This window comes from Malus domestica, chromosome 14 (assembly GCF_042453785.1).
Source record: "Malus domestica chromosome 14, GDT2T_hap1".
NCBI classification, from domain to species: domain Eukaryota; kingdom Viridiplantae; phylum Streptophyta; class Magnoliopsida; order Rosales; family Rosaceae; genus Malus; species Malus domestica.
Window position 1 is genome coordinate 16,524,444 of NC_091674.1, and position 72,089 is coordinate 16,596,532.

Below are 72,089 nucleotides of genomic sequence, written 5' to 3' on the forward strand. Positions count from 1 at the left end.
GTTATAAAAGGATTGTCACATATGGGTTAAGTATGCATTGAGTTCTTTTTCTTGCCTTGTAAACAAGGACTTTTAGTTCATAATCTTGTATGTCCGAAACAAAAGGAGTTCAAGGCCCTTTAAACCATTTCCTCGGTCACAATTTATTTTAATGAAAATAGGTTGATTAACTTAACCACATTTGAATGTAAATAGGATTCTCAGGTAGAAAATAGTTGGAAATGACTTGAATATATACTAAAAATTACATGAAGTGACATATCTACTAAATGAAAGTACAAATTAAGAGACTCAGGCAAGATTTAACCTTGTCGGCCAAGGTTAAACTTCTTATAGCCACTCTCTTTGGGTTTACAGAGGTTGTATGCTAAAAAGGATGGATGGTAAATAGGCTTTACACGAGGGAATCCATACTACAATACTACAGGAAGGTAGCAGAGCTTTTACACTAGACAAAATATAGCTTTTCTAAGGGAACTATTGCTAAAATGACTGAATCTGGGCGAGTTTCAGCTTTTTTGGGTATGAATTGGCTTGATAGCAGAGTTTGTATGTTGATTGATTAGTTGTTTGAGTGTCCTTATCTTTGTTGTCCCTTTCCCCTTTTATAGGCAGTTTGGCCTGACTACCTTGACTTTGTTCTTGGCCGATAACTCTCAGAGGGCAATGAGTCATCATCTATTTACTATTAGTACCACTAGAAAGTGCTTTTTGGCTGATAGTGAGTTGGTCCCTGTTAGTTTTCACTTCAATCATAGGCACATGGCCTATGCTTTGGTCGGAAAGGCTTTAGTTTGCTTCAGGCTTCATTGTTGGGCTTTGGGCAAGTTCACTTGTTTTGGGGCCTTTAGGCTTTCCTTAACGATCATCATGGACAATGATTTGAAGATCTCCAAACTATTATTTAATCAAAAGGGCTTAAAATTTAAGGAAAACTAATGAAAATGGCTTGAAAACTTTGAGTTTTAATAATAAGGACAAAATAAAGGGTAAAGTGAATAGTACCAGGTTTGACTTTTTAGTGTAAAAATATGGTTTTTCGTTAAAGTGAACAGTAACGTGGGCTTTTCGTTAAAACTCCCTAAAATTTAATCATGAGGAACAACTATTTATGTATCAAGCCCTACAAACATAACAACTCATGGACTGCATTAAAAATTCAAACAAACAATAAATATTTTTTTTCAAACTTGCCCCTATCAGAATCCAACCAAGCCTGTTATCCTATTCAAATCCAACTGTGATCGAAAATTAAATTTCATTTGCTCTTTTTCTATGACAAAGCATTAATGTTTACCTTGGTTTTTACACCATCTCTTTCTCTCTTTTTTTTTTTTTTTTTTTTGTTTTCTTCTCCAACCGTCTCTTCTTCTCCATGAATCTGCATAAACTTGTCACCAATTTGTTTTCATTTTTTGAAAATTATTACACAATTTTGGAGCAATTTTGTTTTTCATGCCCAACAATCTAGAGGTTGCATAAAAGGATTATCATGTTGCTGGTGGTTTTTCGATATATAGAATTTGAAGCATGGAATCTTGGTTAGTTTTTTGGGAAAAAAAAAAAAAAAGTTAAGTTTGTAAATTTGACACAGCAACCAAATTCTTCTAGGCTTATCATGTAACTCAAGTTGCTGCTGCAGGGTTTAAGATGCTTCAAATTTTATCAAAACTAATCAAAATTTCCATTTGCTATGGTAGATGGAGAAGAGGAGAAAAAGAAAAAGGACAGTAGGAAGAGAAGGCATGAAAATAAAAGAAAACTAAGAAAAAGAAAGTTTGTCCGTTGACTACTTTCTTTGCAGACTTCTAAGGTTGAATTGATTTTTTTTTTTCTATACTATTATTAAGAGAACCCTCCTTGTAAATATTAATATAACTAGAACTTTGATTGCTTCCTTTTCAATTTATAGGGTCTTTGTGTATAAAATATCTTTCAGGTAGAATTGACTCTCTGGCTTTTTTTTACTCGTTTCGACCAAAAATAAGAATCAATTGACTGAGGCCAAAACAATTTAAAAAGATAATCGAATTTGAAATTAGTTGGGGTGGACATTTCAATACCATTAACATTGTGTTTGGGAGGGAAAAGAAATCGACCGATAATCTTTTAAAAGTTAGAGCCTATCATGTTAGTGGACTGAGGATCCTCTTCGGATACTCAAATCGTGTCCGTTCATCGTACATCGTACGGTTAGAAATTATTTTAAATACTTTTATTTAAAATTAAATATGAATAATATCTGATGAAAACTAGTCGCACGACGTACGATGAATTGACAGGATTTAAAGATCCCCAGGATCCTCACAAAGAGGATCCAGAGAGGACCTTCATTCATGTTAGTGCATTCACCATCTTTACCTAATATGAAAAGGTTAAAATTTTACCCTTCTAGAATTTCCAAATTTCACTATGAAACTGAATGTGCTTTCTTTGTAATTAAATCCAACATTGTACGTTCTATTTCCAAGAAAAGCAAATTCCACATCAAGCAATAGTGTGGGTTATTTTGTTGTAGTTTCAAAAATAATGTAAGTTATTTTGTTGTAGTTTCAAAAATAGTGTAAGTTATTTTGTTGTAGTTTCAAAAATAGTGTAGGTTATTTTGGTTCAGCTTTCAGAAATAATGTGTAATTTTGATATAGTTCCAGAAATAGTAGGTTATTTTGGATCAATTTCAGAAATAGTGTATGTTATTTCATTGTAGTTCCAAAAATCATGGTTATTTTGTTCTCTTTCATAAATAGTGTGAAATGTTTTGGTTTAGTCTTTAGAAATAGTATGTAAGTTTGCATTAGTTTCAAACATAGTGTGAGTTATTTTGGTTATGTTTCACAAATAATGTTGGTTATTTTGTTGTATTTCAAAAATAGTGTAGGTTATTTTGGTTTAGTTATTTGGCTATGTTTAAGAAATAATGTTAGTTATTTTGTTGTAGTTTTAGAAATAGTGTGAGTTATTTTGGTTCAATTTCAGAAATAGTGTGAGTTATTTTGCTGTGGTTCCATAAATATTGTGAGTTATTTTGGTTATGTTTCAGAAATATTGTAGGTTATTGTGTTGTGGTTCCATAAATAGTGTGAGTTATTTTAGTTGTGTTTTCATAAATAGTGTGAGTTATTTTGGTTATGGTTAAAAAATAGTGTGTTATTTTGTTGGGGTTCCATAAATAGTGTGAGTTATTTTGGTTATTTTTCAGAAATAGTGTAAATTATTTAATTGTATTTCCATAAATAGTGTGGTTTATTTTGTTGTAGTTCCAAAATAGTGTTTATTGTGTTCCAATCCAGAAATACTGTGAGTTACTTTAGTTCAATTTTCAAAAATAGTGTGTAATTTTGCTGTAGTTTCATAAATAGTGTGATATGCATGAAACAAAAACACAATTTTAAGGACCCACAAATGCAAAACATAGGTTTCCTTCATAAATCCATATCTTTGTAATTTATCGGATCCAAGAAAAAAAGTCTTACATGAAAAATAACCAACCAGAAGTAATCAACTTTTGGATCAATCTATATAATGCTGCAAAGTTCTACAACAAATGTACATATGTGATACATGGTTTCCTCTCACAATAATTTTTCTACGTAATTAGTTTAAAAGACGATTAGAATGTGATGATTCAATTCGAAATTAATTGAACGAAAGACGAAAGTAGAGGGGTTTCTTGACCTATTTTGTGTTTTAATTGCACGAAAACACTAAACTCACCACAAATTAACATACATGTCTTGAGCCAAATACTATAACTTTATTTTTGAATATGAGTATACAACCGACTATTAAAATTAATAGTAAAAAATCAACTAATCTTTTTTTCTTGGTCAGAAAAACCAACTAATCTAAACACAAAAAAATTGGATCACTGACATAACATATAGCTATCTACGTGAACTTTTTTACCTTTGGTGAAGAATTCACAAAAGCTTTAGTCACATCAAATAAAATTTCTCCAAAAAGGTTAATACATTGCACAAGATAATGAGGACGTGTGGTCTTGATTCCTGCTATTCTCCAAGGTACCAATCACTTATGCCCAGCAGCTTGGCAAAAGTTAATCAACAATAAAATGAAAAATCAAACTAGCAACTTTTTATTAATTGAAAAAAAAAAAAGACAAAATGAAAGGGAGATTGCTGGAAGGAGGTTTTTGACAGCTTAATGGGACGACTCTGCAATCGTCTGCAAGATTCAAGCCAAGGCTTCAACAATCGCGGGATGAGACTTTTCGAAACGACAACGTCTATTGTTGGAGGCCGTCATTAAGAATCAGTGTTGTTTATGACAGAAGACGACGAGTCATGATTGCTGTAGAAGAGAAGGGATTGGAGGTGGGTGATCGGAGAAGAGAATGATTAGTGTTGGGTCGCTGGCAACGATCTCTCCTCTACTTTCCTCTTCTTCTTCAGGAGGAGATCATATGCCGTCAATCATGCAGAAATGGGGGAGACACAGCACAACTGAGATATCCATAACGAACAAAGGCTTTCTGTTAAGGATAAAATAGAAAACTCATTTTTTTGGGCCATTTTAATTGGACTAGTTTAGTGTTGGGCTTTGTCCTAACCATTAAATAAAGTTATTGCATGATTTTTTGTTAACATTCAAAGTTTTCAAGTTGTAGACATCGAAATTTCGTAAATAAATGTTGACCGATAAATCAAAGTGTCAACGCTCATGTATTACATAAATTTTACACGTAGCGTGTGACTCAACGAAAATTGAAATGAGTTGGAAAAGTCATCAAATAGGACACGTGTCAACACCTGGCAGAAACGACTTATTTCATCTGGGATATTATATTCAAAATTAGGTCTTGGAAAATTCTATAAATACAAGCCCATTTCATTCATTTAGGGGGGAATGGATATTACACCTTGAAGCTCTGAAGCTCTAAAACTCCGAAGCTCTCAAGCATCTAGGTTCCCGAAGAATCAAGAAAGCCTTCTTCGTTCTTCGTTCATCGTTCTTCCAAGATCAAGCCCCAACGGCCCTTGAAGAAAGTGTTTCTTCGTTCATCGTTCTTCCAAGATCAAGCCCCGACGGCCCTTGAAGAAAGCACCATCGTTCATCATCCGTTCATCCAAGATCAAGCCCCAACGGCCCTTTGGATCAACAACGTCGACAAATCCACACACATCCAACCGTTCTTCAAGATCAAGCCCAAAAGCCCTTGAAGATCCGTTCATCACTGTTCTTCAAGATCAAGCCCAAAAGCCCTTGGAGATCCGTTCATCACTGTTCTTCAAGATCAAGCCCAAAAGCCCTTGGAGATCCGTTCGTCACTGTTCTTCAAAGATCAAGCCCAAAAGCCCCTTTGAAGATCCGCTCAAATCCACCTTCAAAGATCAAGCCCACGGCCCCTTGAAGAAACTTCCAACAGTTCATCCAAGATCAAGCCTCGACGGCCCTTGGATCAAGGAAACATCCACAAATCAATACCTTACGGAGATCGAATCAGAGGATCAAAATAGAGAGAGATTGTAACCCAAAATCATCAAAAATACAAATATTTGTTTGTGCGCGTTCGTTCTTGTCTCTTTCGTTTCAGGAATTTTCCGTGTTCACAAATTGGCACGCCCGGTGGGACAATCTCTACCTCTCATCTCTTTCTTCGTTCAAGGAATCGAAGCACACCTCAAAGTCAATGACATCAAGCAAAGGACAAGCCGTTCTTGCAACCATTGAGGGAAGGATCCTAAGCACTTCTGCCGTAAATGGACAATCCATTGGCGCCACAACCGCTCCTCAACATGCCACTTCAAAATTGGTGCCGCTAGAAGAGCAAGGGGAGCATCCAAGATGTGAGTCTGTCATCAACCTGACCTCTCTAGGGGCACCGAAACATGATGCTGAGACACACAAGATGACATCCCAAAGTAGCCAACGACGTTCTTCATCAGCATCCTGGATGTCTAAAGGAAAGTCACGTCTATTGGTCGCACAAGTCATGACTATCGGCGTTACCTCCGTTGAAGAACAACTGGCTCAAATGAATGAAGCAATCGCAAGGCTAACCCGAACTGTGGAAGAAAAAGACTTGCAAATCGCTGCACTCGTCAGCCGACTGGAGCCACAGGACGACGAGAACCCTAACCCAGAAGATGAGCCTCAGGTGGAGAAAAACGATGCGAAGCCCGAGCCAGACCAAACAGCGGCACTCATGGGATCTCTTTCTATCCAGCAGCTGCAAAAGATGATCACCAACACCATCAAGGCACAGTACGAAGGGAGCTCAAATACCTCCGGGTTGTACTCAAAGCCGTATTCAAAGAAGATCGACGCCTTAAGGATGCCGAGGGGTTATCAACCACCAAAGTTCATGCAATTTGATGGAAAGGGAAACCCGAAACAGCACGTTGCCCACTTCGTTGAAACCTGCAACAACGCAGGGACGGAGGGAGACTACCTCGCCAAGCAGTTTGTGCGCTCGCTGAAAGGAAATGCCTTTGAGTGGTACACGGACCTAGAGCCTGAGTCCATCAACAACTGGGAACAATTAGAGCGGGAATTCCTCAACCGCTTCTATAGCACCCGCCGCACTGTGAGCATGCTAGAGCTAACGAGCACAAAGCAGTGGAAGGACGAGCCAGTCATTGACTACATCAACAGGTGGCGCACTCTAAGCCTCGACTGTAAAGACAGGCTCTCGGAAACCTCTTCAATCGAGATGTGCGTCCAAGGCATGCAATGGGGTTTGCAATACATCCTTCAAGGCATTAAACCACGGACCTTTGAGGAATTGGCCACTCGCGCCCATGACATGGAGTTGAGCATCGCCCATCATGGGAAGAAGGAACCGATCGCCAACTACAAAAACGACAAAGCTCTTGAGACAAAGGTGGAAAAGGCTGCATGGAAACCCACCAAGGAAGCGATGACGGTCAACACAGCTCCCGTCAAAATCTCCACACGAGGCAAGGCGATTCAAACCGAAGCTTTTCATGATCAAGAGATGCGTAGACGCACTTTGAAGGAGCTTGAGGAAAAGATTTATCCATTCCCCGACTCTGATGTGGTTGCCATGTTAGATGACCTGTTGGACAAGAAGGTGATCAGTTTGCCTGAGTGCAGACGGCCGGAAGAGATGAATCGTACTGACAGTCCAAGATACTGTAAATTCCACCGCTTCATCAGTCATCCGACAGAAAAGTGCTTCGTGCTGAAAGATCTCATCATGAAGCTGGCTCAGAAAGGAATCATCGAGCTAGATCTTGACGATGTGGTGAAGTCAAACTATACCACCTTCACTTCTGGCTCTTCCGATTCAAAGTTTTCACCTCAACCGCTGGGGGCATCCTCCAAGACAAGCAAAGTTGAAGGATGGACTCAAGTCACTCATAAGAAAGTGCACAAGAAGCATACGTCTCCTCCACATGTCCGCCAATCGGAAAGGGGGCAAAGCAGCTCTTGTCAACCTACAAAGCAACGTGAACGTGTTGAAGATGATGAAATTTCGACACATGGATCGTCCATCCCCATCACGATGCGTGATTTCTTTCCTGAATACTTCTTCAATCACTCAGTCAAGGCTCCTTGCTATGAAGATTGCGAGGAACGGCTCTCCCGGATCGCTTGACGAACACAAAGCTCCTTGTCCGCACGAGCCTAAACTGTAGGACACAAAGCTCCTTGTCCGCACGAGCCTAAACTGTAGGACACGAGGCTCCTCGCCTGCACGAGCCTAAACTGCATGGCACAACGCTCCTGATCCGCACGAGCATAAAAGGCGACATCAACGCTCCTTGCCTGCACGAGCTGAAACTGCAACACGACACCAAATGCTCCTTGTCTGCACGAGTTGAAACTGCGAACGACACCAATGCTCCTTGTTCGCACGAGCCTAAACTGCACGAACCAAAGCTCTTTGTCTGCAAGAGCCTAAACTGCAAGACACAAGGCTCCTCGCCTGCACGAGCCTAAACTGCACGAGCCTAAACTGCACGAACCAACGCTCCTGGTCTGCACGAGCATAAAAGGCAACACCAACGCTCCTTGCCTGCATGAGCTGAAACTACAAACGGCACAAGAAAAGAAAATCCAAAAAAATATGTATTTGAACTACGTTTTGACTTGATCTCTTTGGAAGGGTACGTAGGCAGCTTGAATATTCAATTTCAAGTTCAGTCACATCAAATAAAAAAAAAAATAATAATGTTTTATTAGAAGAAAAAAATACATATGTTTTATGTATTTAAAAAGAAAAAAAAAAAGGATTTCTTTTACATACATATACATACATATACATATATATATATATGTATGAATGTCCATCAGCAGCAAGCCTCTCAAAAAGAGGCCATCCAGGCCCAAGTGACAGCCTCCAAGTCCAATTCCAGCAACCACTGGACCCGTGTCTTTCCTGCTCCCTTTCTAGCATCGTCTTTGACGCTTGTAGCAGCGCCGTCAACAACATGAGCAGCCTCACCCTCTAAACAGCAGCTCCAGCTCGCCCAAAGCCTCCGTGCTTTCCGACCAAACCGACCCATTCAACACCACCGGGCTCTCCGACCGCTTCTTCACCGGCGGCGCAACCTCCGTCGTCTCCGAGCCTCTCCAATTCCACCACCCACAAGAGAAGACCCTCCGCTACTTCCCTCTATCTTCTGGCAAAAAGAACTGCTACATAATCCCCAATTTGCCCTCCGGACTTGACTGCAGCCCAATTCCCCCAAATTGCCTCTGTTGCTGCTGCCGCCCCCAAAGCTATTGCACAGAAGGTGTTTGATAAAGAGGTAGTCCTCTCCACTCCCGAGAAGCCACACCGCCCCACTCCGTCGTCGTCTTCTCTCTTCTACCTCCTCATCTTCTCTCTTTGTTTTTTATCACCAATGGAGTCAGACGAGGAGCAGGATTGTTTTCGCGGGTTATATCCGGAGTATGGTGCAATTTTCATGTCAAGCAGTGCAACGATAGATGAGTGTTTTGAACGGAGACTGTTTGGCCTTCCATCTTCACAAGGCCAATTTGTGAAGCAGATTAAAACTGGAATGATTTTGTTTCTGTTTGAATTCGAGAGGAGAGAACTTCATGGTGTTTTTTTTCAAGCATGCTCTGATGGTGAAATGAATATTTCGCCTTCTGTATACAATTCATCAGGAAGGCAGTTTCCTGCTCAGGTAAAAGTGAAGCTTATTTGGCGTTGTCATTCGCTTTCAGAACCTGAATTCAGTGGCGCAATCAAAGATAACTACTTTTCAAATTGGAAGTTCCGTTTCGGTCTCTCCAAAGCTCAGGTCCGAAGACTTTTATTGTTGTTCAGCTCACGAAAGTTAAAATATCAGCGGCGGCAGGGACAATTATCCAGTAAAAGAGAACCAATATCAGTGGACACTGCTGGTAGAGTCAAGGAAGTCGATGATGGCAAGTCTGTATTGAGTGATAAGGCAATCAACAAGCTTGTTGCCGACAATCATAATGGGCCAAAAAAAAAAATGAGTCAGTCACCGTGGAATGTCTCTGGGAATATTGGAAAAGAAGATGGTGGCATGTTGGCAAGTGATGAAGTGGGTAATCTTCATGAAGTAGACAAGAAGGTTGGGAAGATCATGCAACGTGTGTATCTTGGGCCTGTTCCAGGTGAAGTTGGAAAATTGGATGCTGCTTTTGCAATGTCTGAGAAGGCAGGGAATGAATTTAATGTGGATGTTGAATCTGTGTCATCTGAGCATCCTATGTCGGATCAATCTGGACGAAGTGATGACGATCTGGTAATTCATGATGATTCCAGCTGTTTAATTGGTGATAAATTACAACACATCTGTCCCATCTCCTTTGGTGCTTGCTCTCGTAATCTCCCAATCAGATTCGACCCTCCAGAACATCGGCAAGCTTTACTCTGATGTACCTCATCCTCCCTCTCCGCTTTCGTCACTCCGCCGAGGAAGAACAGTAAATAAGCTTACATCGGGAAATTGTTTCCAAGTTCCGAGCCTGTACAGAGAAAGAGAAAGTGAAAAGTGGAAAGCTCCTGCAGTCCGATGAGCTCGCCCCGGTCCCACTGCGCCCTGGTCGTGCTCTTCCTCAGCCTCCTCTTCACCCGGAGATTGAAAGACGGTTCGACCCAACCCATGTTCACCTTCGAAGAAGCCCTCGACTTCCTCCTCCAGAATCGCCGCAAGATCTTCAAGTCATCACCTGGGGCGATTTTCCAGCGGGTTTTCCGGCCGGCGGAGAAGGGAGAGGGAGAAGCTCTTTCGGAAGACTTTCAGGGAGCAGTTGACTCTCAGGGACACAATGCGGCGATCTGCAAGACGAAATGGACCTCCTCCGGCAACATCACCTCCGGGAGCTACGAGTTCATCGACGTCGTTCCTGTCCAATCGGGCTCCTCCATGTGGCAGAGCCGGTACTTCGTGGACCTCGACTTCGCCGCCCAGTTCGAAATCGCTCCCGTTCTTCAACGACTTCCTGGGATTGCTCGGAGCAGCCTCCTTCTGACCGCTAACAGTCTACTTCCCGATAGAGATGTACATTCCAAAAAAAAAAAAAAAAAAATGCCCAACTTCACTTTCACCTGGACTTGGATGAAGATTCTGAGCTGGGTGTGCCTGGTAAAATCGCTCGTTGCAGCAGCTGCATCGATTCAAGGAAAACCCTAAATCTGAGAGAAGTTGAGGAGAAGCTGCAGGTTTTGAATCAGAAGAAACATAATCTAGTTCAAGTGTTGAAGCAGATCTTAAATGCAGAGGAAGAAATAAACGAAATTGTATGCAATAAGTGGTGGTTTGCCCGTCTGCTCTCATCTTCCTCCGCGACGGCAGATAGTGCCACGGGTGTGCAGTGACTGTGCAATACTTGTGCAGTCGTTGTGCCTTAGAGGCGAGGACCTCATGGAGTTTGTTGATGTTGGGCATGAGTTTGGTGCCAGTGACCTTTTTCTTGTTGATAACTTTCACGATGATGTTCTAGCCAGTGAGGACTGACTCGGGTCTCCCATCTCCGCCATAATGCTCCGCTCCCGGCTTCAAGCTTGACTCCAACCCGACTATGCTCTGGGTTCTAGCTGGATCCGACGTCAAGGTCACCTCCACCTCTTCCGTCTCTTGCCTCGCAGCTGCCAATGACTTCAACAACCGCCGTCAAACGACTAGCCGGTCGTGAAGCTCGAAGCACCATCTTCTCCGTCCTCCTTGCTCCGCTCCCTGCAAATTCCTCTACCCACCATCCTAATTTATACAGAAAGAAATACAATAAAAAAAAAATAAAAAATAAAAAAGGGTGGTGGTGCATCTGGCACCACGTGAAAAAAGAGGAATGGTGGATGAAAGATGGGGTACAGCCCCATGGCAGATCAAAAATTTCTGGTGGTGCATGGGCACCATGTGCAGAAAGAAAAAAAAAATTGTAAAAAAATAAAATAAATAAAAATAAATAAATAAATAAATAAAATGATGGAACTTGGTGCATCCAGCACCAAAAGAAAAAAAAAATAATAATAATAAATAAATAAACGCATAGAGAGAAATAGAAGGTCCATTTTATTTATTTTTCTGGAAATTTTACATAAATTTGCATTATACATAAATTTAAAAAAAAAAAAATCAAATCAAATTTACAACAGGGGATATTCAAGGACGATCAGGTGGCGCCTCACAACTCGGCAGAGCCCCAGGAAGAGAAGGCGTCGGAGGTTGGCTGTTTGAAGCCTCAGCAGTCGGTACAGCCCTAGAAGACGAAGGTAAATGCTGCTGGAACAAACCCACAAACCTCCGATGATCAAGTAAAATCTGACCATCAGATTCCTGCATCTGGTCAATTTTCCTCTTCATGTTTGTGGCATAGTTGTGTGCAAGCTTGTGCAACTGTTTATTCTCATGCTTGAGCCCTCTGATCTCCTGTTTGAGACTCATCACTTCAGCCGCCAATGATTCAACTTGACGGGTTCGAGCAAATAGGCGTTGGGCCATATTAGACACAGAACCTGCACACTGCACACTGAGAGCCAGAGAATCCTTAACAGCCAACTCATCAGATCGTTTGGAAAGTAGTCTGTTATCTCTGGGAGTGACAAGGTTCCGGGCCACCACCGCAGCGGTCATATCATTCTTCACCACTGAATCCCCAACGGTAAGAGGACCAGTGGGGGAAATGAAGGATGGGCGCCATATGTTGTCTGGAGAAGAAGGGACTGCCTCTTCACCAAGATTCAAGTCAAAACGACGATCGGAGGGGCCAGACATTTTCAAAGGTGTTAAAGAAAGAAGAGGTCGGACAAATCGAGATCTTAGAAGTGCAAGAAGGTACAAGCAAAAATTCAAGTGTGCTTTGAAATGAACTGCCTGCCTCTATAAAAAATCAGCACTCGACGGGATTTCAGAGATCGAAGAGGCGAGCTCAGAATTCGAAGAGGCCATTGAAAAATCGAAGAGGCAAGCTCAGAAATCGGAGAAGCATCTTGCTTTTCCAGACGCGTCGGCATCCGTCACACGCAAACTCAGCTTTGCGGAAATCGCGGGTAATTTGTCGAAGCGCCAATCCCAGATATCGAAGAGGCGCCAGTCTTTTTCAGCCGCGTCATCACCTGTCATATGCACACTCAACTTTGCGCAAATCACGGGCAATTTGTCAAAGATTTTCGGTGAAGAAGAAAGCACGTGAAGCCATATAGATCAATCACGCATTGGTTGCCGACACGAGTGAAAGAATAGTACCTCTACAGGTATCAAAGAACTTCCTATAATTGTCTACCTTCGCCTTTCATAGCAAGGCGGACATACAGAGCATTTCTTCATCTCCAAAAAATGTTTTCCCAACGAAACCTCTCGAGTCATTCAGTGTTCCTTATTCCTTGGACTACCTCTGCAAGCCAATGACTCCAAAGCAAAAGTATCTCATATCACCAGGGTAGAAAGCAAGAGTATCTCATATCATGCACTCTCCCTGTCCTTTCCCTTGTCCTTGTTCCTACCTACAAAGACAAGGATAAAGAAAACAATATGCCGGAACTTCCACTCAAACTCGGGTAAGGAACCGACTACTTGGAACCCTTCCCTAATTGCCTACCTAGAACTGCTCTCGAGTACTCGCCTTCCACTGCTGTTGTACTTTCAAAGAAGCTGCCACATCTGCTTGGAGGACAGATAAGGCAAGTGAAAATGATACCTTGCAGCATGTGGAGACAAGGTGCAGAAGGAACAAGCAGAGAATAATGCGGTCTGCACGATCAACTCAGCAGAAAGAGTCTGAGATGAAGAACTCAAGAAGATGCCGCATCTGCCTGAGGACGGTGAACTTGTTTTGACCCTCAAATTCTTGGGTCGGCTTACTAGGCGTTGTAAGCTGCACGTGTCGATTCACCACCCTTGAATCGAATCCTTAAAGATCAAGTCATCGACTGGAAGAAAAGCCCATCAATCTTGAAGATCATACCGTTGACCAAACTGCTCAGGTGTGAATTAGAAAGATTGAACAAAGAAACAGGTTGTCACCTTTACCTCGTGCCTGCTTGCCATGTGTTCGAGTCAACCTTCAAGAATCAAGCCTCAACGGCCCTTGAAGAAGCTTCCAGCCAAATTCAAAATCAAGCCTCTACGGCCTTTGAGGAAATTACAAGTCCGATTCAAGATTAAGTGTCTACCACCCTTGAATCAAAACCTAGTTCAAGAATAAGTGTCTACCACCCTTGAATCAAAACCTAGTTCCAGAATAAGCTGTGGAAAATCAACAATTGGAGGAATCCAGAAAATCCTTCAACCCAGTTCAAGATCAAAGCTGTGGAAAGTCAACAAGCGCAACAAAATACGTGCTGATTCACCCACTACCAAAGCCAAAGATCATCTACCACATGAAGTTCCTTGTGGTTCAATTTCAACCTTCAAGATCAAGCCCCGACGGCCCTTGAAGAAATTTCAAACAAAAGTTCAAGAACAAGCCTCAACGGCCCTTGAAGAAATCTCAAGCCCAATTCAAGATCAAGCCTCAACGGCCCTTGAAGAAATCTCCAGCCTAATTCAAGATCAAGCCTCGAAGGCCCTTGGATCGACATCTACAGTAAGGGACTTCAAAACGCATCTCCTACACGTGACAAGCACATGTATACGACGTGCCTTGAAGTGGGGGCATTTGTAGACATCGAAATTTCGTAAATAAATGTTGACCGATAAATCAAAGTGTCAACGCTCATGTATTACATAAATTTTACACGTAGCGTGTGACTCAACGAAAATTGAAATGAGTTGGAAAAGTCATCAAATAGGACACGTGTCAACACCTGGCAGAAACGACTTATTTCATCTGGGATATTATATTCAAAATTAGGTCTTGGAAAATTCTATAAATACAAGCCCATTTCATTCATTTAGGGGGGAATGGATATTACACCTTGAAGCTCTGAAGCTCTAAAACTCCGAAGCTCTCAAGCATCTAGGTTCCCGAAGAATCAAGAAAGCCTTCTTCGTTCTTCGTTCATCGTTCTTCCAAGATCAAGCCCCAACGGCCCTTGAAGAAAGTGTTTCTTCGTTCATCGTTCTTCCAAGATCAAGCCCCGACGGCCCTTGAAGAAAGCACCATCGTTCATCATCCGTTCATCCAAGATCAAGCCCCAACGGCCCTTTGGATCAACAACGTCGACAAATCCACACACATCCAACCGTTCTTCAAGATCAAGCCCAAAAGCCCTTGAAGATCCGTTCATCACTGTTCTTCAAGATCAAGCCCAAAAGCCCTTGGAGATCCGTTCATCACTGTTCTTCAAGATCAAGCCCAAAAGCCCTTGGAGATCCGTTCGTCACTGTTCTTCAAAGATCAAGCCCAAAAGCCCCTTTGAAGATCCGCTCAAATCCACCTTCAAAGATCAAGCCCACGGCCCCTTGAAGAAACTTCCAACAGTTCATCCAAGATCAAGCCTCGACGGCCCTTGGATCAAGGAAACATCCACAAATCAATACCTTACGGAGATCGAATCAGAGGATCAAAATAGAGAGAGATTGTAACCCAAAATCATCAAAAATACAAATATTTGTTTGTGCGCGTTCGTTCTTGTCTCTTTCGTTTCAGGAATTTTCCGTGTTCACACAAGTCTTTTTCATTAGTTTTATTTTTTTTTTACCCATTATAAGTACATTTGACATACATTTCCGTATTTCAATATTTTTTAAGCCCTCGTACCATTTCAATAATTAAAATTATCGTTTACAAATGATATTTTTAGTTGTTATCAGTGTACTTAATATAATATATTTGCTAAGAATTAATTTGTTTACTAACAAAACACCTCTCGAATTCTTGTGTACAAGATCTCCATGGATATGATTCGACACCTATTGAATTCAAATTAACTCACGGTTACAATTTCCATTCAAATGTTTTTTTTTTTTTAACAAACGATATTATCTATATTAAGGGGGTGGGGGAGTAGGTTAAGCCTCACAATAATGTGATTCAAATTCCTCTTTGGCGAAAATCAAACATAATACCTCTCACTTACTCTTGAAGAGGAATGCTACCTAATAATTATTATAATATATCTCCCAACATTATCTACACCTGATACTACCCTAACATGATGGATCGGCCATACGCGTCAATTGAAATTAAGGTTTCATCTTCGATTTCTTCTTCTTGGCGAGGGTTGGCTTCTTAACAGTTACCTTGGACGTCCGGGCACTCTCACTATCAGGTGCAAGAGGTTGCCTCCGCATTGAAGCAAGAACGCGACACTGCGAACGGCGTCTGAGCCAACAGTCTTTACTAGGACGATAATATTGTCGGCTTTTCGGTTCTGAACAGACCCATTATTGTAGCCTAATTTTTTTCATTGATATTTTTTAAAATAAAATTTATGTAGATTATCCTAATTTATTTTTATGAACATTGTAATCTAAAATATTTAAATTCCAATTAAAAAATAAAAAATCACACAACCTACCTCATTCTTACACATTCCAATCATAATAAGTACAAGTTCATATACATATGCACCTCATGAAACATGAAAGTCTTGGAACAACATGAAACACATGACACTCATGCGCATAAAGCTATATCTTCATCACTTTGACCAGTAGGTCTTCTTACATGATCTTTGGCATTTCGAAAAATTTGGAGATGGGAAGAAATAATTTTGAAAGTGGGTAGAAGAATAATGGAAGAATTGTATGAAATAAGTAATTTTTGTATGGATGTTTGAACATACACATAGGTATTTATAGAGTTTTTAGGGTAGAATTTGAGTTAAATTATTATTATTATTATTATTATTATTTGTTTAGCAGTTAAATTTAAATTAGGGCCATTGAATATATATATATATATATATATATATATACGGTTAAATTTCATCTCAATTTAATTATAGTGGTTGGATTATAAGTAAAAATAAATTATATATAAAAACAGTTTGAAATATGACCATTGGATAGACCTGGCATTCGTGTTGTGTTTCTCGTGTTCGTATCGTTTTCGTGTCATACCCGATAGCTTAACGGATTATGTCGTGTAATATCCGTTAAAATAAACGGGTAATATGACCCGACCCGAAATTGACCCGTTAATACTATCAAGTAATATGACCCGAGCCGTTATCCAATAAGAAAAATATATTCTTACATAAACAATTAGAGTAAGAGCCATGCTTTGTGTAAGTAGAAAGCAAAAGGCAACATGAGAATATAAAAACAAGGCTAACACACGAATCTTAACCAGTAAATTGACCATGCTTCCACACGCAATGTATTACAAACCAAAAAAAAGGTGGAGAGAATTAAGCCAGGACCCTTATTCATAATAACAAGAACTATGATGAACAATTAACCCATCTTAGAGACCAGATCTCCTAAACAAAAAAGAAGAATTCTATACACACACGTCCTGGTCACACCATATACACTATAAGTGGAAAAACTCTAGTGCTCAGAGGACACAATGGCAGACAGGGATTCATCATAATTCAACAACGTAGTAACATGATTTGGAATTTTTTAGGAAAACTTAGATAGTTTCTTCTTCGTTTCTTTTCACTGCCTTTGAGCTCTACATTTCAAAAACATTTGACTACAGTAATCAGCCTAGATATCTAGGGTCCGAACATAATCTATCAAAATACGATTGAACACTTGTGTGTAAAAGCAAAAACTATGCTTTCAACGTTGAGAGCAAAGCCACTGCTGCTTCTGTTGCTACTGCTGATCTTCAATGTTGAGGACGACCAACCCTCTCTGCTTCTCTATTGATCTCGCTAGCCAATTTTCAATTGGGCTGTGGTATTTAGGTTTTCTCCGAACGGCGAAAAACTCGAGACAAGCTTAGTGGGATGGGTGAAGCGAGGAAGATGAAGCAGATGGAAAGGGTAAAGCGAGGAAGATGTGGAGATGCAAAGACGTTGAGATTCCGTCCCTCTACCATTACGACTGCGGCTGTGGAGTATGGCTGTGAAATGTGATGAGATTATTGAAGATTAGGTTTTTTTTGGGATTAGATGGTGAAAATGTGATGAAAGTATTTTTGTCCAAAAAAATATAATAATATAAGTGAAATAGAATTCAATGGTAATGATTTAATCTCACATAAATGAGATTAAATCTATGGCTATTGTTTAAGTAAGGTTTTTTAATTAATGTAGAAATCTGAAAAATATAAAAGAAAATATATACAAATGCTCGTAATGACAAGCTTTACAATTTTCATGAAAGACTCAACTCCGAAATAAGCCACTATAATCACATAAACTACAGATCTAAATTTAATCGTTGATTATCGTTTACATTTATGCTCCATTCTTCTCACCAAATTTTTTTTTTTTGGATTTTCTTTTTTGAAAACATGATCTCTTAGAAGATGCAAGAAGATGAACGGTTCGAATCGTTGATATTACTTTCAGAGTTTTACCATTAGTGAAAATATAGCTCGAAGTTTATAAAGTCTTTAGAAACTATATAACATCAACTCATATTTTAGTTAACCATAAATATCAGAATGTCATATCAACGATCTGAATCGTTCATTTTTCTACATCAGCTTAAAGATCACTTTATAAAAAAGAAAATCTAAAAAATGAAAAAACAACAATGGACGGTTAAATTTAAATCTAAGGTTTATGGATTATGGTGTCAGATTTCAGAGTTGACCCCTTCACGAAAGTTGTAAAGCTTGTCATTATGAGTGGTTCTATATTTTTTTTACATTTTTCACACTTCTACAATAATAATTATTAATTTTGCACTCAAATAAAAAACACTATTCATGAGATTTGGAGGATTTTAAAAATCTAAACGACCATGTAACCATCGTTTAAGTACATAATGCAATTATGAGCATTTAGTTTTGCTTTCACATTTTTCAGAGTTATACATTAATGATTATGAATTTTATTTATTTTGAACTCCCTTAAAAATACTATTCATGAGGGTTTGTGTGGTTTTAAAAATTCAAACGAGGATATACCCATCCTCAAAGCGTAGAGGATGCAATTACAAGCGTTTGCATATATTTTTTCACATTTTTCGCACTTGTAAATTAATTATTATAATTTTTTTTTAATGTGTTTGGTATTTTAAATTACTTTATATTTTTATTTTTAATGTATTTTTTAATTTTTTAATCTCACTTTTTGCCTATAGTATACTATAAAATAAATAAATAATTTTAAATTTTAAAATTTATGTAGAATAATAATAGAATAATAATTAATAAACAATATATACATATCCAGTATATCTATTGTATTTTATAGTAATTGTTTTAATGGTTTAAAAAATTAAAATCATCAAAATAACTTGTTTCTTATCGTGTCGAAACAGGTTATCCGAGTGTCATCATCATGTAAACTTGTTAAGGACCCGTTATTATCGGGTTCTTATTGTGTGACCCGATAACGACCCGATTAGTTATCGTGTTGATCCGAAACCTGTTATTTTTGTATCGTTTACGTGTCGTGTTAACATATCGTGTAAGAAATTACCAGGTCTACCATTGGATCAACCAACGGTCATATTATTTGGATCATTGGTTAGCCGAAGAGTCATCAGCTCTATTATGGAATGGCCGATAGGCCTGACCCCATGGGCTCACCATGCTTTCATCGTGTGAGTGTGAGGCGTTTGTGGTCAAAAGCGTAGGCCCACGCACGTTGGTGGGTTCGAGTGAGATATGAGTGAGATAAGGGTTTGTGTTGCAACTGAGGTTTGAACATTATGTTACGGGATAAGTTTGTGTTGTGACTAGGGTTTAAGTTATCACAGCTATTACATACATTTCTTATACAACTCAACCAATAAAACATAAAAAACACACATACAAACAAAAAAATCAAAATCTTTTAAGCCTTCATTTGAGAGCAGTTTACATGACACAAATATATTGTTAATCTAACTTTTGGTGTTACTTATTTGGTTGCCTGACTAAACTTACGTTATTTATTCAATTGTTCGTTCCTTGGCTTAAGTGGGATTTGGTGATCCTAGTTGATGGGTAGGTATCTATTTTGACATAAAAAAAGTAGACAAACACAAAAGATACAGATCAACACGTTGCGCTAATTGCCATGTTATCGGATATCCTTTTTCTTTATGGGATTTTGAGATATAGATAGCCCTATTTCTGGTTTTTGTTGTTTTCAATGTCACATATAGTTGTCACGGGGCCTAAGGCTGCATTGTGGGGCTGGAGGTTGCATGTGAGTTGCGGCAGAAGACCAAGAACAAGAAGGCATCCCATGACCATTGAGTCTTGAGTTGTCCACTATAAACTTGCCCCTACTCCTCTTTTTTTGTTTGGGTTAGATATTGTTAGATGATTAGGTTAATGTTCATTTACTAGGTAATCACCGATTATGAATAATTATAGTAGTATGATACACATTCTCTGTTCTATAAACATGTTAGAATTTGAACATTCAATAGAAAAATATATGAAGAGGATTAAAACTTTATATTGCCATTCAATGCAATAAAATATACTTTTTCCTGTGATATACACACTTATCTAAATTTAAATCAAGTATGCAAACATGGGCGTAATCGAACTAGCTATAGCTATTTGACACTCTACATCAAAGTTAAAATCTCCTCATATAACTAAGAATAATGCTAATGACGATCGTCCACAAAATTTTCGGGTGATTTAAGACTATTGATGCATTGTGCGTTTTAGATGCATCATGCATTAATGATGAAAAGCCACTCAAAACACATGAGCGATTGACTGTAGTCAGCGTTCTCCAAACCGAAACATGGTATTTAGTAGTAAATGAGATTACTTATTCACCATCTCAATTGTAGGCTTGGAGCTACGGACAATATGGCCCTGCCCTTGTTGTTCGACATCGACAAAGATATTATGCATCAGTATATAACAGAGGGGTGTATTTTTACTCACTATGTTCAAGTGCGGGTACTACTCACCATTATATCTACTACACAAAATTTGAAATTTAAATTTATTCAACAATAAGCATTGCCATCGGGATTGGGAGCAAAACTATTGTCATAGTATAGTACCGGGCGATCCATGTCATATGTGATTGGGTGTCCATGTGGTTACAGAAGGATTGCCAGTTTCCAAAACGGTCACAAAATTAACGGCCAAATTTTCTTAGCCATATATCCCCCGCCCGTTGTACTCAATTTTTAGGCAGCTCTGCTTTCCGTGCCGTTGAGATTCACAAACGAACGAACTTAGACACCTCACCATTTACTGCCCCAATTTTTGCAACGTCAAACCCTATTAAAAGGAAATAGATAAAAAAAAATTGGAATTTTTATTTTTAAAAAAACAATTTTATCTATATTAAAGTAAGATGGGCTTAGCCTCATAACGAGCTAGTAAAAATGTGGTTTAAATTCATATTTAGTAAGAGTGGAACCTAAAACATCTCACTTACAAGTGCATGAGAATATCACTAAGCAGTAGTACTAAGTGACAAAAAGTTAGAATTTTAAACTCAAAAAAATTTGTAAATGATTGAACCAAACAATAAAAAGGTCATATTGAGGAGAGATTTTGTCATGTCACTCCATATATATATATACTCACATAAATTTGTTAAACCAATGAGAAATATAAACAAAAAATGTATATAAATCCAATGATCAAAAATTCAATTGTCCAAACAGAAATACAATTGTGTGTATAATGGCAACTAATCATGTTTCCGAACACAAATTCAGTCGACAAAATTATATTTAAACTGGCCAGTAATCAGTGTCCAAACAGAAATTCAATTGTGTGTATCTGTGATGCTAGACTAACAGTGTAATCACCGCTCGATGTGATTATATTTATAGATTTTTTAACTACTTTTATTTCTAATTTAACGATTAATTTAATCTCATATACCGTTATATTGCAACATGCAAGGCATACAGTTATCATATAAAACAACCAGCTTTTACTTGGTAAGAAAAAAAAAGGACCACCAACCTCCCCTCCCCAAGAAAAAAGTAGAAAAAATTGTATAAATAATTAGAAAATTGGACCACAACATTTAAATACATATATATACCAAATTCTATGTACACGTTGTTTATTGGGGATTAGGTGTGGGAACTAGATGAACTTAACAGAACAGCTAATGAAATAGCATTCCAAATAGGGCTGGAAAAAAGACCGAAAAATCAAACCGGATCTGAATCGTACCAAAACAGACTCGGAAAAATATCAAGCCCATTATATTGAACCATTTGGTAACCGAACCGAAAAATTCCAAAAAAATCAGTATGTGTTTAAGGATTACAGACACGTTAGTTGGGGAAAACCGAACTAAACATAATTTAATAATATATATAATTTTAATTGGAAATTGTTATTGACACATTAAAATTTTTATTTTGCACTTTACACTGTCTATATTTAAAAATAAAAACATTTGTAAAGAGCATAATGAGATTTTTGAAGAGCCAACCCTTTTCATTTTATGATAATTTATTATAGTCGTCAGATTGGTTGTGGTTTACTCTCAACCATTGAATTAAACTCAACTCTCTCTCGACCTCACCTCAGAACTTGTGATCTTCTCTCTCGACTTAACGACTTCACCCATCTCTCTCTCTCTCTCTCACCCAATCACCACTACCACTCCTTTAGTTGTCTCTCTCCTTGTTCTAGACGGTGGCCAACCAACACCACTTTGTCCCGCTCGTCTCTCTTCTTCAAAGTAAGTCTAACTACGAATTGTGAAACTGAGAAATTAGGGATCTTCACTCTGAATTGGGGATAAATTTTAAATTTAAGGTTTTAATTTGGAATAAATTACTATGGTCATGGGATGAATTTTAGGGTTTAAGAATTTGTGAATCGGAATTTGGGTCTTAATTTCGAAATGGGGGCTGTATTTCAAAATTTTGGATTTTAATTTGGGATAAATTATTAGGGGATGAGTTGAATTTGAGAGTTTAAGAATGTGAAGGTTGTTTCTTATTTGCAAGCTTGCAGCTATTTGGAATCCTCCCTCAATTTCGCCTTTCTTCTTCTTTTTCGATATGCCTTTACCGAACCGATTCGATTTCCCGAATTTCTGAAAACCCAAAAAATACGGTTTGGTTTCAATACAGATTTTTAATTCTTAAACTAGTTTGATTCAATTTTTGGTATAGGTTACCAAACCGAATTATTCTAGATAAATAATTAAGGAAAACTGTTGTAGAGTATAAGAAAATAGGATCAGGATCCTCTCCTGAGCTAAGGATAAGGATCCTCCTGACTAAGAAGTGTGGGCTATTATAATTATTATAACTTTAAAAGGATTCTCTGTTTGTAGCCGTTAGATTTTCATTCAATGACCCACATTCCTTGATCAGGAGGATCCTCAACCTTAGCTCACGAGAGGATCCTGATCTAAGAAAATAAAAACAAACCGACCAGAACACGAAAGAAATCCTTCTGCATGTCCTGCCCCTTCCAGAACCATCTCTAAAGCCCTCTTCATTAAAATTATTCTAAACATTAATTAGCACTAATTACATTAGTTTCATTAACGACTATCACAAATAATATTTTTTATTATGGCAAATAATAATATTGGTATTTCTCATTACTTGTAAGTATAAAATTTTAGATTCAATTATTGTAAAAAGCGAATTTGAACCACTTATTATTATCCCATTATAACACTAAGCATACCCATTTTTAATATAGAAAATACGTTCGTTAAAAATAAATAATAATAATAGACTGATATTATCCATCTCAGCCATAAAAGTTCGCCTTATATCTCAGCCTTTTCTTGCAACTCACAAAACCCTAGCTCTGAGTGTAAAACCAGATCACCTAGAGAGAGAAAGCTCAGCCATGGAGGGCAAGGAAGAAGATGTGAAGCTTGGAGCAAACAAGTTCCCAGAGAGGCAACCCATTGGGACCTCTGCACAGACCCACAAGGACTACAAGGAGCCACCACCAGCTCCATTGTTTGAGCCAGGTGAGCTCACCTCCTGGTCCTTCTACAGAGCTGGAATTGCTGAGTTCATTGCCACCTTCCTGTTCCTCTACATCACCATCCTTACTGTCATGGGTGTCAATAGAACTACTAGCAAGTGTGCCTCTGTGGGCATCCAAGGAATTGCTTGGGCCTTTGGTGGGACCATCTTTGCCCTTGTTTACTCCACTGCTGGTATCTCAGGTCTGTTCCTTCTCCCTTCCCATCTCTTCAGTTTTCAAGATTTTTCATAAAGTCGGTAACTTTCACCGAAAAAAATGCTTTCTTATGGTGTCCATTTCAGGGGTCGAATTTCTTCAGTTTTTTTTTTTTTTTTTTTTGGATAAATATTTTGTGCTTTTTTCAAATTACTTTGATATTGGTTTTCTTTATTTTTCTTCTCCTCCCTTCCCATATCTTCAGTTTTCAATTTTTTGCATGAAGTTGGGTAACTTTCACTGGAAAATATCTTTCTGTTGGTGTATATTTCATGGGTTTCGTCATTTTTTCACTGTTGGGTAATTTTTTGTACGTTTCTTTAAATTATTGGATATGGGTTAACTATTTGATTCTTTAAACTTTTAACCTGGATTTTCTACCTTTGATGCTTGAAATGTTGTGATAAAATACTTTTTGTGACAAGATCTGTGTGTTTTCAATTGCATGTAACAGGAGGGCACATCAACCCAGCAGTGACCTTTGGGCTCTTCCTGGCAAGGAAACTCTCCCTTACCAGAGCCGTTTTCTACATAGTGATGCAGACCCTTGGTGCAATTGCTGGTGCTGGTGTTGTGAAGGGCTTCCAGAAGAACCAGTATGAGCTTTTGGGTGGTGGGGCCAACCTTGTTAACCATGGCTACACCAAGGGTGATGGCCTTGGAGCGGAGATTGTCGGAACTTTTGTCCTTGTTTACACTGTCTTCTCCGCTACTGATGCCAAGAGGAATGCCAGAGACTCTCATGTCCCTGTAAGTTATTATTTTTACTAATCTTTGTTATCATCTCTGACTTATATATATGCTTTTGCAGCTTCTGGATTTGTTAATTGTTTTGCTAATTTGAATTAGAAGTTGATTATTTTTTTCATGGACCAGTACTTCTTTGAGATGGTGCTGAATCTTTTGGTTAATTAATAGTATGATGGATGAAATTGTTTGTTGATTCTTGTTTTAGCTGGTACATTCCAGAATTTGGCTTTTCTGAGATTATGTTTAAATGGGTATATAATTCCATCCAAGCTGCCCTAATGGATGAAATTGTTATTGGATCTAGTCAATGGGACTGTAAAATCTATCATTTCTCCAGTTCTGTGAATCCTGGGGAAACAATGATGCTTGCCATGTGCTTGTTTTTGTTTGTTTCTGGTGCCCTTAAGGTGGAAAATTCTGCTGTTACCCAGAAGGTTTCACATGCATGTGAGTCCCACACTGGTGTTTGGTGGGTTTTGTATTTGTATATATGTGTATAAATGAAAAAGGGGGTGTTAGGCAATGTGACCTACCATTTAAGAATAGCAACAAGAAATTATACATGTGATTGGCAATCCAATTTGTATGGTCTCTTACCTATGCTGCACAAATACTTTAAATTTGGACGAGGGTCAATATCCGATACCCACGATACGTATCGGATCGTTGTCCAAATTATGTTAAATGCAGGAGTTGACCAAATGATGACACTTTCAAACAGTTGTTAATTTTGTTTAGCCTAAGTTAATACTATATCATTCTCTGAAGCTCTGTGGATAGAAAGATCATTCCTTTGGAGTTTGGACTGTGATTTAACTTGGAGTGTATATATCTGTATGCAGATTTTGGCCCCTCTTCCCATTGGTTTTGCAGTGTTCTTGGTTCACTTGGCCACCATCCCCATCACCGGAACCGGCATCAACCCTGCCAGGAGTCTTGGAGCCGCCATTGTCTACAACAAGGAGCACGCTTGGGATGACCACGTAAGTGAATTAATCAAAACTAATTAGGCAATTTCGTGATGAATTTTCGGTTTATTAATGATGGTTTTGTATACAATCTATTCTGTTTGCAGTGGATCTTCTGGGTTGGACCATTCATTGGTGCTGCTCTTGCTGCTATCTACCACCAGATAGTCATCAGGGCCATTCCTTTCAAGTCCAGGAGCTAATTTTCTTTAACCTCTCCACTTTTAAATTAGTGTCCCATTCTCCCTTTTTGGTGTCTTCTTCGCCTCCTTAATTGATTCAGTATGCAGTACAACTTAATCAATCATGTATTCAAAGTCTGTGACATGTTTTGAATGTAGAATTTATTTTATGGGTTAAAGTTTATTTATTACTGAACTTGGCAAGTAAGTCTAGAGAGAAAATGGACCGCGTACTTTAATGCCACGCGTTAATCTCGCTTATATGATATTGTGTTATTAGATTAGGAGGTCCGTGGGAGTGTCTCCGGTCCACCTAAGTCCACCTCCAATAATTTTCTTTTTTTTTTTTTCTTTTGGGCCAATTTTTATAATGGGTCAGCCATAATAATGCGATTCAAATTTGTCTTTGGCGATAATCGAACCTAAGACATCTCACTTAAAAGTAAAGAGAAATACTACTAGGGCATAGTACTAAGTGGTCCAAAAATTTAGATTGAAAGGAAAAACGGTGCTGCTAGGAAATATTTCCCAATGATGGCTAACCACAAACACAAGATATAATGAGGTTAACCGTAAGTTAGGCTCACTTCTGAGTGATCCAATATCAAAGTAAACAAGATTACAAATGAAGATAAAATAGGCTGTTCCTCTTAATTCACTCTAAATCTCATTGCTCTCAATTATTCTCAATATACGTATATAGACTCCGAAATTCCAACTTTGAAGCTCACGTACCCTTAGCCTCAGGTTTTCTCTTTTAAGTAACATATGGTACCCTACGAGAGACTAGGTCACTGTCTGTGGGTGACAAGTAAGAAATAGCTACTGGGTGAGAGAAACTTTTTTGAATTGGACAGGCGTTTATTAGAAAAAAATTGTGTTGGTAGAAATCTCCGGTAGGGCGCATTAAAGGCTATGAAGTAGTGAGCTTTTCAAAGCTCCTTTTTTACCATTAGCAAGAACTTGTTTCAGCTGCAGATCATAAGGAATTCGAACAACTGCTTCAAATACAGTATCAGGAAGTATTTGTGTTCAAGGGTAGGATCATTTCGAAATGAACACGGCACACTTGGGGAATTTGACAAGAACACGATTAGGGATATTAGTATAAGGGATATTACTACTTTAAATTACACTAGAATTTGGCGAAGATCTAAACCTGTGATGCAGTGAGTTCAAAAAGCAAACCATAGCTATTAAGGCAATTCACTACTTCTAACACACACGATTGTTAATTGCTTCAGTTTTTCCAAACTTGAAGAAAATACAATTATTAACTGTGTTTCATGATAATGGCACAGATGGTTTAAATTTTTAGAAGTATATAGCTATTTAGTACTATGGTTTAGTGATATTTTTCCTTCATTTGCAATAGATAAATATTAGGTTTGAACCTCATATATGTCAAGTTCGATACCAATTTATTATTCCACTTAAAAAAAGTTCTCAGAAGTATAAATTTAACTATCAATTATAATGTTAATAGGGTTTTATCATGATTTGGTCTCGAAAAATGAGTTTCACAAATCTATTTGGTCCTTCCATTAGCTTCCCGTTAAGTTTTACGTCAATTTGCTGATGTGGCACATGAGTACGTTCCAACTATCCAATCATTTGGTGCCACATGGATTAATCCTACAAATTTTTATTTTAAGATTTAAAAGCTAAATTTGACAAAACAAAAACATAAAAGAGGATAATTGCATAAGTCGATGGAGAGAGAGAGAGAGAGAAAGAGAGAGAGAGAGAGAGAGAGAGAGAGAGAGAGAGAGAGATTGTTGGAACTAAATTCGTGCACCACCGCGTGGGGTGGAGATGCCCAAACTTGACTACTTGTCAAATAGCAAATAACCACAAAGCAACCTTGGCACTAGTGGGGTGCTGGCCAAAAACTCTCTGATAGCCAAGTTAGTAAGCAGTTGATAAGATACAACCAATAGGCAAGGAAATAAAGTATGTCATAATTGCGCTACCAGAATTGAATCCTAAAAAGGTGTACTTATATCAGTTGAGAGAAAGACCTTTTTGGATATAGAATCCATACTAAACTGGGATAATCCTAGAGGATATCTAAAAGTAAATATTAAGGGTGGGCACGGGCCAGGCCTGGCCCAAAATTAGAGGGACCAAACTAAACCAGTTTGTAAATGCAACGGGGTGGGGCGAGGCGGTGGTGGGCTTTTCAGAATCGGAACCATACCTAACTCGGCCTATTTAAAACGAGTTGTAACGGGTCAGTTCCTACGGGTCCACTGGTCTTTTATTTTATTTTTCCTTTTAATAAACATTTTAAGTTTCAAGAATTTCTCAGGCCCCAACCCAAAAGAAATCCAATAGGTGAAATGAAACGCACAAATCCAACACTTTTCAAGCATTTCTGTTACAACCACCCCCAAATAATTGTAATATTTGTAATTTTCACCCCTAAGCTGCCATGTGTTAGCCATCTAACCCTTTCTTTTCTCTCTTTCTGCCCCCCCCCCCCGTGATCTCTCTCTTCTTCTTCTTCGTCCCTCTCTCCCGTAGCTCTCTTAACTCTCCCGTATCTCTCTCTCCCTCTGGAGTCATATCACCAACAGGAAAGACTCGCAACGAACCCAGGATCCCTGCCCTGTGAACTCGACGGCACAGAGCAAAGCTCCGGCGAGCTTTCTTTCCTTTTTCCCGTCGGGTAAGTCTCGAATCCCTCGTTCTCGTATGCATGTTTTAATAGTAGAAATGCATACATGAAAGACATGATTTACTGATTACGTTTTAGGAAACGTTTTGAGATAACATGCTTACTAAGGCTAGTTTGAATTATTACTATTTTTCCTATACACTATGTTCTTATAGAATATCCAATGGATGACGATATGATATTTAGAACATGTTTCGAACACCTCTTTATAGTATAGATGATGGATGACTTTATACTATGAAGTTGTTTTTCAATATATATATGTTCAGTGGTTTTGTACTTACCTAGTGGTCATTTCCTCTACGGGACGTAGGGATAGATTCCGGTCCGTCCCGGGTGATGGTTTGGTGTTGGCATAGGGCCTGGAGTGTGTTTCCTCTGGCTATTTAGCACAGGGACGGGGAGTCGGCATGGGGCCTGAAGTGTATTTTCCTCTGACTGTCTGCTCAGAGACGAGGAGCCAGCATGGGGCCTGGGGGTTATCGGACAATTCACTAGTGATTATTATATATACAAGTTATGATTTGAGACATTGCATGGCATGCTAGGTTTTGGAAAACCTATGTTTATCATTATATATGTGTTTTCATAAAACCTGGGGGTTAGTACGTGGATAACTGTTTTATTATATCTATATCAAATTGGTCCACTCATGTTTGTTTTGCATCCCCTTCAGGATTTAGAATCGAGGCATACAATCCCGGCATCCAGACACTTCCGCATTGGTATCTTCGAGTCCTCTCGGTGTAGGACCCACTTCTGTGTTCATTCAATTTTTATATTAATTCTTTTAGACTTCTAGATTAGATGTGTGCTCTGAACACGTTCCTTAAATGTATATTCCTTATTATTTTACATTTATAAGTTTTATCTATCCCTTGTTTTTAGCATTTGCACTCAATAAATGGCTTTCGTCACCCTCGGGTGTCGACCAGCACGAGCCTATCCTGGTATTCGGGGAATATCGGGGTCGAGGCATGTCAGATTGGTATCAGAGCATGGTTTGTTCAGAGCATACTTAGGATCTTCTCTTACTAAATTAGTGTGTCAGTTTTGACTTCATTTGGATGTCAGGACTTCTGGATTTTATGCCATTTGGCGTAGTTATGCAAATCTTCTTTGTTTGAATTGTCACATTCTGGTTAAAATACAAGAATTCATGTCGGGATTGTGCCTCATCGGTGATGTTCTTGAATTATTGGATGACTTTCAGCTTCGGATCGATACTCTACGATGTGCATTCCCTGGGAATGACGGGCATGGTCGGTGTTACTTGAAGCGACTTGTTTTAGAAATCTCAATTTGAGGAAGTCTGGTCAAGACCAGCTGTAAATCTGAAATGGTGATGCCACTTTGCAACATGCGTTCCCTAGGAATGGCGGGCATATTCATATCTCTTGGAAATTACTCGAAACATTCAAAGTGCGTGCTAAATAACGAGTAAGTGCTAGTGGTGACGACGGTTAGTAAGTGGTAGTTGGTGGGAGCAAATCAATGTTCTTGGACTCGTTTCCATTAAGGATATTCGTGTGAATCTTTAGAATGAATCTTCAGTGATTGTTCTATCGATAACCTTCTTGCTTATTCCAATGACGAAGTCAAGTTCACAAACCTTTGACCGTCAGCTTCACATCAAATTCTTCAAGTGTTGACTTCGTTTACATTAATTGTTTTCTTAGGAAGCTCCTCGGAAGCAGACGCTATTCTTACCAATTTCCAAATGGAGTTGCGATTCTTCTTGTTGTTGTAGTTGAACTTGGATGATGAAGATCCAAACTTGTTTGGATAAACAGACTCCTTGAATTTCCCCTGGGTCTGGTACTCGGTGGTAAACCTTAGCTCCTTGTTCACGTACCTTTCGGTAGAGGTGAACTTAGCCTCTTGCTTGTAGCTTAACTGACCAATGCTCTTGTCCATTAACTGTTCATCCTTGTAATTTTCAGTGAAATGGCTTAAGACTCTACCATATTCATCATTGTATGAAGATCGAGCTTTGCTCTAAACTTCTCTGGACTCATTGAGCTTTGGTTTACTAAAAGGTATCACTTTAAGGTAGCCAATTGTGTCACTGCATGCATACGCAGGCTGCTTCGTATCCTTCTTCTTCGTCATTCTGTTAATTCAGAGGTTTTATGTTTCATTTTTGAACTTTGAAACATCTCTCACAAAGCATTATGAATTTTGAAATGTCTTTGGCCTCGTCAAACCTTATTAAAAGTTCTTAACTATTCTTGAGATTAGACCTGTTCCTTTTGGCTAAGAAACTAGTCGACCCTAATGTGATGATTAGCCAAATAATCATAAACAGTGACTTCTATTTCTGCATCTTCATTTTCCTTCGCTTGTTTGTTTCTCAATGTGAACTGGATCATGTCGGAACAATACATCGAGGGTGAAAAAAAAAAAAGTTTGTTCTCGGCATGATTTCTTACTCAACTAGATATCTTGTGCTATAAATTTAATGGACTTGTTTTGACCCTCAAATTCTTGAGTGTTCTTTTAGCCTTCTCGACATGGTTTCTCGCTCAATCAGTGAGGAATTCACGAATGATCGATTCGGCGGAAGTGTGCACCCAATTCTTATCAATTTGGACAGGAATGTTGGGAGCATAATATCTTGACAAGCTTACCAGACTTACCATAAAAAGTTCCACGTGGGTGTGAAGTTTGAGCGGTCTTTTAGTAAGAGTTGGTTAAAGGTTTTAGTACGGAAGGTCAGCATATTGTATCACCATCTTACTAGAATTCATAGGCATCACATCGGTTATTTTCCAACGATATGTGTCGTCTCAACTCATATTTTCACTGCTTCACTCCAAAACTCTTTTGTTGTGAGTACGTGGTTGTCGAAACACTTCTAGCAGATCTGTTTGGTGCACTCTGGGATGGCACCACAGTGTGGTCGAGGTGAGAATCAGAAGATCTTCACACTTCTCTCGAAAGGTGTGTACTCTCTTTTCTTTTTAGGTTGACCATTTGCGAGTCATTCTTTCCACCAACTTTGACCTTGGTTGACTAGAAATATGCAACTAAGCAACAATGGAGAGGTGGTTTGAGCACTACAACAGTTCCCAAGAGATACTGCGTGTTGAGGAAGATGACTTCTCATTTTCTGCTTGCTTGGTTCGAGCTTTTGGGTCTACTACTAACATGGTAGCCACTTCTCTTGAATCTCAAGGTACAATTTTCAAATGGGTTCTTTACTGGTGAAACACTAGAGTAGTTGGTCACATTTGGAAGAACTGAGGAGGATATGATGCTTGGTACTGGATGGAGTTGTTACGACGATAGTTTTTATTTTGTTGGTTGGGTACGACATTTTTGCGACATAGTACGAAAGTTTTCTACGGGCAACACTAGTTGACAGATGAGTATTGTGATCTGGTATTCGGATGATCGAATTTTCGACGTGTGAAATTGTGCACCCTCAGGAAATTACTGCTTGCTTAGCGAGACAACAATGTGTTATCGATATTGCGGGCTGCAGACCGTTGTATCGATAACTTATTCGTTGGGTTTGTTAAGCAAGTGAGCAAGAAGATCCGTCTTCAGCAGTTGTGCGGAATGGTTATTCTTGGGACTCTAACCAAAGATTCATGTTCTCAAAGTGCGTGACGTTTCATATGCGTAGGCGAGACCCACTCTCATTTTTCAATTTTGGTTTTCAATATAAGTATTTTAACTTCCTTTACTTTAGTTATTTGTTTTTGGCGTTACAAATGTTTTGGGGGAAGTATTTCCGTTTTCAGTTTTAAGTTCAGCACGAGTTTTCGATCTATATGTTATTACTTATCTATTTTAGACGTTATCGTATTTTATGTACTTACTTTTGACCTTAACTTATTTTGTGTTTTCGACCTTATATCTTTATAAAGTATGTTTTCTACTATTACTCTGATGGGGAAGAAAGTAGAAGCTTGGAGGCATGATAGAGGATTTTGCAACCCGCTCGCGACGGTGTGTCATATTCTCTTTGATGCACCCACTCTGACTTGATTACCCTTTATACATATATTTTCTTTCTATTTTCGAGTATTTTTCAGTGTAGTATGTTATTTTAAATTTCGAGGACGAAATTATTTTAAGGGGGGTAGATTGTTACAACCACCCCCAAATAATTGTAATATTTGTTATTTCCACCCCTAAGCTGCCACGTGTCAGCCATCTAACCCTCTCTTTTCTCTCTTTCTGCCCCCCCCCCCCCGTGATCTCTCTTTTCTTCTTCTTCGTCTCTCTCTCACGTAGCTCTCTCAACTCTCCCGTGTATCTCTCTCTCCCTTAACCTCTCGCATCTCTCTCTCTTTGGACTCACGAAGATCATATCACCAACATGAGAGACTCGCAACGAACCCAGGTTCCCTGCCCTGTGAACTCGACGGCACGGAGCAAAGCTCCGGTGAGCTTTCTTTCCTTTTTCCCGTCGGGTAAGTCTCGAATCCCTCGTTCTCGTACCTAGCATGATGCTTGGTTGTGTTTTAGGAGGTTGATCCTTCCATTTTTACGTAGGTTTTGCCTCGGGATTGTGTTGGGTGAAGCACACCCGTTTTCCCAAATTCAATTACTATTATATAGTTTTATTAATTGAGCCCTTTATGTGCTTTGGGGCAATTATAGTGGCATTTCTGTCTTCGCTAGCTGCGTGACTTTTCGACGGCAAAGTATTGTGAGTGGACCCCTTCTAAAAATGCATGTTTTAATAGTAGAAATGCATACATGAAAGACATGATTTACTGATTACGTTTTATGAAACGTTTTGAGATAACATGCTTACTAAGGCTAGTTTGAATTATTATTATTTTTCCTATACCCCATGTTCTTATAGAATATCCGATGGATGACGATATGATATTTAGAACATGTTTCGAACACCTCTTTATAGTATAGATGATGGATGACTTTATACTATGAAGTTGTTTTTCAATATATATATGTTCAGTGGTTTTGTACTTACCTAGTGGTCATTTCCGCTACGGGACGTAGGGATAGATTCTGGTCCGTCCCGAGCAACGGTTTGGTGTTGGCATAAGGCCTGGAGTGTGTTTCCTCTGGCTATTTAGCACAGGGACGGGGAGCCGGCATGGGGCCTGAAGTGTATTTTCCTATGATTATCTGCTCAAAGATGGGGAGCCGGCATGGGGCCTGGGGGTTATCGGACAATTCACTAGTGATTATTAGATATACAAGTTATGATTTGAGACATTGCATGGCATGCTAGGTTTCGGAAAACCTATGTTTATCATTATATATGTGTTTTCATAAAACCTGGGGGTTAGTACGTTGATAACTGTTTTATTATATCTATATCAAATTGGTCCACTCATGTTTGTTTTGCGCCCCCTTCAGGACTTAGAATCGAGGCATACAATCCCGGCATCCAGACACTTCCGCATCGGTATCTTCGAGTCCTCTCTGTGTAGAACCCACTTCTGTGTTCATTCAATTTTTATACTAATTCTTTTAGACTTCTAGATTAGATGTGTGCTCTGAACACGTTCCTTAAATGTATATTCCTTATTATTTTACATTTATAAGTTTTATCTATCCCTTGTTTTCAGCATTTGCACTCAATAAATGGCTTTCGTCACCCTCGGGTGTCGGCCAGCACGAGCCTATCCTAGTATTCGGGGAATATCGGGGTCGGGACGTGTCAATTTCATAGGCCCCAACCACAGATCTATTGAAAACAAAATCAACGGAAAATAAAATCATACAGAAATCAATTGAAAACAAAAGGTCCACTTGATAATCCACAAAGCCACAACATACAAATAGCAATATTGAATCCCTTAATCGAATAATTTAGCAAATTAACCCCTAATTCCTAAATCCCCAAATTCAAATTCAAAAAATAAAACTAAAATTAGGTGGCGAGAAGAAAAGAAGCAGGGGCCTATGAGGTGGTAAGGGCAAAGGTTCGATGGAGCACTAGATTCAATCAACAGAAGGAGGATGAGGAGGCAGCGGCGGCTGCGAAGGACTTAGTACTTACAGTTAAAGAGCATATCTGACGAGGAGGCTGGAAACTCAGCGCCTGGATTCGTGGACCAGCGGAAACACTTGACTGTCGACTATCGAGATTCAAGAATGAGGGTTGAGGAGATTTAGTCTGGGTTCATGAAAGAGATTGTGAAAGTGAGAACTGAGTTAGTGAGAAGACCCGTGTGAATTGTATGTGTGTGATACGGTCCAGGCAGGGGGCCCTTGTATTCAGAAGTTTGGATCTGCCCCACCCTACTATTTACTTGAACCCACCTTGCCCCGCCCCATTTTCTCTATAAATTATTTGGACCTACCCTGAACCTGCCCTGTTTGCCCACCCTAAGTAAATATTGCATCGTCTTAAGAGTGTGATTACTTGCGGCGCACACCAAATCCCTAGATTGTAGGAATTTCAAAGAATATAGAAACCTTATTTACTCCATACTAGATCAGGTCTATGTATTTTGCGGAACAAGAATGATCAATCTCAACAAAGTCGATGGACTTCACCCACTTATTCGGAACATGATGATGGTGGCATCGCTAATTCATTTATACAGCTCGATGAGTTTAGAGCTATTGATCAATTACTGGACTTTTGAGGTGTTGGAACCAAATTTGTGCATCACCGTGAAAGGTGGAAATGTACAAGCATGGTCAATCTCAACAATGTCATTGGACTTTGCTTACTTATTCTGGAACAGGATGATGGTGGCATCGTTGCTCTGTGTATTCAGCTTTGCAGTGGAGCATGTCGAGTCCATAACCAGACTTCAAAGGTACTTGTATTCTGATCCACCTTACTCCGGCCTTAGAACATTCTCGCTTCTCATATTAAGTTATAGCCTTGCACACCATGCACGCCATATGCATATAATGGAAAAAATTTCACAAATTTTTGCAATTGGACACTTGAAACAGAAATTGGAACATACCCAGTATTCTAGCATGTCAAAAGGTAATTTTTTTTTTCCACAACCTATAGGCCTCAAGATGAAACACAAACCCTAATTTAACTTCTAAGTATTAGTTCATCTTAGAAACAACCCATTTATTCCATAAATTATTGATATAGAAACTTGGAACTAAACACTCTACCTTACTATGCCCGCTGAAGCTTCAATCGTAGGAAAAAATGGAACTTTCCAGACAAAACAGAAAATATGGCACAAATGTCCTATCTTTAAGTATGGAAGAATCTATTGTATTTGGTTATGGAAGAATAATACACATAGTTCACAGATCTAAGCTCAAACCCAAAACCCCTGACCTGACCTTACTTTTTTTCACTTCTCTCTTGACATCCCTATGCTTGAAATTAGAGCTATGAGCTCAACCCAAAATCCAGCTCACTTTTCTCATCTCTCTCTCGACTTCCTTCTCTTCGAAATCAAAGTTCACACATCTGAGCTCAATCCAAAAGCCCACACAGCTCACAGCTCTCCCTTTCTCGACATCCCCAACTTCGAAATCGAAAAATGGCACAATGAGCTGTGACTTTTTACAATTTATATGTGGTTATTTTTGTCATTTCACTTTTGTGCATGGTGTGCATGGCCGGTTTGTCCTATTTTGGTCCAAAGATTAAGAAAATGGCTTATTTATGTCAATTTCCATTTTTTTAAACTTATATAGAATAATAATACAACAATAAATATTTAATGTCCATTATATACACTGTGACTCTTGTATTTTATAATAAGTTTTTTTAGTAGTTTAACTTTAAAATCATCAAAATAATTTTTTTTCTTAATGGGTTGAAACGAGTTACTCACGGTAACTTGTGTAAACTCGTTAATGACATGTTATTAACGAGTGACCTGATAATGACATGATTAGTTATTGTGTTGATCCGAAACCCATTATTTTGGTGTCGTGTTAGCGGGTTGAGGAATTAATTGCCATGTCTAAAACACATCATTTGGTTTATACAATTTGGTTTTAAAATTTGATCTCCCTAATATTACCCAAATTATTGAACCAAATTTTTATAAACCAGATGATGTGGATGTTGATGATTGGATTACTTCCTATTAGTGACACATCATTTAGTTTGCCAATTTGGTTTAAGAATTTGGTCTCCCTATTATGTTTTGTTTAAACAGTTAAGTCAACTAATTGTCTTTCCTTTGTAAACAAATAATTGCTTACAAATAATCAATTCCATAAAACACAAATAATTGCTTATAATAAATAATAATTGCAAAATGTATAATTATAAATGTTTTTACAATCAAACTATTTATATATTTAATGAATTTATAACGAATCAAATTGAATATCGTACTGTCTATGTGTACTCTGTGACGAATGATACTATAGTTACTAAGGAATTCCGTACCCGAACGAATCGCGAACTCGAACCGTACTCCGTATTTGGCAACAAACCGTACTCCATATTTGGCAACAATGGTTCGAGACTTAGTTGAAGCTAAAATGTTGAATGATCAAGTAAAACTTATATAGGCTATGGCCGAAGCCTTGTTGCCTTGTAAGAAAGCTGTCAGCATAGATATAAGCTGCTTTCTTATTAATCCCTTTGTTTTTCTTCTGATTTCCTTGGTTATTTTTCAATTAGATTATTTGCATTACCATCTATTAGTGATGAGAGATATTAGATACATAATTGTATACAATCGATAACACTGCTAAGAGCACTATTGACAGCCTTTCTTCAGGTCGTTTAAGACAAAGGTGTAAGCCTAGAAACCCTTTGTGGTACTTTGGCAGGGCGAGCGGCCCTTAAACTGAAAAGGGTTTGAAAACACCTCAAGAATCTCTTAGTGTAGATTAAAGTAATAATATTGCTCGTAATAAAAACGAATGTCTTATTTTTTAAATAGCAGAACAACATGACAAACAATATTGCTTAGGCTGGCTAAACAATTAGATAAAATTATTTAAATTAAATTTGGTATCTATAACTAGTGAGGCACACCAACCATAGCTTTGTCTTTGACATTCGCTGTAACTCCAAATCTCGTTGAAAATAATTCAAGAAAAAAGAACTCCATCACCTGTGTTGCCAATTATTACTTCATATCATCGTCTGCGGAATCAATGGGTGGGATATTTAGCAAGAAAGGAGAATCTGGATTCTCTGTCTCTTCCACCGCGGAGAAAGTTACTCAAGGGATTGACGGAAGCGGTCTTACCGCCATTGTTACAGGCCATGTTCTTCTTTACGCTTTCTATAATTAACTTCATTGCCTGTGTCTCTCCAACTAAGGTTGTAAGGTTGCTAAATACTTTAGTGTGCGTGAACTTTGTTTATATTTCAGGAGCTTCAAGTGGTATTGGCGTAGAGACATCGCGTGTTCTTGCAGGGATTATGGCAACTCCATTCAAGCTCTCCAAAGACAACATAAAACTCCATATCGCAACTAACCATTTAGGTACGCTCCCTAACATGTCTAATGAATTTCTTCCATGAGGCCAATGGATCAAGTTTTTAACAAAGTTTCTTTCATCTTGTTACTTAATATTATTACTAAAACCATCCAATGTGCAGGTCATTTTCCCCTCACAAATCTTTCTTTAGAGACCATGAAAACCACATCACGAGAAAGAAAAACAGAGGGAAGACTTGCTAATGTATCATCGCTAGGTCATCGATATATATACCGTGATGGATTTTGTTTTGACAAAATTAGTGACGACTCAAGGTATACTTTTGTATATGCAGCATCATTTTGAAGAATTTAGGGTATATATATTCTGGTTTAATAAGTTGACATCTGTTTTTTTGTTTAATTGTTCGAGCCTTCGAGGTGTATGTTAGATAATGATCAACAATCTTCCCTTTTTACTTGCTAATTTTTAGATACCAGAAATATTATGCTTATGGACAATCCAAGCTTGCTAACATATTGCATGCTAATGAGCTTACAAGGCGTCTGAAGGTATTGAATTCCTTAAAATCATCAATCACCATGTCTTTTATTTCAGCATATATATTCATATAAGTTATTAATGCACTTTAAAATGACTCTTGATTGATACGGTAACTTATTTTCAAAACAAACTAAACAGGAAGAAGGGGCAGAGGTAACAGCTAATTCTCTTCATCCTGGAACAATGCTCACCAATTTTATGCGCTATGATTGCTTTTTATGGTGTAAGTTTCAGCTCCTATACCCTACAACTTTGATCACTTTTGAATGTTCTCGACAGTGCAACTTTTGTCTGGTTTTCGACTGATCAATTTATGTTCTCTTTGGCTTGACACAGGTCTGCTTAAGGTGCTGGGCATATTGGTCTCCAAAACAGTTGAACAGGTACTTCTTTTACCTTGAACTATTTATGTAGTATGTAGCAGCTGATTTTATTTTTCAGGCACAAACTACACATGTAATAACATTTTATATCATCTATGCTTAAAATTATTTCTTGAACATGGCTGTACGTGTAGGGTGCGGCAACAACATGCTTTGTGGCGCTCCATCCACAAGTAAAGGGAGTAGGGGGCAAATACTTTGTAGACTGCAACGTCACCAAACCGAGCTCTCAGGCAAAAAATGCAGATTTGGCTGCAAAACCCTGGGATTTTAGCTCGAGTTTGACCAATCCGGAGTAGCAGGAGTTAATGTTCTTTCTGAAGTGTCGTGAAATAAAATTGTCAAATTGTAAACTGCAATCAGATACTGGATCCAGACTAAAGTTCAGATTTGTACTCAATTGTCTTTAAAATTTAGTTATCAGGCATGTTACCATCAGCCAATCCTTACAAGATATGCTGAAGCAGCTTCATTGTATTTTGGTTGTCTTTTCATATATTTGGCATGACCTGTAGGGAGCAGCAACTGAATGTTCCGTGGCGTTGCATCATTATATTAAGGATTTCAACGGTGAATGTACCATGGACAGCAACAAAGCCGATCTGAGCTCTCAAGCTAACGATGCCGAATTGGCAAAGAAGCTTTGTGATTTCAGTTTGAATCCTGTAAATTTAGGACATAAACAGCAACAACTTTTTCCTTAGGATTGACTACACACATTGACATTTAAGTAGTGATGCTGAGAATGAATCCAATATTGATTGAAAAAGGAACATTGCATGCATCAGCGTATACACAATGGGTTCAAATAAACTTTCTCACAAAAGATTTGGGGCAGTTGCCAGTAGGAAAAAATTGGAAAGTGGATCTAAACCCGTTCAGCATTTAGTCTAGTTGAATTTTTTTTTTTTTCCTTAGTTGTTTGAAAAGTCGGGAGGATATTTTTCGGGGACTAGAGTGGTTTGACTAGGTTGTGTTTCTCCTTTTTTGTCATATTGTCTACACTTTCTTCTTCATTTTTTCTGAAAATATGACTTTAGCCCTTGAAACTCAAGTTTCTTTACATAAAACCCGACATAGTCTTTTTATCTGAATAAAACCTAATGACTAGGCTCCACATAAGCAAATTCATTAATTTTGTTTGCCTTTACACATTTTACATTTTGCAGATGCCTAAAATACCCCTAATTACCGTTTTAATGTAAACATTTAAATCTATGCAAATTTGAAAGGAGAGATTAATGGAAAAAAATGCATTAATGTTTAAAATAATAATATGTCATAACAAATTGTATGTTAAGGAAAAAAAGAACTAATAATGTTATACTTTCCTTCGTAATTATTTTTCAAATTTGCATAAAATTAGACAATTTTAATTTAATCTTGTCATTTTCTTACCAAATGAAAATATGAAAGGGCACTATAAAATAATTTAGCTATATTTAAAAAATATAGGTAAATTATTTGGACATGTGTATTAGTAATAAATTTGCCCTGTATATGTAATGATACATGTAAAATAATTTACTTATAAAATAAAAAATGTTATTTGATTTCAAAATAAATTTATCTATATTTTATATAATAATATAGGTAAATTATTGCACACATATATATTAGTAGTAAAATGTGCCCAATATATATAATAATGCATGAAAATAATTCACCTACAAATAAAGGAAATTTGATTAAAAAATAATATATCTACTACTTTTTGTTTATAAATTTCAATTTCTTTTTTTTATATTACAAACATAATGTACCTACAATATAATTTACCTATTGTTTAATCCTAAAAGAAAATAATGTATCTACTGTTTTATTTTTTATTTATTTTTTGTCGAATAGCTACTGTTTTATTTTAGTAGAGATAATTTGTCTTGGTTTAATTCTTACGAAATAATTTAGGCACTGTTTAACTTTACCAAAATAATGGAACTACTATTTTAATTTACCTACAAAAAAAAAGCTATTTGATTCAAAATTAATTTACTTATATTTTACATATAAATATAGATAAATTATTTTTAACAAGCATATATGATAACAAACAAAAAATGCCTAATGTATGTAATAATCTAGGTAAAGTAATTTACCTACAACATAAAAGAATATTAATTGGTTCTTTATTGTTTTTTATCCAACAATATTATTTGATGCAAAATAACTGATTGTACAAAGGATTTTTTTTTTCATATGAAAAATTTGCCCATAATTGTTTATGAACATGGCTAAATTAATATATATATATATATATATATATTCCTAATATTTACCATACAAGAAGGTGAACTTTTCCATATGGGGTTAATTACTAATCATAATTAGGGTGAGTAATAATATTTATTGACATAATTAGGGTTTTGTGGCATAAGTTGTAAATATGTGATAATAATTGGTTACATATTTGTCTACATGGTACTCTATTTGAAATTTGGGTTTTATTTGCATATTTAATATTAGGTGGGTTTTTGTTTGGAAAATAAGAGTTTCAAGGGTCTTTTTCTAAAGAACCCTAATATCTTTAGATCATTCGTGATCTATTTTGACCACATGGTCATCAGGTGATGAGTTGTGTAGCTATCTTCGGCTGTAGATTTTCTTTATAACTTGCAGTGTTTTGCTGCCACTGTTTTTTGTGCTTGAATCTGGAACAAAGTTTCAATCTTTCTCCTTTGTTTTTCCACAGTTCTGCTGTTTTTTTGCATTGAAAGTGCAAAATTTTCTGTGTTTGTATCAAAACCTCAAGTTGGTGAATTTAAAATCAAGGGAAAAACCAAATTTCTTTATATACAACGATATATGTATATTAAGGAATGAGAAAAATTAAATGATATCAAAATCACAATTCACGACTCGCGACCCTCATATCCCTTTCTTCCCCGTTGCGCTCTCTCGCAATATGCGTTGACTCCATTGGAGCACGCAGGGTGCGTCAACAGCATGCTGGTTGTTTTTTTTTTCAAAGTCATGTGAAACTTGTCGAACAAAGGATATCCGAAACTCTATGGCTGAAAATCCAGAATTGGCAAAGAAGCTACAGAATTTCAGCCTGAGCCTGACTGATCCAGACTAGTTCGGAACTAGGCCGGTCCTGAGTTTTTGGGTGTCTAGTGCGAAAGCTCAAAATGTGCCCTTTTTTAATACGGAAACATATGTTAAAAAAAAAATATTTAACGAGGGTTGGAACCCAGTCGAAGCTGGGGGGCTAGGCCCTCACGCCCAAATTATATTACTTGAGAAAATATACAACGGGGGGATATAGTACCTAAACCCCGACAATCAAAAATACAATCATATACAACCATTCCTAGCAAAGCTCATTGAAATTTAACCTTTAAGAAATTGTCTTCTGGCATTTTTTGAAGCAAAATCATCAATTATATCATTATACTCCAAGTCTTCAATCTCATCATTTTCAATGCATAAGATTGCTAATCCATTTAGCCTATCTTGAGTAATAGTGGTCCGCAAGTAAGATTTTAATAATTTCAATTTTGAAAAACTTCTTTCTGCAGATGCCACAGTCACAGGTACAGTCAACAGTACATGATAAGCAATCAAGACATTAGGACACATGTCAGTTTCTTTTACAAAGTTTGCTATTTCCATGGATGTCCAAGGGTTATTGGAGAGAAATGCTTCTTCAGGTAACATCATTTGCAACACATGTAATTCGGAACATAAATCGGCTCCAACTACATCCATGGTATTTCCATGTTTCAAATGTGCTTCAAGATTCCTACAATTTTCTTTTAGCTGTTGCTCATCCAATGAAATTAACTTCGGTGCATCAAACAAGCCAAAAATAGATTCAAAAGCCTTTAATTGTTCAAACCTGTGTTTCAGTTGAGAAAAAACAATATCCACTATAACTAGAAAATAATCTGTTCTAAATGATTCTTCAGCAGACTGTTGTTCCCTCTCATTACCATCAACTTCATCATGATGTTTTTTTTAGGTCTATGACGTTTAGTTTGAAAAACAAGGTCAATTTCCGAATCAAGTGCAATTTCTTTAGCATCACGCATGGCAGAAGCAAAACCAGTTTCTCTGTAGTTTTCAAAAAAGGTAACAAGTGCTTCCAATGCCTTTACAGCAACATCAAGACGCATGTCCTCAGATTGTAATTTTGTGCTCACCATGTTAATCTTCAACAAAATGTCATACCAAATAACCAAACTTAATACAAAATCAAAACTAGAAAGTTCTCCTGATGCTAAACATCCTGCATCCCTACTCAATTGGGGATTCTCAGTAATTTCCACCAACGTAAACAAAGCATTTCTAACTTGAGCTACTTGGGATTTAATTGCTTTAACACTTTCAATGTGACTTTCCCATTGAGTAGTTGACAATGACTTCAAAGTTAAATCATCAATATGTTCAAGCAAAATATTCCAACGCTTTGTAGAGTTAGAAAACACCGTATATATGCATTGACATACTCCAAAAAAAGATTTTTCTTTAAGACATGAACTTGCCATATCACAAACTATTAAATTAAGACAATGAGAACCACATGACATGTAAAAGGCTCTGGGATTTATGTCTAGCAATCTTTTCTGGACACATTGGTGTTTCCCTCTCATGTTAGATCCATTATCATAACCTTGTTCCCTCACATTATCAATATCAAGATCAAGAGACTTTAGAACATCTTGCAACTCATTAAAAAGTCATTGTCATGATGTATCTTACGCACTTAAAAACTTCATGAAATACTCCTTTATATTTATTGACCTACTTGACAAGTCAACACATCTCAAAATTAAAGTCATCTGTTCCACATGACTTGCATCAGGAGTACAATCAAGAATGATAGAAAAAAATTTGGCTTATTTTACTTTTTTAATGATTGTGGTTTTGACTTTTGAAGCTAAAGTAGCTATCAACTCATTTTGGATTTTATGGCTCAAATAGTGGTGATGAATCTCTTTATTCTCAATGAGTCGAAAATGCTTTTTCATTATTGGATCAAACTCCGCAATCATTTCAAGTAAACCTAAGAAGTTGTCATTAGAGTCTTTATAAGGTCTTTCATTTGTTCCACGAAATGCTAAATTACGTATGGCAAGACATTTTACAACAGCAATAATTCTAAGCATCACTTGTTTCCAATGATTTGTCTCTTTCTTGATTCGCATTTGAAATTTTTATCAATTGTCTGATTTTTTTGTCAATCTACTTTTCAACTCAACCCAAGTTCTCTTATTAATGAGATGCTCTTTACAATTTTCATGTTGGTCAAGCTTCACACCAAGATGTCTCCAATCACTAATTCCATCTTTTGCTAACTCACTTTTTGAGGCAATTGTTTAAAATAATTTACAACAAAAGCAAAAGACTTTATCCAACTCTTTTGAGTACACAAGCCATTTCCTATCATAAATTTCACCCGTTGGTAATTTTCGATCATAGAAGTGTGAGGAAAATTTTCTAGAGAGTTTGTCCTTAGGATAAGTGAAATTAGTTTCTCGAATTGGTCCCTTTTCTTGCATTAAGACCATCCCAAACTCTTGGATCATAAATGTTTAAATGGAAAATAGGTTCATGAGACTCAATAGTTTCCTCTACACTAATATGATCATCATCAACATTTAAATCCACATCACCACCATTTTCATGGTCTTGAGACTCATCACCAACATTTTCTTCTAAATCACTACCATTTTCATGATCATGAGACTCCCCAACAACATTTTGTGACTTTTCACCAACATCATTTTCTCTCAAATTTTCAACTGACTTATTATTTGTAGAGAAAAATTTATTAAGAGATATCTTAAACTTTCGGCAATTTCGTTATCCCTTGCCTTTTTTTTCATTTTCATATTACCAAAGAGTTGTTTCCTAAAAAACATGGCTTCGATAATTTGTTTGCAAAAATTACCTACACATTATATAACAAAAATTTCCTATCAAAATTATCATTCCAACACATATTATATATTATAAAAACACTAACACATAGTCTAACATATTATAAAAATTGAACCTAAAAATTGGGTTTGAAATGAAATCAAATAATTCAATTAGTCAAGAATTCAATTCATCAACAACAACAACAATTCTATACCTCAATTATCATATAATTCTATGTCACTTGCAAAATTGTATATTAAATTATGAATTGATAATTCAAATTTTAAAAATTAGTTTACCTCAAAACTCAAAAGGGCTGATGATGATTGGTGAGTGAATGCCCTTGGTGCTGAGCTGAGGAGGAGGGACAGCCGGACAAGGACCTCATGTGCTGTTTGTCTGGGACTCTGGTTGCGTGCAGTAGCGGGAGGGGTAGGGATGGTAGGGGAGGGAAGAGGGGGAATTGGGGAACAAAGGGGGGGGGTTGGGGAAGCGGGAAAATGGGGTAAGAGTTAGGGTTAAATGGGACCAAGTGGCCCCTCTAATGTTTTTGTTTTTTTATTTATTTATTTTTTGTTGTAGTGCCCAATACCAGGACCAAGTGGTCCCTAATGTCTTTATTTTATTATTTTTTTATTTTTTGTAGTGCCCAATACCAGGACTGAGTGGTCCCTAATGTCTTTTTTTATTTTTTATTTTATTTTTTGTAATGCCCAAAATGTGGGCCTTTTTTCATTTTTCTTGGGCTCTTGCCCTCCGGCCCCAATTTGGGCTTTGGACTTTTTTTTTAATATATATAGTTATTTGGTGCCCCCCTTCAGCTTTGGGCCCTGGACAGTTGTCCATGTGGCACTGGGCCTGGGTCGAGCTTGTTCTGAACAATAGGTTGGTCGTCAAACTAAAAATCTATTGTAAAATGCAAGTGCCTTTTACCGTTACATAATTTTCCTTAACGAAAGCTTATGACCTTGTTGAACCATATATTTTCACAAAGTAAAAATAAATAAATAAAAATATAAAAGAAGTAGAGTAGACGTGGAGATTTGTGGGGATTGCAAGTGCCTATTTTTAAGGAGTGAAAACAATATGGAGGTTGTTGATTTTTATCCCTAAATATATATATATATATATATATATATATATATATATATATATATATATATATATATATATATATATATATAAGGGATAATAAAACCACTTCACAACTGAAGGCGTGGGCGGTTTTCTACGGGTATCCCACTATGCAGCCTACATGGTAGCACTCACCCACTAACCATAACTTCCGCTTCCATTGTCGCCTATAAAAGGCATTAAGCCAAAGCAAGGTGGGGGGGAAGTGACAAGAAAATGCTGCAGAAATTGAGGGACAACAGAGAAGAACAGATGGCAGAAGTCTTGAGAGAGTTGGAGAGAAATCAAAGAAGTGAAATGCTATGGAAATTCAAGGAGACAAAGGCAAACAAAGAAGTGGATACACGGCAAAGGAAAGCAACGAAGCATTCAAAGGTACAAATCCATCATTCTAAATATTTCTTTGTTTGGTTTCTCTTGGCTCTACAGGAAAAAGAAAAGGAAGCAATTTGCTTTGCTCTCCGCTCCTCGCCGCTGCCAACTGCATGAATTTCTTCGGGGTGGTCTAAACCACCCCGTGAAGTTCCAACCAAGTCTAAGTGATCCAAGCTCCCCGCCATTGCTGTTAGTCCCATGAATTTTTTCGTGGTGGTTTAGACCACCCGTGAAGTTCTAATCAAATCTGAGTGATCGATGCTCTTCATCGTCCATGCTCCGTCCCTAGAAAGAAGTCGTCTGCGGACCTCGATTTTCACCAGAAAGTAGAAGGCGACTTCAAGTTTGGTCATCGATTACTGTACGTGTTTTGAGAAAGCTCGCATAAAACTGTTGCATAAAGGACTCTCTGGTTGCCTAGCGTTCGATGAAGTTCGTCGCCTTCATAAGCAGTGCCAAGCTTCAGACACGGCTCTTTCACAAGAAATCCGTAGCAAGAACAAAGACCACTAACTTCTTTCTCACATGTTGATCATTGCCCTAAATACCAAGACATGTTGCTGCTTTAAAGTTGAAGACATGTTGTTGCGGTTTTCTTATAAAATTTCATCAAAGACTTTGGAGCTTTCATAAGGTCCATGAAGAACGAAAGTGCAACTGTGCAAATGGCAGGTGTGATGGAATTTTTTGGATCGCCAGGCCCGCCCCACTCTAACGACACCGATATTGTCCCTAACTTAACCACCTACACAATCCTCAGGTGTGGGGTTTTACCACAAAAGGCCTCGGTGTTAGTTAGAGTGGGGTAATACTATTTAAACCCCTTTGGTTTTCTTACACTCACCGATGTGGGACTTTAACACTCCCCCTCATGTGTAACCTCATTTAGTGGTTCACACATGGAGATCCATATCGGTAATTGAAACTCAGAGGTCAGCTCATGTTGGGCCCACTTGTTTTCAATGGAACTTAGCTGTCGTCTTTTTGTTAAGAGTTCAAACTTGTTTCCTTCTTGGTGACAAGCTTATTGGCTTGCACGGGCCAGCAACCGTGGGCTCTGATACCATGTTGGAATTTTTTGGATCGTCGGGCCCACTCTAACGACACCGATATTGTCCCCAACTTAACCACCTGCACAATCCTCAAGTGTGGGGTTTTACCACAAAAGGCTTCGGTGTTAGTTAGAGTAGTGTAATACTATTTAAACCTCTTTGGTTTTCTTGCACTCACCGATGTGGGACTTTAACACTCCCCTTCACGTGTAACCTCATTTAGTGGTTCACATGTGGAGATCCACATCAGTAATTGAAACTTAGAGGTTGACTCACGTTGGGCCCACTTTTTTTCAATGGAACTCAGCGGCCGTCTCTTTGTTAAGAGTTCAGACTTGTTTCCTTCTTGGTGACAAGCTCATTAGCTTCCACTGGCCCGCAACTGTGGGCTCTGATACCATGTTGGAATTTTTGGATCGCCGGGCCTGCCCCACTCTAACGATACGATATTGTCCCAAACTTAACCACCTACACAATCCTCAGGTGTGGGGTTTTACCACAAAAGGCCTCGGTGTTAGTTAGAGTGTTGTAATACTATTTAAACCCCTTTGGTTTTCTTGCACCCACCGATGTGGGACCTACTCTAACGACATCGATATTGTCCCCAACTTAACCACCTGCACAATCCTCAGGTGTGGGGTTTTACCACAAAAAGCCTCAGTGTTAGTTAGAGTGGGGTAATACTATTTAAACCCCTTTGGTTTTCTTGCACTCATCGATGTGGGACTTTAACACTCCCCCTCACGTGTAACCTCATTTAGTGGTTCACATGTGGAGATCCACATCGGTAATTGAAACTCAGAGGTCGGCTCACTTTGGGCCCACTTGTTTTCAATGGAACTTAGCAGTCATCTCTTTGTTAAGAGTTTAGACTTGTTTCCTTTTTTGTGACAAGCTTATTGGCTTGCACGGGCCCACAACCGTGGGCTCTGATACCATGTTGGAATTTTTGGATCACCGGGCCCGTCCCACTCTAATGACACCGATATTGTCCCCAACTTAACCACCTGCACAATCCTCAAGTGTGGGGTTTTACCATAAAAGGCCTCGATGTTAGTTAAAGTGGGGTAATACTATTTAAACCCCTTTGGTTTTCTTGCACCCACCGATGTGGGACTTTAACAAGGTGGTGAAGAACGAAACAAATTGGGATGCCATGCACCTCATGGTGAAGGAGGAAGAGTTTGGCATGCCGTCCGTTTTCGTCAAAAGTCAAGATGGATGGAGACAAGCAGCAACGGCATAGAAGTGGTGTGTCATCCTTCCGTTTTAGCGGATGAACAAGCAAAGGCTGATGAAAAAAATAAGGTTGTTGTCTTCCTTTCATGAGTCTTCGATACACTGCATATTTGGAATAAGAATTAGGTCTTTCAAAAAGAATTCAAAAGACTTTGGGAGAGCTTCAGCAACAAAAACAGAAGGTGTTTAAATGCCTTTTTAGCTCGTATGGCATGAATCCCATGATTGTGGGAGGGAAATAGATATGTGTTTATTTTTCTCAAATGTAAAGTCCTACCGGACTTGAAAGAATTCAAATTCATAGAGAAGCAATAAGGGCTTGCTGACAACTCCCTAAGTCAAATGGAAAAGACACTCACGTGGCAACTTTAAAATGCCATAGCTCTCCAACATAAAATCATGTGGTTTCTCTTGAAAGAAAGTCTGACTATAAAAGCTTGACAAAGGTATTTATGAAAAAAGAGGTGCTTTGCCACTTGCTTTTATTAAACAATATGAAAGCAAACACTTGTTGTGCTGTTGTGCAAAGTTAAGAGGCGATAACAAAGTGACAGGCATGACGACGAAATGGGTTTCAAGACAAAGTAAAGGAAGGCAAATAAAAGAAAGAAATGATGCTCATCACGTGGGAGTCTAGTTCTCACCCTAAATGTACTAGGCTTTGAAAAGACATGGGTCATTCTTGTCAAAACCCATCATTTCATTTTTGCCAGTCATCATCTTTTGGGCACCTTGCTTTTGCCAAAATCTTAAGCCAAGTCTCCGAAACCCCAAATCAATGACAACAACACCGCTCTCATCTCCTTTGCAGCCTCATTGCCACATCAAATAGAAGAAAACTTCGAACCACTTCAAAATCCGTAAACGTGAACCACATCAAAGCACCAAGCTCGGTGAATTTACTCTACATCAAATTTAATTTCAAATTTCCAAAGTGGTCAAATGGCATGAAGCCAAGACAAAATCTCAAATGGCACAAAGCCACTCTAAATTCAAAAGGCACGAAGCTGTATCAAATATTAAATGGTACGAGGCCGCAACAAGTTTCAAATGACACAAAGCCACATCAAATGCTAAATGGCACTAAGATGTATTAAATTTCGATGGCACGAAGTTGCGACAAATCCCAATGGCACGAAGCCGTATCAAGTATCAAATGGCACGAAGCTGTAACAAGACTTAAATGGCACGAAGCCACGTATTGCTCCAATGGTTCAAAATCCTAGCTCGCACGAGCTAAAACTGCATAAGGCATCAAGTACTCCTTGCCTGCACGAGCTGAAACTACACAAGGTATCAAACCCCAACAAATACATAAAGAACTACGAGTGACTTAATCCCTCAACGAAGGTACGTAGGCAATCCAAGGCTCTACCAAGGTGGAGTCACAAAATCAAATAAACACCCAAACCCCAAAGTTACAATTTATTCATATTGGAATAAAATGGTATTCCTTTCCCAAAAGAAGGGTTGTAATTAATAGGCGCGTAGCCTAGAATGGCTCGAACTCAATTTAATAAAACTCTCTTAAAAAAAATGAACGAGGGTGAAATTGTGTCGAGTATTTGTTTACATATTGTGTACAATTTTTGCTCAACAAACCTATAAGCACTTTCAAGGGTTTTTTTGCTAAACTTAATAAAAATATGCGTTTGATTGTGAGATAGTTTTTCATCCTTTCCGCAAGATGCCTTTTCGTTAACTTTCTGCAAAGAGAGCTACTAGATCCATTTCATTCTCTTATTTCTTCCCCTACATTATTAATATATACGCACATATGAAATTATAAAATTGTCTTTTAAAAAATATAAACAAATAATTTATAAAACTAAAATTAAGTAACAAAAGCGAGCAAGAATCAAAGGGAAGAGAGCGAGAGATAGGAGTGTCCAAGGAAAAGTCTTCACTGACGTCAGAACTGAAGCTTAAAATTGCAAACAAGTCATACAATTGAACTTAAAATTGCAAACAAGTTTTACAATAGACCAATAAAAAATGAGAAACTTAAAAATTTTGGACAGCCACTGCACCAACTTCAATTTTCATCAAGCTCCACGGTCTATCTAATTATGGCAGTATTCCCTAGAATGGATATGAACTATTGTATACGAATAATGTACGGAGTAGCCCATTCTAAAGACCAATATCTTTTCCAGTATGTTGTTATAGGAGTAATTGGATGACATGGTTTCAATAACACCTGCATAAAAATACATTTATTTTATAAGCTAAGTTAAAGTAAATGCATTCAATCTTATAAGAACAGCAACAAAAAAACCTTCCAGCAATACAATCATTCAATGAAAAGTCATATTCTAAGTCCGTTGTGGTTGTTGTTGTTTTTTTTTTTTTTTTTAATTTATTTAAATTTTTTATTTATAACTTTTTCTAAATGAAAGGAGATGGGAAGATGAGTTAGGATTTAAGGTAGATAGAGCATGGGAGTTATCATGCCCAAATGTTTTTGGGAAAACTTGATATTAGACCTGACATTCGTGTCATGTTTTCCGTGTTCATGTCGTGTAACACCCGTTAAAATAAACAGGTAAAATGATCCGACCCGAAATCGATTCGATAATATTAACAGGTAACATGACTTGGCCCGTTACCTGTTAAGGAAAATATATTTTAAACCAATAAATAATCAAATGAAAAACATAATACTAAATAAGTATATACATATCATATTGTCACATCCAAAACATAAAAACACATTTTTCTTTTAAGTATATTTTCACTTACCTAAAGTCCTTAATAGTTTCTTAATTAATGTAGAAGTGTAAAAAAATATCGAAAAAATATATGAACACTCGTAATGACAAGCTTTACAACTTTTATGAAGAGCTTAACTTCGAAATTCGCCACTATAATCATATAAATCATAGATCAAAATTTAACTGTTGATTGTTGTTTACATTTACGCTTCATTGTTCTCATCAAATTTTGTTTTTTCAGATTTTCTTTTTTGAAAACTTGATCTATTAGAGGATACAGGAAGATGAACGGTTTGGATCGTTGATATTATATTCAAAGTTTTACGATTAGTGAAAATATTGCTTGATGTTTATAAAGTTTATACAAACTATATGACATCGACTTATATTTCAGTTAACCGTAAATATCGAAATGTGATATCAAAGATTTGAACCTTTCATCTTCTTACATCCGCCAGATGATCATGTTTTCAAAAAAGAAAATTTAAAAAATGAAATTCAGTAAGAAGAATAAAGCGTAAATGGCAATCGATGGTTAAATATAAATTTAAGGTTTATGAATTATAGTGTTGGATTTTGAAGGTGACCCCTTCATGAAAGTTGTAAAGTTTTTCACTATGAGTGATTGTATATTTTTTTTTACATTTTTTACACTTCTACAATAATTATTATTAATTTTATTAATTTTTCCCTCAAATAAAAAACATTATTCATGAAGGTTTGGAGGATTTTAAAAATCTAAACGATAATGTAAGTGTAACCATTATCTACTCGTGGAGGAATAATGATGAATCACTAGTGTTTATATATTGTTTCACATTTTTCATACTTGTATGTATGTCTTCTTAGTTCTTGCCTATACAAATACTATAATAGTTTATTTTAATTTTGGACAACAACATGTTAAGTAAAATTTATCCTAATAATGATAATAAGGAACTCTCATAATAAAAATAAATAATGACTAAAACTTTTTTTTTAAAACTTATATTGAATAATAATACAAAACTATATATTTAATATAGAATATATTGTATATATTAATATGGTTATTGTATTTTATAATAAATCTTTTAGTAATTAAATTTTAAAATTATCAAAATAAATTTTTTCTTAACGGGTCGAAACGGATTACCCACGTGTTACCTGCGAGTATACCCATTAAGAACCCGTTATTAACGGGTCACCCGATAAGTTATCGTGTTAATCCGAAACCCGTTATTTTCGTGTCGTGTCAAAAACTGCCGGGTCTATAAGTCCAATTTTTTTAGCCAATAGTAGGAATAGTCCAATTTATTAAAATAAGTCAAATTCCTTAAATTTAATTATTTAATTATCAATAATTATCTATTCAATGATAGGATTTATTATAAAAATCAAATTTCTTCCTAATTATCTCTTTGATTATTTCTTTTTCTTTTTCTTTTTTGTTATTTCTTGTTCTTCCTCCTGCTTTAAACCCCATTTATAGATTTTATTTTTAATTTTTATAATCAACCTATATCACAAGTTAATTATTTTTATGTATGTATATGATAGATTCTTTTTTATAATCAATGTATCACAAATTAATGCGTCTTGCTTGTAGGTATATTATGTTTTTTTCCTACCTTTTAGTTAGGTTTCATATCTCACTTACAAGTATAACATATATTCATATATTTGTTACTTGAGTTAAGGTAGAATATTTTGTAGATAATTTATGTTAGTATATTAGTTATTTTTTGTTGTAAGATATTAATTAGATTTTTTGGAGTTGAAAAATGCATAATATTAGAAGATTTTAATTGATTTTTAATATTTTAAAAAAATATAAAGTGAGTGTCACATCTTGGCCCTGGTCCACCACTTCGGAGCCCGCTCTACCACCGTAGCATGATATTGTCCGCTTTGGGCTTACCATTCCCTCACGGATTTGTTTTTGGGAACTCACGAGCAACTTCCTAGTGGGTCACCCATCCTGGGAGTGCTCTGGCCTCCTTCTCGCTTAACTTTGGAGTTCCTACGGAACCCGAAGCCAGTGAGCTCCCAAAAAGCCTCGTGTTAGGTAGGGATGAGAATATACATTTAAGGATCACTCCCTTGGGCGGTGTGGGATGTTACAGTGAGTATAAAAGAAATAAAAACATGTAATTAAATAACTGGACTCACTTATAAAAACCATCTATGTTTTTGGACCTAGATCTAAAAGCCCCTTTTTTTAACGCAAAAGAGGGTAATTAATGTCCTTATCAGTCAATTTACAAATGAACAAATTTGTAATTAATTAAAATTTTTATAAAAAGATGGGTGGGAAAATAAGACATTGAAGTGGGAATAATACCACTCTTTGCAAAATAGTTTTTCGTTTTGCAAATGCCAAAAAAAGTGCAAAATGCATTAGGCAGATTGTTTTGTGAATACAAATTTAAAAAATGTAAAATGCACAAAATACTATTTTTGCCTATCTTTTGTAAATGTCTGTTTTTCAAGAACTGATTTCAATATAATAGAAAATAAAATATACAATACAAAACACATTTACTCTTTATTTCAATTGAAATTTAAACTTGAAAGACTAGAAAATATCTTTCGAGCTCCCTACAAAATTTATATTCCAATCATACTCTCCGATTAAGAAGTCATAATGGCTATGACCAATAAAAATAAAATTTGAAAAATGTTAAGAAAACTACATTTTTTGTACTATATTGGTGTACCATGTGATCTAACAAGTAATATGTACAAGTTATATTCCTATGAGTTTACCTCATTGGAAAAGGCCACGAAGACCACATTTATAGAATAATACTTGAGTACTGAATGATAAATAGACTTGGCAATTTCTTATATGACATGTAAACTCGATCCGAAACGACATGAAAATAATGAGTTTGGGTCAACACGTTAACTAAGCCGGTCATTATTGAGTCACACGTTAAGCTGGTTTACCCATGAGTAACTCATTTCAACCTGATAAGAAAAAATTTAGTTTGATAATTGTAAACTACTAAAAAAACTTACTATAATAGCAATAGTATTTAATGACCCATAAGTGAGATTAAAAAAATTCTAAAGCACATTAAACATTCATAATAATTAATTTACAAGTGTGAAAAAGAGTGAAAAAATATGCAAACACTTGTGATCGCATCATCTATGCTTTGATGATGGGTACATAGTCATTTGGATTTTTAAATCCTACAAATCCTTGTGAACAGTGTATGTAGGTGGAGTTCAAAATAACTAAAATTCATAGTAATTAATGCAAAACTATGAAAAATGTGAAAATAATACACAAACACTCGTGATTGCATCCTCTACACTTAGGGCTAAAAGGTCTACTACTTTAACTCATGTTTTGAAAATAGATCATTTGTATCTAACTGTTAAAACCATCCAAATTCTCATGAATAGTGTTTATCGTTTGAGTGCAAAATTAATAACAATTATTGTAAAAGTGTGAGAATTGTAACAAATATATACAATCAATCGTAATGAAAATCTTTATTAACTTTCATGAAGGCGTCAACTTTGAAGTTCGACACCATAATTCATAAACCCTAAATTTTCATTTAACCATCGATTATTGTTTATGCTCTATTCTTCTCACCAGATTTTGCTTTTCAAATTTTCTTTTTTGAAAACATGATCTTTTAACGAATGCAAAAAAAATGCATGGTTTGAATCCTTGATGACATTTCGATGTTTACTGTTAACTGAAATATAAGTCATTGTTATATAGTTTCTAGAAACTTTATAAACTTCGAGCAATATTTTCACTAACTGTAAAAATTTGAACGTGATATCAACAATCCGAGCCATTCATCTCTCTGCAAGCATTAGGCGAAAATTATATTTGAAAGTACCCTTCAACCTAAATACTGATTTAAGTTATTCACTAATGCGAGTCATGACAATTTTAAATCTATATGTGACATAATCCCTTCCATGAACCACAACACTAATAAATTACTCAAAACGGTCAATTAGTGAGAAGCAAATACGAAGGTCTAATAATTTCTTTGTTAGGGACTGTTCCTGTTATCATACATTCAGTCTCATACGTGTACACATATATTGCAAAACAAGAAATTTCGACCCGAGGATGAGACGATGGAGTAGCTACATGTAAGTACATTTAATTCATATTGTCCTTACACTTGTAAGTAGTATATAAATTAATTAAATATTAATTAATTATTAATAAGTTTTGTCTTATTATTACAGGCAGCGATGGTGAAGAAGAGTTTGGCTTTTTTTTTTCAAGAGGTCACATCACAGCTTCCCCGGACACCTTAATCTAGGCCGTGATTCCGGTCGAGGATGCGGGGTTCCAAATCCTCACAGAGACCCTTGATTAAACATTCGGTGAAAGGCTGGAAAATGTTTGTTGACGACGGGGAATGCCCGTCATCGGGACACTGCACCTTCTTCTTCCAAGCAGGCCAACGGCCAGGTCAGCGCGTTGACGCATGAAGTGGCTGACCTGAAGCAGCAGCTCGTGACCTAGAGGAGTCAAATCACGCTGATCTTACAGGCTATTCACTTGTCTGGCATCCATCTCCCACCAGCTTTTCAAGAATCGTTGACCTCTGAGTCCCTCTACCCAAAAGAGGCCCAGACCACCGACGTCGACGTAGTAGACCTTACTACACTTTTTATGTATTTTTTTTTCTTTTCCAGATATTATAAAGAATTGGGTAAGTTACATCTTACTCCCTCAAGTTTGAGTGCAATTGTAATCTCACTCAACATCTTTATTACATTTCAATCACATATTCATCATTCATTTCAATATCATATAACCGTTAAAAAAAATCTGTTAAGTTAATGTTAAGTGATAACATGGAAAATATGGAGTTCATATTTACACTAATGTGGCTGCCAACTTTGCAATCAAATAAAAAAAATATTAAAAACTTTAAAAAAAAAAAAAAGAGAAGAAAAAAATAAGAGAGTTCATCCCATTCCACTCCCCCGTCTCACGCCCCACCATTCTTCCTCTCCCATCGTCCCACCAACGCCGTAGAAATTTCACTTCCCTCTGTTGAACTCGCTTGAGTCCCTCCAAGATCTTGGTCTCCGCCACAAACCCGCCACTGCTCTTTTGGCTTCAAACATTCGAGGTTTTTCGTATGTCGGTAATGTACAATTTCTTCCACAACTTTAAATTTCAATCGAATCAATCGTTGTTTAATGCATTAATTTCATACCCAAATAGTAGATTGGTATAAGAAGAATCATGGTTGTGATGTAAAGCCGCTTTTAGTGACTCGAGACTCACCTGGAGAAGTAATGTTGAGGGAAGCCCATTTGTCCCAAGCTTTATGCACAAAACCCCAATCCATTCTACACCGCAATTCGTTTGAGTAACAGTTTGAAACGGTTTCGATGACTCAGATTCTTGATCAGAAATCGATTCCCTCTCCGATGCAATTTGGGAGGCGCTGATAGCGAGGCTCCAAAATTTTGGTTTTCCTTTCCCAATACATCCCCAACTCCCTCATCTACATCTCTCCCTTACTTCTGTGTTCAGGTAAAAGGACATTTTTCTTAGAGTTCTCTCCTCCAATAAGAGCTCTTCTCTCCAGGAGAGTCTTTCTCACCGTAGTGTGAGTTTCAGCTTTCTCATCCGTTTTCCTATGTAATCGCCTGCCCTGCTCTATGTTACATAGACACTTCGAAACATGCCCTGGACACGGGTTGGACACGGTCGAGACATGTTTTGGACACAGCCGTCGAAATTCCAGTGATTTTGGTATTTACAGTGAAATATCTGTCTTCTTCTTCAGTAAAAGATCTTCAAATTTGAGCAATTTAGGCCCCTGCTATGGCCAGGGTTGGTGGAAGTCTATGCTAAGGTTTTAAATGACGCTAGACGATAATCAGGCGGCAGGTTTGGGCTTAGCGCTGAAGTGGAATAGGCAAATTTACATATATTTATTTATATATTATATAAATAAATATTTATTTATATTTAAAATATAATTACATTAAAATTTCAAAGAAAATAAAATACAAAACAGAAGAATACAATTTATTATCTTCAATATTAAAGATTGATTTTGTACCAATCTATGAAAACGCCTACAAAATGCAAAAGAACCCAAAGAGTCCACAGTGTTCACTACCTAAATAGTCCTACAACTTACAAAATGCTTTATGTCTAAGTGACTTAGCACACCATTTAGTACTACGTTTTAGTGGTATTCCTCTTCATTTGTAAGTGAAAGATCATAAGTTTGACTCTTGCCAAAAACGAATTTGAACCACATTATTACTAGTCTATTATGAGGCTTAGTCTAACCCTTCCCCTTTAGTTTAGATAATATCTTTTGTTGAAAAAAAAAAAAACGACTTAGCACGGAAACTAAAAGGACTTGCATATTTTATTAGGATTCCATATGATTATCCACACCAGTTTAGGTCTGTATCTAGCAGCAACTATTAAAGAAAACAATAAAGAAATGTAAAATAAATAACATAGAAGATGGTGGGGACCATCTTAGTGAGAAAATGTGTCATTAAAGGAGTCATCTTCTTCCCCACGCAAGATTGGCTCTACAACAAGATAATTTCTAGATTTCGATGTACTGCGCATACACCCACCTAACCTTCGTCTAACCTACCCAACTCTGCCCAGCTCTACCTAATACAACCTAGTTTCGCCTAGTCGTTTGCCTAAAATGCTTTCCGATTTTAGGACCGATTACAAGTTAAGTTAATCGCGATGGTAACTGACTGTTTTGCGCCTAGACGCATCCTAAGCGGCTGCTTAGGTTGATTTTTAGAACAATGGTCCACACTTTTCCTGTGTTTTCTTCTTTTCTTTTTTCCTTTTTGTTGTCTGCAATAAGCCCACCCCATTTTTTATCCTTATCTACACCCTTCTTGCCATTATTTTCACCATTTAGATCCCCAATTCCATATCTTCCCCTTCCTATGACATCCTTACCATTTGGCTTCATCATCTTTTACTGTCTCAATTCGATTTGCCTACTTTTCCTTGCGATTTTTCACATTTTAATGCGAGGGTGCATAGAGCTTTGGTTCGGGTGCCCACACCTTTGTTGGTCTTTCCTGGTGTTCGCCCTTGTTAGTGATGTCACTCATCAGATATTTCTTCCTGCAGGTTTCCTTTGTTTCTGGGTGGCATTCGTTTTGGTGGTTTGTGGATAATGGTGCAACCTTCTTCTTCATCTTTAACTTTGGTTTTCTGGATGGTGATAGAGGTTGGCTTCTAAGCTTCGTTCTGAGGTGTGTATGTGGTGGAGGGAGTTTCTATGGTAGCCTTAGAAACTTAGGGTTGTGTTTTGTGTGTGCTCGACTACACTATATACTTGGGGTTGTTTGTTTTTTATTTTTTGAGGTCCATGTTGTTTTTGTAACTATTGTGGTTTCCTTGTGTATAACGTTTCGGTGTAATATTTTCTTGTTGGTAATAAATTTAGCTTTTCACTTTATAAAAAAAAAATAAAAAAAATAAAAAACCTTTATGTTAAGGTTCCTATAGAAGAAGGTGGGTGTCCCCATTTGTTTTAATTTAGTGTTATTTTTATTCATTTTTTTTAATATTTAATTAATTTTATTTGCCACATCGTTAAAATATGTGAAGTTTATATTTGTCACATCCTCACTTAACTGTCAAATTAACGATTTGACAAATGAACATATGAAATTGTAATAAAATAATAGTAAATGTGCAATATTGAATTGTTTTAAAGATTTATGAGGTTGCAATTGCACTCAAACTTGAAGGATTAAAATATAATTTACTTCTAAATTTTTTTGCCTTGTATGTACATTTCCATATATTCTATAAATAAATAATAATTTTTATTTATAATTTAATTAATATAATAAAAAATATAATTAGTATATATTTTATTAAAAATTGAAAACGAACAAAAAAAATAATAAAATTATATAATTGAGATAATTTTTGGGGAGAAAACTTGATATAAGTCCAATTTTTATAGCCAATAGTATGAAAGTCCAATTTATTAAAATAAGTCCAATTTCTTAAATTTAATTATTTAATTATCAATAATTATCTCTTTAATGATAAGATTTGTTATAAAAATCAAATTTCTTGCGAATTATCTCTCTGATTATTTCTTTTTATTTACTGTTTTGTTATTTCTTGTTCTTCCTACTGCTTTTGATCCCATTTATTAGTTTTTATAATTAACTTATATCACAAGTTAATTATATTTATCTACCTATGTGGCAGATTCTTTTTTATAATCAACTTGTCACAGATTAATCTGTATTGCTTGTAGGTATATTGTGTTTTTTTTTCTCTACGTTTTATGTTTATTTATAGATACAATATACATTTATATTTTTGTTATTTGAGTTAGGGTAGAATGTTTTGCAGATATGTTTATGTTAGTATATTAGTTTTTTTTGTTATAAGATATTCAAAGATTTTAATTGATTTTTAATATTTTTAGACAATATAAAAAGAGTATAAAAGAAAGAAAAACATGTAATTAGATAACTGAACTCACTACTAAAAACCATCTATATTTTTTGATCCGGATCTAAAAGCCCCTATATTTATTAAAATATGAAAACCAAACAAAAAAAAGTTAAAAATAACCTTTCGCAAAAGATTAAATGCAAGAAAGGTTGTCATTACTATAAAAATTAGTCGAATTGTATTGCATAATGGTTTACTCGACAGAGACCTTTGTCCCACGACGTCTTACCTAACGACGTTTTGTTGTTGCCATGAACTCAACATGACATCATAGTTTCGTACCCTTGTTATCTGCGCAACAATAGGCTTCGTTTCTTTACATTTTATGCGATGAATACCATTACTTCGTCGTGCAAACAATTTTTCACGAGCTTTGCCCAACGACTGCTTTGCGACGAAGTTTTTTAACCTGTGAATGCGATGGAATATGACTTTATGCAACAAAATTGTCTTTGTCGCAAAAAGTGTTAGTTGTAGTAATGTAAGTTGGGTGTAGACTAAGGTTATATGAGTTCAAATAAAATTTCCCTATTAAAATTCATATACATAGGGAAAAACAAATTATTCCCATTGATATACGGAAAAAACCCCAAAAACATAGAATAACAAAAATTGACCAAAATATATGCAATATTGATTCAACGGATTCATAATATCAATGACACACCCCGACCCAGAATGTCCACTAGGAGTCCGAATCAAGTTGTGCTGGTCGACACCTGGAAGGTGACGAAACCATAAAGTGTGATGGTGTGGAAAATTGTGAATAATTTTAAACCTAAGAGTGCCTAAATACCAGAGTACACTGGTGAGCGGGAATGAACCCACTTCACACGTGATGTTAGAGTATAAGCAAGTACAGAAAAATGATATAAGAATCGTACCCTTGAAATAGTCTCCGATACTAAGAATCGCCGTGAGTCTTTGGTGATAATAAAACTCAGCTAATAATACCTGGAGTGTGAAGACAAGACAAGACAAGGGTGAGTGGCCATGTAAGTAAAATACTAATAGAAAACATATAACACATGTAATCCCTCGTTACAACACCTGTATAATTTCTAGAGAAATCATAATGTACCACAACACAGCATCTCATCAATAATATCAAATAATCATGCGATTAACAACACATAATAGTACGCAAGTCGAAGTCACCTCTAGTGACCTATACGACATAATCATATCTCATCAATCATGGCTAGCATATAAGTCAGAGTCACCTCTAGTGACCTATACAACTTATTCATATCTCATCACATATCTCATCAATCATGGCTAGCATATAAGTCGGAGTCACCTTTAGTGACTTATACGACATAATCATATCTCATCACATATCTCATCAATCATGGCTAGCATATAAGTCGGAGTCACCTCTAGTGACCTATACAACTTATTCATATCTCATCACATATCTCATCAATCATGGCTAGCATATAAGTCGGAGTCACCTGTAGTGACTTATACGACATAATCATATCTCATCACATATCTCATCAATCATGGCTAGCATATAAGTCGGAGTCACCTCTAGTGACCTATACGACCTAATCATATCTCATCACATATCTCATCAATCATGGCTAGCATATAAGTCGGAGTCACCTTTAGTGACCTATACGACATATTCATATCTCATCACATATCTCATCAATCATGGCTAGCATATAAGTCGGAGTCACCTCTAGTGACCTATACGACATATTCATATCTCATCACATATCTCATCAATCATGGCTAAAATCGTATACTTGCTTGAATTTACTTAAACTTACCTGAACTCACCTGAATGTCCTACGTTCACCTTTGCACTTTAGAGCGCTCACAGCAACACAATTATATATAATGCATCATATACCAATTCATATACGAATTATAAACTTATATGCATGGCATTCAAGGCATAATCTCATTTAAACATATTTGTGGGAAAATATCAAGTATATAAATATATAGTGAAAACCAAAAGCCCATACACATTGCTCAATTCCTTAAACAAGGCTATGGTCTCAATTATTTAATCTCATTTCTTATATGGCTGCATCTAACGTCTCGTTAGACTACCTATGTATCCTAAACAGGGATCAAGCCATTCGTAATTCGCAAAAATCATTTATAGTGATACGCATATGGATAGATCACGATGAAATCTACCTCAACCATTTCATAGTATTTTATAACATATATATATATATATATATATATATATATATATATATATATATATGTCATGGCATAAATTTCTTAGTTTTATTTCAAAACATTATAGAATTATCAATCATGAAACATATGATGAGCAAGGAAAGATCCACTCACCTAGAGTTCGTGTTACAACTTCCTAGAACAACCATCGGGGAGTCCCGAGCGATCGGCGCCTGCGGCCAATTATTAACCACATATCAGAATCCTCATCAATAGAATACGTAATTCACATAAAACATATCCTCAAGGACATTCTAAAATAGTTTGAGACCCATTGACCATAAGTCAATCGTCGATCAAAGATCGACAGTAGGGTCTACAACCCTGTATAACTCGATCCAGAAGATCTGCATATTAGATTTTCAATCTGTAAATTCCAAAGATACACATTATGCTTCTAGAATAACATACTAAAATTTCATTGTGATCCAACGGTCGAATCTCCGACAATTTCCCAAAACCAAGTGGCGGTTAACATTTATTTTATAAACTTACACATCCAATTCGGGAAGATCCGTACGTCGGATTTCTGATCTATAAGTTTCTATGGTCTTTAAATATTACGTAATATAATGCATTAAAGTTTGGTGACGATCCAATGGTCGGATTGTCGATTACTATTCTAATTAAATGGTGGACCTTAATGGGACTTTGCCTGAAATCTACAGATTTTGCAGATTTCCTAAGCGATCTTTGGAACTCCATATCTCACTTGTTTTTCAACCAAATTTAACCTATAATATACCAAATCGAAGCTAGAGAAATTTAGAACAAAATTATACCAACTTGGAGTCCAAATGGTGGCCGGAGGTTGTCGGAAAATGGTTTGAAAGGCAGCTGTCCGTGAGAAAACTGGCAACTCGCCGAAATTTCTGGGCAACCTTTCAACGTCCATAACTTTGTCAATGCTCAACGAAAAGTGATTCAAAAACGAAAATCATTGTTCTTAACGAGACGAAGAAATTGGTCTTACACGATGGCTATCTCGCCGTGATTTGGCAGGAAAACGCCTTGAAAGTGGCGGAGGTTGCCGGAAACTGGGCAAACTTTAAATCGTTATAACTTTCTCATTTATCCACAAAATCACATGATCCAACATGAAAATTCATCTACACAACATGAGGAATCGATTTATACCTGTGACCAAGGCCAAATAGGCCGGGAAGAGCTCCAATTTCACTCAAACCCGTTGGAACCCTAAGATGGGTGTTCTTTGATTCGACTTCCTTAATGTTCCAACCACCCTACAATTGATTGGGTCTTGTTCTTAGGTCCAGGGGGAGTTGATTAAGGGTGGTGGTGGGTGAAACTCGCCGGAATTTGTTCGTGTGGGTGCGCGGCCATACGGACGGGAGGGGAAGTTTGTTTCTTCCTTTTATTTTCTTTTCCTCCTCTTCTTAATTGGTTGCTTCCCCCCCCCCCCCTTCTTAAACATTTGATTGGCCCTCTTTTTAATAAACTAACTTAACCTTTAACCCATATGTGGGAATTAAATAATTCCCACAATCTATAGTTCACAACTTCAAACGTCTGTATCTATATCGTTATAATTCGGACTTGCAAATGGTTTTCACCTATGGGTTCGTACTAACGACTATTACACAGTTACGCCAAAAGAATAAGTCATATGTTCCTTTAGACGATGGTCAACAGAAGTCAAAATCCTCGCCTTTAGGGCATATTTGTAATTTCACATTTTTAAATTTATAAAATAATAAAATTTGGGATGGGTTGTCACAATCAAAGTTTGGAATTGTTAAGAAACTTCTCTCCCCCATGAGAGACCTTCTCTCTGTTTGAGGGCGATTCTCACCTTTTCATGTGAGTGTTTTTCCATCGTGTTCTAGTTTGTTGCAGTCGATCCTGGCTACAGTTGGGATCGGTGGGTGCTCTTTTGTTTTTTCTTTGGTCTCCCTCTCTTCTCCCCTCCGATGCTTCTTTCCCCTGCTTCCTGGTTCGATTTACCCTCTTCTCCTCCCATTGCTGTCTCTCTTTCTCATTCCTCTAATTTTTGATTTTTGGTCAAGTTTCGTCGCTAGATGCGGCTTGTTGAGTCGGTATGCTCTAATCTGGTGCATGCACTGGGTCGAGTGTTCCAAACACCCCCACCTTCTCTTTTCTGTCTGCCTTGGTTGGCAGTGTTGCTCGTGGATTTCCATGCGCTTCTTTATCTTTCTGCAAGTTCGTGGTGATCTGTGGCTGTGTTTAGACTGAAGATTGGAATTGGTTGCTGGGTTTGCTGTGGCGCGGCTCAGTTGGGAGATGGGCTTTGGGTGGATCGACTAGCACTGTTGTGGCAGCGTTGGTTGCAGCGAGGGTTGCATCGGTGTTTCTAGTTTTCTGTTTTCTTTAGTTCCAACTTTTGGTTGGGCTTGTTTTGGTGTGTTTGGTTGGCCCCGTTTTGCTTTGTGTATTGATGTGGTAAATACACAAATTAAACCTTTTTTAGACAATTGTAATATGAGTACGTAGGGATCGTTTTAGGCCAGGGATTAGAAGGGATGCTAATCAACACGAACTGGACTTAAAAATTGTAAAATAGACTAAACTAACACAAATAAGAACTAAGGGGTTTATTTTTTTTATGAATTTTAAACTAAAACAACTAAATTGCAGAAACAAAGTGAATTTGGACGAAAATTGGGTGAAAGGCTAGCTAGAGGATTCTTCTCCACACATGAACCATATGCATACAAATCGATTTCCAGTTATTATTCCTATAAACCATGAATGACAATGCCCTAAATTAATCGTGAATTGCACAAATTAACTCTCAGATTTTCCTAAGTTCATTGAATTGGACTCAGCGACGCAACCAAATTATTCTTATCAAGTTTCCTATATGAACAACATAATAGAGATACATATCAAAGATCATTAAGTTCTGTGAAAATCATAAGCATTGACAAGGCATTCGTAACTATGAACTGCATGATACTCCTGTCAGGAATTTACTTAACTCAATCATGACTAGTGACTTTTACTACTTGTAAATATAAGTTCATAATGATTAGGTGAAATTCCCTTATATTCTAGCATCAAATCCCTGCATGCAAACTAAGTGTGCACCCTTAATCAACATAGAAGAACAAGTTCTTAATAAAATAGATAAGTAAATTGCATTTACGGTTTATGAAACAATAACTGGATGTAGTCAATTCATATAAAACATATGATCATGGCTTCGAATTCACCTCTAGCTAAAAAGAAACTTAGTTATGCATGTTCGTCATAACTAAATAAAAACAATCTAAATTAAACATTGAAATCAAATAAGGATAGAAAGAACTCTGAGACACTCCAACAATGGCAGATTCGGCTCCTCCTCTAGATGGCAGAATCGACTCCTCTTCTCCTTGCAAGCACGACTCAAAATCTCCTTCTCTCCTCCATAAACTTGCGGCACTCTCACCAATTTTCTCTCTCAAGCTCCCTCAAAGCTGCGGCAATAACTTATATTTATAGGGCTAGGGCACAACCTACTTTGTGGTGGAAAATGATTGAGTTGTTTGCAGTGTTTTAGGACTCTTTAAATCAGATTAGAAGTGGTTGAATGTGATAAGGAAACCCTCTTGTAGCTGGAGATAAGGTAAGGTAGGATTAGGATATGATAAGATAAGATAAGATAAGGTTGAGATAAAACAGGACTGGATAAAATACGGTAAGTTTGGATAAGGTCTCCTTGTTTTTAGCTGATTCCTTGTCTTCCAAGCCTTAATTTAATTCTTCCAGATTTGTAGCACATTTTTAGCATCATTTGTCACCAAAAACGTCCATCCATTATGCTCCATACGCATGCTATCCAATCTAAGTCCAAAACTGATCCAAATTGCTCCATTTAGCCATTTATTGTCATCTTTGCCAATTGGGCCTACAAACACACGAAAATAACTTAAATCACTATAATAAATAGAAACTAACTCACTAAATGCAAAGAAACAAGCTAACAAAGTCGCATAAATATGCTCCTATCAAGTATCTGTTTTGGGCCTTGGTTGTAAGCATGGTCTAAAATATCCATAATATCCCGATATTTCCATCGAAATTTCCGTGTTTTTTGACTACCGATATTTTTTTGGACTACCAATATTTCCGATATCATCGATATTTTAGACCTTGCTAAGTCACTCATGTATCTTACCATGCAATGTTTAAAGTGTAAAATATTATACTAATTCATTATATATAAATGATTATGGTGTGTTTAAACTTCTTTCATTAATTAGTACATATTTTTTACACTCACAATGTTTGCCAACTTGCTATATAATCAACTTAAATCAGTTATATCTATCATGCAATGCATTTCCTTCCAATTTTTTGTGATAAACTAATAGATAATTGACTAAATAAACATCCTGCAAAGTTTCAATAAAAATTTCCAAGTTTTTCTTACAATTTCCGTGGTTTTTATTCAATTTTTATCGATATCGATAATATCCCGATATTTCTATCGAAATTTTCGTGTTTTTGGACTACCGATATTTTCGATATCATTGATATTTTATACCTTGGTTGTAAGTTTGTGTTGCAATAAATGCTTCACCATGCTTTGGCATGGTGTTTTTCCAAATAAAAAAAAAAAAAAAAAAAAAAGCCTGGAATTGTTAAACTATTATTTAGTCCAAACCAATACGGTGTGTGTACCCATGTGATGGATTCAAAACCAATCAAAAACCAATTCCTTATAGAGCTGCCAAAACATTATGCGGCTCAATCAATCTGGTCAATTATTTTGACTATATTCGATAAAGAAAAATCACGGGAGTTCTTAATTATGCTCTGATACCACAAGTAAAATTTTTCTTTCTTTCTAACAAGTAAACTTAAAATTAGGTAAATTTATAAGACCTAATCCATGAACCAGGATCTTGAACACCATGAACTTCACAAACGATTGTTGTAGAATACATAAATTGCAAATCTCTATCTTGAGCAATCCGTAGGCGAGATGTTGCTGTGAAGGAAATTAGGTTTCTATCTCTAATCTTGCTTGCATGTTAGAACCCTAATACGTGTTCTTCATTAGTATAATACATAGGGAATAACAAATTATTCCCATTCATAAACGGAAAAACCCCAAAAACGTAGTATAACAAAAATTGACCACAATATATGCAATATTGAATTCAACGGATTCATAATATCAAAGTATGGAATTGTTGAACTATTATTTAGTCCAAACCAATACGGTGTGTGTGCCCATGTGATGGATTCAAAACCAATCAAAAACCAATTCCTTATAGAGCTGCCAAAACATTATGCGACTCAATCAATCTGGTCAATTATTCTGAATATATTCGATAAGGAAAAATCACGGGAGTTCTTAATCATGCTCTATACCACAAGTAAATTTTTTTTTCTTTCTTTCTAACAAATAAACTTAAAATTAGGTAAATGTAATCCAATCCATTAACCAAGATCTTGAACACCATAAATTTCACAAACAATTGTTGTAGAATCAAGGTTTTAAAAGACGTTAGGCGCTAGTCGGGCAGCATGTTGGGGCCTAGCGCCTAGGCGGGCGACTAAGCGGATTTAAGTAAATATACTATATTTCTTGTATATAAGTGTCTGTTTATACTTACAATATATATAATTTCATCATAAACTACAAAGTAGAATGATATATATATATATATATATATATATATATTTTTATATATATATATTTATATATATATATATATATTTATATTATGAAGTGTTGGAACATAATGAAAACACGGAAAATAAGCATATAATGTGTGTTCATTTAAGTATATAACAAGTCCCTAATAATTTATTGTAAAATATAAAATGCAAAATGAAAGTTATCTATTTTCTATCTAAGTGAGTCGCAACCTAAGTGGGTCTGGGCAGGCTAGGCGGGCACCTTAGCAGGTCTAGGCGCCATTCTTAATTTTCAAACGTCTAGGCATTAATCGGGGTGATGGACAGCCGCCTAGTGCCTAGGCGGGGCCTAGGAGGCTCTAGGCGGGGATTTTTAAAACAATGTGTAGAATACGTAAATTTCAATTCTCTATCTTGAGCAATCCGGAGGCAAGCTATTGTTGTGAAGGAAAATAGGTTTCTCTCTCTAGCCTTGCTTGCACATTAAAACCCTAATACGTTTTTCATTTGTGTACACATATATGGATATGTCCACTATTATAGGCATGGAGAGGGCCTATTTCCTCTTGAAGCACATAATTAATTACCACCTATCATGGTAATAAAATAAGAAACCAATTATTATAATTTGACCAACATGATTGCTTCTAAAACATTGCTTATTAACCATAATATATCACACATAGACCATGTCATGTGCACCACACTAGAATATTAAAATATTCTTACATATATCTCACCTCATATAAGGAGATCGTGTCATAACTATTTTTACATTGAGGAAAACTTTCTTAAATATAGATAATGTCACGCCTACAAGATGAATTTGGGTTTTCTATTCTTTAGTAGGTAACATCTCTCTAGAAAAAAAAATTCTCTCTTTGCTTAAACACCCAACCCAATATTCTCCTTCGTTGTCAGCCCTAGCCTTTGGCTTGGGTGCTGGTGGCAACCCACCCTTATTCTCTTCTCCTTCATTTTTTCTCACGGCCTGTTACACCTTCCCACTTTTCCTCCTCCTTCCCTCCCATCTCCTCTGCTCTTTCCCTCTTTTCCTCCCTTCCCTTCTCTTCATTTTCCCTTTTTTCCTCCCCTCCCATCTCCTCTGCCCTTTCCCTTTTATAGCTTCCCACCCTATCTTCCTTCCTACTTTCCAATCTTCTTTGAGCTTGTCTCAAATTTAAGCTTCATTCCCCTTATCCGGCATTTTTCGCCTATTCTTACTACTTTATGTCTATTACTTTTCCTTCCTCCCTCTTCTTTAGCTGTGATATTCCATCTCCCCTATCATGAGCTCGGATCTGCATGCTTCGATCCGAAATTGGATATTAGATCCATTTCCCTCCCTCACTTCAACTCCCACAATCGGTCTACTGGAGCCCTATTGAGGCCAAGTGTTTTGTGGCCTCTATCACAGTAAGGGTATTTTACATACCCTCTTAGCTTCATTTTCTATCCATATGGTACGTTGTTTGTATATATTTGTAGGAGTTTGTGAAGGAGATTTGAATCTGGTATCTACTTTCTTGGTTCGGAGTTTGGCTTTCTTCGAGGATGTGGTGGCGTCAGTGGTTTGGTTTATGCTGCTTCAAATTAGGGTTTTTTGTTGTTTATTTTTTCTGCCTACAGGCCTAAGTTTGTGAGGCCTCCCGTTGTATCTTGGGTTGCATATCTTATTTTGTTTGAGCCTTTTATTTTACCTTCTATTGTTTTATGAGAGGTTTTTTGGTCTCTATTCTTGTACTAGTTTTTAATGAAAGTAATTTCATTTGATGAAAAAAAAAGAGAGAGAAAGTGGAATAATGTCTTTAAAGTCACGCCATAGTGGATCATTTCGTAAATCCCGAAAGTAGAGAAGTACCACTCCAAAATGCGAGAATACCTATTGGGCGAACGACACAACGTACCTTGATCTGATATGATTTGTAAGGAGTAATGTTAGGGAGATTAAATTTATTGATTAAATTTTGTAAACTAAATGATATGGAAATTAATAATTGGATTATTATTTAAACGTTGATAAACGTGCTGATTTTCTATTGGTGACACATCATTTAATTTACAAATTTAATCTACAAATTTAGTATTCCTAGCATTACATGACTTGTAATAGCCCTTGTCACAACACGATGTACCTTGATTTGTTTAGATTAACCACACGCCTTACAATGCAAGACCAATTGTTGTTTATGTCATAGCGTACACGAATGGTTAACTAAATATTCAAGTATAACTTAATTCTCTCTTATTCAGGAAGATTCACTCTAGCTGACTAATAGAGCAATTCCTTTATTTAAAATAAAATAAAATAAATAAAACTACTATTTAATCTCTTAGAGTATGCAAGAAGAAAAAGAGACCAACCATCTATAAAATGATGAATGAGAATATAACGTCTCTTCAATCAACAAAAGACGAACGAGAAGGTTTACTCCATTAAACATTAATCAAACCTTTTATTGTAATGACACGCTTCTATTAGTTGTACTCTCACTAATTCGAAGGTATTTATGATTTAGGGGTACATTTCCGTTAGTTGTTCTTCGATTAAGCCAAGCATCAAATATATAACAACGCCTTTTAATTTTACCGTTGCGTCATGCATACATATGATTTATTGGCTTTTTTCTAAGCATTTCAATCGAAAGGACTATGGATGATTTTCGGAAGAATGGGATCGGAAACATTGTTTCCAATTATCATTCCAAAATTTCGAAATTAGATAAGACCACAATATTTAAATTCACAATTTTCAGAATCTGAGTATTTTACAGAAATTTCGATACATAATTAAAAAATTCATATATTTTTTAAGTTTTTCAATATTCTCGAACTTTTTCATACCTTTTATTGTTCAATTCTTAATATTTGGTATATGCTTTTATATAAATCTATTTTTATCACATTACAATGTTATCTGCATTAAAGGGTGGGAAAGTGGGTTAAGTCTCATAAAAGCGGTAATTAAACCTAAGACCTCTCACTCATTAGTGAAGAACATCATTATACTGTAGTATTAAGTTCATGTATTATACCGTAGTACTAAGTTCATGCATAAATCCATTTAATTTTGTTGTATACTAGTAAGTCTAGTATGTTTATTGTTTTTAATATATAAGTTTATGATTAAAATAAAACAATCGAGAAAACATGTATCCAAAACTAACAATAAAATACCAAAATTAATTAAAAAAATAAATTTTAGTAAATAACTTTAAAGAATCGGAATATTTTGAATTTTTTATCAGAATAAGTCCAGAACACTTTGCAAAATTTTGGAAATTTTGCCCTAGGCACAACGTCATTTCTTGTAACAATGCCAAGAGTTTTTGCGACGTTAGACATGGGATAGGAACAACAGCAAGAAAACAGTTGCCGACTTGGTGGAGTAGGGATGTCCATTAATCAAATATATCCGTTGTCCTCACGTAATTGGCAGTTATTTTCGTTGCCAATATCTTAAGATTACAACTCTACTATGTTAGCTTAACTTTCTTAGCATTCAGTTTGTTGTAATTTTTGTAATTTCATAATCGTCTGCAGAATTAAATGGGGATATTTAGCAGGGAAGGAGCATCTGGGTTCTCCGCCTCTTCGACAGCGGAGCAAGTTACTCAAGGGATTGAGGGAACTGGCCTTACTGCCATCGTTACAGGTCATCCTCGACTCTAAATTTCGTATAATACATGTGATAAAGTAAACTACTAATTACCGGAAAGTTAAAGGACTCTAGATTTTTTGTAAGTAGTTGGGCTACTCCACTAATACCCATTTGATTTTGGAGTGGAACCTGTGAAAACTCCACGGTAAAATGTGCCAATTGATTTAGAGGTGGAACTCAACTTCAATACCTTACTTTTATGTGATAAAGGTTTTTCTCATGTAAGAATGCAAAAAGGATATAGAAGAAGGTGATTTTGACTAATTTTACTAATTCTGTGATATATGCCAAAATGAGCTCGAATGGGTTATACTTTAATTTACATTTATTTAAGTACTTCTGTGAGTTTGTTGGATGATCAATTTGTTCTTATAAAGCTGTGAGAGAAGCTAAGTTAGCGGCTTATGACGATATGTATAAGCGACTAGATACCAAAGAAGGAGAGTTGGATATCTATAAACTAGCTAGAGCAAGGGAAAAGAAGACAAGGGACCTAAACCAAGTGAGGTGCATCAAGGATGAGGATGGAAAGGTTCTTGCTACAGAGAACGCGGTTAAAGACAGATGGAAAGGTTATTTTCATAATCTTTTCAATGAAGGACATGAAAGGAGTGCTTCTTTAGGGGAGTTGAGTAACTCAGAAGAGTGTAGAAACTACTCTTTTTATCGTAGAATCCGGAAGGAAGAAGTGGTTGTAGCTTTGAAGAAGATGAAGCATAGAAAAGCAGTAGGCCCAGACGATATACCAATCGAAGTGTGGAAAGTTTTGGGAGAGACAGGTATAACATGGCTCACTGACCTTTTCAATAGGATTTTGAAAACGAAGAAGATGCCAAATGAGTGGCGAACAAGCACTTTGGTGCCTATCTACAAGAATAAGGGCGATGTACAAAATTGCATGAACTATAGGGGTATTAAGCTAATGAGTCATACAATGAAGCTCTGGGAGAGAGTCATTGAGCATAGATTGAGGCAAGAGACACGGGTTTCGGACAACCAATTCGGGTTCATGCCAGGGCGCTCAACCATGGAGGCAATCTATCTCTTACGAAGATTGATGGAAAGATATAGAGATGGGAAAAAGGATTTACACATGGTCTTTATAGATTTGGAAAAAGCGTATGATAGGGTCCCAAGAGACATTCTTTGGAGGATTTTAGAGAAGAAAGGAGTACGAGTAGCATATATCCAAGCTATAAAGGATATGTATGAAGGAGCAAAGACTGCCGTAAGAACTCAAGAAGGACAAACCGAAAGCTTTCCCATAACTGTAGGATTACATCAAGGCTCATCCTTAAGTCCTTACCTTTTTGCGTTGGTAATGGATGAGTTAACAGGACATATTCAAGATGATATTCCT

The 72,089-nt window shown here is 36.7% G+C and overlaps 4 protein-coding genes across 5 annotated transcripts in view; 3 read left to right on the top strand and 1 right to left on the bottom strand.

Moving 5' to 3' along the window:
* The first annotated feature begins 23,060 nt into the window (after positions 1 to 23,060).
* Positions 23,061 to 25,664, top strand: LOC103424405 (aquaporin PIP1-3). Of its 2 annotated transcripts, none has more exons than XM_070811524.1 (4): positions 23,061 to 23,554; positions 24,023 to 24,318; positions 25,161 to 25,305; positions 25,394 to 25,664. In XM_070811524.1, exons 1-4 carry the CDS (start codon positions 23,227 to 23,229, stop codon positions 25,558 to 25,560), a joined length of 936 nt encoding a protein of 311 aa, XP_070667625.1. In that variant the 5' UTR covers positions 23,061 to 23,226; the 3' UTR covers positions 25,561 to 25,664.
* Positions 25,665 to 37,100: 11,436 nt separating this feature from the next.
* On the top strand, positions 37,101 to 38,881 carry LOC103424414 (short-chain dehydrogenase TIC 32, chloroplastic-like). The gene is made up of 7 exons (XM_029092875.2): positions 37,101 to 37,296; positions 37,409 to 37,522; positions 37,639 to 37,792; positions 37,951 to 38,029; positions 38,160 to 38,244; positions 38,358 to 38,404; positions 38,539 to 38,881. Exons 1-7 carry the CDS (start codon positions 37,188 to 37,190, stop codon positions 38,701 to 38,703), a joined length of 753 nt encoding a protein of 250 aa, XP_028948708.1. The 5' UTR covers positions 37,101 to 37,187; the 3' UTR covers positions 38,704 to 38,881.
* A 2,853-nt stretch (positions 38,882 to 41,734) lies between these two features.
* On the bottom strand, positions 41,735 to 42,549 carry LOC139191190 (uncharacterized). The gene is made up of 2 exons (XM_070811760.1): positions 42,337 to 42,549; positions 41,735 to 42,226 (listed from the first exon to the last, which is right to left on the bottom strand). Exons 1-2 carry the CDS (start codon positions 42,547 to 42,549, stop codon positions 41,735 to 41,737), a joined length of 705 nt encoding a protein of 234 aa, XP_070667861.1.
* Positions 42,550 to 70,617: 28,068 nt separating this feature from the next.
* The window catches only part of LOC103454764 (short-chain dehydrogenase TIC 32, chloroplastic), a 9,081-nt gene continuing 7,609 nt past the window's right edge, over positions 70,618 to 72,089 (top strand). Inside the window, 1 exon segment of the mRNA XM_070811761.1 lies at positions 70,618 to 70,723. Coding sequence (XP_070667862.1) covers positions 70,618 to 70,723 — 106 coding nt within the window.

Bases quoted from the DNA above. Each gene is read 5' to 3' on its own strand.
- LOC103424405 (XM_070811524.1), top strand. From the start codon at position 23,227: ATGGAGGGCAAGGAAGAAGATGTGAAGCTTGGAGCAAACAAGTTCCCA. The intron at 23,555-24,022 runs GTCTGTTCCTTC...TGCATGTAACAG, and splicing joins CTCCACTGCTGGTATCTCAG to GAGGGCACATCAACCCAGCA. The intron at 24,319-25,160 runs GTAAGTTATTAT...ATCTGTATGCAG, and splicing joins CCAGAGACTCTCATGTCCCT to ATTTTGGCCCCTCTTCCCAT.
- LOC103424414 (XM_029092875.2), top strand. From the start codon at position 37,188: ATGGGTGGGATATTTAGCAAGAAAGGAGAATCTGGATTCTCTGTCTCT. The intron at 37,523-37,638 runs GTACGCTCCCTA...TCCAATGTGCAG, and splicing joins TATCGCAACTAACCATTTAG to GTCATTTTCCCCTCACAAAT. The intron at 38,405-38,538 runs GTACTTCTTTTA...CTGTACGTGTAG, and splicing joins TCTCCAAAACAGTTGAACAG to GGTGCGGCAACAACATGCTT.
- LOC139191190 (XM_070811760.1), bottom strand. From the start codon at position 42,549: ATGGTGAGCACAAAATTACAATCTGAGGACATGCGTCTTGATGTTGCT. The intron at 42,227-42,336 runs GTAATGAGAGGG...GAACAATTAAAG, and splicing joins ACATCATGATGAAGTTGATG to GCTTTTGAATCTATTTTTGG.